Source organism: Astatotilapia calliptera, chromosome 3 (assembly GCF_964374335.1).
Source record: "Astatotilapia calliptera chromosome 3, fAstCal68.1, whole genome shotgun sequence".
NCBI lineage: Eukaryota > Metazoa > Chordata > Actinopteri > Cichliformes > Cichlidae > Astatotilapia > Astatotilapia calliptera.
Window position 1 is genome coordinate 15,085,323 of NC_137424.1, and position 72,089 is coordinate 15,157,411.

The following is a 72,089-nucleotide window of genomic DNA, read 5'->3' on the forward strand; positions in this document are numbered from 1 at the left end:
AGGATTCAGCGAGGTAATCCGATCTCAAGTTCTTCTTTTTCTTTTTGAAATGAGCTCATTTTGCTGAGGGCGGAAATCTAAATGCGGCGATGGTTTCCACTATCAGCAAAGAAAGAAAGAATGGATGAATGAATGAATGGATGAAAGACTGGAAATAAAACAAACGGACTGACTGGTAAAAGCTGACAAGACTTGACTACGACTTAAGGTTAACCTCCACCGAGATAGAACAAGAGGGTGGATGGATTTATGTGTGATTCTTTTTTACAGGAAATCCTTTTATAGCACCTCTGGAATGTGGATGTGCTGCTAATGTTTGCTTTGCTTTGTTAAGAATGTGTGAGGAGGATGCAGTAGAAAACAGACAAGTGACATGAAAACAAAGAATAATAATAAAACAAGTAATAATAACAAATTTGGGGACAGTTTGACGTAGAGCTCACTAACTGGCCATTAGGGGGCTCTGAGTGATAAACTAGTGGAGTAACATTGCCCAAGTGTGAATAAGACAAATTGCGGCAATAATAGTGATTTAATGATCGGAGAAAACCTGAACATGATACTTGTCTGTTGTGCTGAATCTTTCATTACTGTTATGATTTACAGGTGGTTGTAAATAAGCTGTTTGATTTAACAGATTTGCTTTTTAGGTGAATTGGGAGTTAAAGGAGCTTAACAGGTAACTGCTGACTAATGTTTTTACACAGGGTTACAGGTTGGCAGGAGAGTGTTTTAGATTTAGGATGTGTAATGTTCTTGTGCAGTTTGCAGTAGGGAGATTGCAAATACAACTAGAGCTATTGAGTGAGACTAATCAAAACTAACCCGAAACAGAGGAGGTTTTAGATAAGGAGGAATTAAAAAGGATGTAAAGTGCATTTGATCTTTAATTGCAGGTGTAACCATGAAGATTTTTGGTACATATTGCAGGTTGTTGCTCATTATAGAATTGTGCTCAGCTTCATAAGGCAAAAAAGCTATATCAGGGGTCTATGATTTCGTTTGTGTTTTAATGATTTAGGTATGGCAAAATTAATTTAGGGAACCAGTGAGAAGCATAATTAGATGATCAGAAACTGAGTACTACACTTAAATGGAAGTTAGAATTAAGAATGCTCAATTTGTTTGAGGTCTGTAGTTCACTTTTATACACACACTGCAAATGTGCTTATAAGGAGCTGGCACTTAGTCTGTGAAGGTCAAAAGCTTCATCCGACAACGGATCGGATTGATATATTGGAGGTATTGACTTCAAGTGCAGAGGGTTAAATGCATGCACGCTTACACACATAGGCATGGCATAGGAATAAACAAAGTCAACAACATTAGGTTAGGAGAGCCAGCGAGGGAGATGTGTTGGCTTTCGGTCTCTTGCAGAGAAAGGAGTAGATACCAGACCCAGGAGGTCTCGGGGAATGCTTGGATGAGACGTGAGCGGGAGAGGCGTCAGGGATCATCTTGAGCAGAACAGCGGAAATGGCACAGAGAGCTGGGCTACTGAGCTTCCAGGAGATGGAGGGAGCGTGCCAAGCTCCGGAAGTAATAGTTCTGCTTCTAGTGGTCTCAAGGTGAATGAGCAGAGGGGAGCTCAGGGAAAAGCTCATTCCAAGTCACAACACGGGTGGTAAAACAGAGGCAGAATAATCCTCTGCAACGCGGCTGGCTCACTCAGTAGTCTACCTGGGGAGCTGAAGAAAGAAGAATCCGAGGGCGTTTCTTCACTCCAAGAGGAGGTGGCGAAGAGGCCTGAAGCGTGACAGGCTGAGACTCGAGTCTGAAGCTTAAAGCTCAGCTGGGTTGTGGGGAAATTGGAAAATAAAGGGGGTGTTGACATGTATGAGTGTTATTACATGTTTGTTTGTTTTTGACAGACGGGTGAATTGCCCAGACGCAGAGGTCTACCCGCTCGAGAGTCCAAATTGATTGAGTCGCCGGATGGGATGGCTCAAATTGCTAAAGAACAGCAAGTAGATGATTGACACAGTTTACTGAGCCCGCTCCTCTGTATCCAGAGGATGACTGGGGTTATCAGTGTATTTTGAAATTAACTAGAGAGGCTGTGGACACAGGTAACTGCACCACCTTATCAGGTTTATATCCGCGAATTGACAAACGTACGCAAACACGTCGATCCACGCCTAAACGAAATATTTACACATGTCTTGTATTTGCGACGGACGTGGTGAAAAACACTTTAACAATGTATGTACATCCAGGTGTGAACACGGCACTGGAGGATTGGATGATGTCTGTTTTTGGGCAATGAAAGGGTGTGTTTATGTCTGCCATGTTTTCTTTTATGGTTTTTCTAGGAATGTTGATGATCGGGTGTTGTTTCATTCCTCTGCTAAGGCGTGTGTTGGTAAAATTGGTAAGCAGGGCTCTAGACTCTGGTCCAGCTGGTTCAGCTGGTCCAGGGTATATGATGCCGTTGCGAGAGGCCGCCTGGACGGAGGAGTGAGACAAAATTGGGTAAAGGTTGGCCGATGGCCAAAGAGGAGGAGTGTGGACAAGAGATATTTTATTTTGTATTCGTATGGTGACATTTTATAATCATAACTATCATTGATCAGTCATTCATCATTGTTGAATCTGATGACAGTATAATCTTTGTTTTATATCTATGCTAATCTGAGTAAAGATTAATGTATGCATATTATCATCATTGTAATCAAGTCTCAAATGGTATCCACAGCATTGTATTCACCGTCCAAACTGAAGGGTCCAGCAGGACCTTGTTCTAATTCATTTGCAGGCCTACATCAGAACATGCACATACAGAGTTATGTAAACACGCACGTTCACCCTTATTTACACAGGGAGGTCGTGTCAGGACATTCTCTAGTTGGACACACAGAACTGCACAACATGACATGTCACACACTTGTTTTTCTCTAAAAGTATCATCTGATGTTTGTATAAGGAGAACTTTGGACTATGGGGAGACTGTTATCATTTCCAGTAAGGTCTAACTGTGTGATGTCATCAGGGGTAATATAAGGATGGGGAACGGTCCACTCTTTGGAGATTGTTGCTGTACGTCAGTCTTCCCATACTTCTGTTCAGAAGTGTGTAATAAAGATCACTATTCTGGCATCTACTGAGACCATGCAGTCGTTTGTCTTCTCCTCAAAACTCGAATCATGACAATATCCAGATGACATAGAATGCGCTTGAATTTGTAGCCGATGCATGAGAGAACGCAGAGACCAAACAGGGAGGATCACACGCAGAACAACAGAATGTAATATTCCATTTAGTTTATTACAGTCAGCAATGGTGATACAATGCACACAACATTGGTGACAGCCAGCCCTCAGTCCACCGCAATCCTTTACGTGGCTTCCAAAAACATCAGGTCGTTTGTTATATTGCTATCAACATTGTGATGCGATCAGAAAAAAAAAGACACACATCATGTCAGGTTTTATTACAGTCAACATTTGGATACGATGAAGAAACAAAACAGCAATACAATTAAGCGTAAAGCAGAGAGTGTGACACGACGATAGGCTGCACACTAGCCGCGGTCTAATCTGTCGATTCTTCTACTGTTTGCGGGTACCACAGCCTAATCGTCGATGCCTTTCGCTTCTCATCAGCGTCGTTGGTGTGACACCACAGAAGACACTCTCCTTCGTGACGTTCGGTCCGATAAACCTCGCCCATACGCGGCATCACGGTCATCCGATCGTCAGCCACTCGCCCAAAGTCGCCTCGCTCGCCCTTGATGGAGACACACAGCAGTTTATCCCGTCGGTTTTCGTATTCGTGTTCCCCATACATGATGTCGGGTTTACGCGTATCCCCCGGCCGCCCAGGTTGCTTGACAACCCATTGCCATTCAAAGTATGTCTCTTGTAAGCAAGCCATAGCTTCCTTGAGAGGACCTCCATCGCTCCGGCCCCGCCGACAGACCTCCGCGTTCGCCGAAAGTAATCGTGGTCAAACAACGCTCAACCGCTCGATGTCTTTTAGTGAAAGAGAACAATCTTAGAGGAAAACTCATGTACTGACACAATGAAGACCAAGCGTCAAAGTCTGACTACTAGCCCCTTTCCCCGTTCCGCACGTCGACATACAGTGGGGCAAAAAAGTATTTAGTCAGCCACCGGTTGTGCAAGTTCCCCCACTTAAAATGATGACAGAGGTCAGTAATTTGCACCAGAGGTACACTTCAACTGTGAGAGACAGAATGTGAAAGAAAAATCCATGAATCCACATGGTAGGATTTGTAAAGAATTTATTCGTAAATCAGGGTGGAAAATAAGTATTTGGTCAATAACAAAAATACAACTCAATACTTTGTAACATAACCTTTGTTGGCAATAACAGAGGTCAAACGTTTACTATAGGTCTTTACCAGGTTTGCACACACAGTAGCTGGTATTTTGGCCCATTCCTCCATGCAGATCTTCTCGAGAGCAGTGATGTTTTGGGGCTGTCGCCGAGCAACACGGACTTTCAACTCCCGCCACAGATTTTCTATGGGGTTGAGGCCTGGAGACTGGCTAGGCCACTCCAGGACTTTCAAATGCTTCTTACGGAGCCACTCCTTTGTTGCCCGGGCGGTGTGTTTTGGATCATTGTCATGTTGGAAGACCCAGCCTCGTTTCATCTTCAAAGTTCTCACTGATGGAAGGAGGTTTTGGCTCAAAATCTCACGATACATGGCCCCATTCATTCTGTCCTTAGCACGGATCAGTCGTCCTGTCCCCTTGGCAGAAAAACAGCCCCATAGCATGATGTTTCCACCCCCATGCTTCACAGTAGGTATGGTGTTCTTGGGATGCAACTCAGTATTCTTCTTCCTCCAAACACGACGAGTTGAGTTTATACCAAAAAGTTCTACTTTGGTTTCATCTGACCACATGACATCCTCCCAATCCTCTGCTGTATCATCCATGTGCTCTCTGGCAAACTTCAGACGGGCCTGGACATGCACTGGCTTCAGCAGCAGAACACGTCTGGCACTGCGGGATTTGATTCCCTGCCGTTGTAGTGTGTTACTGATGGTGACCTTTGTTACTTTGGTCCCAGCTCTCTGCAGGTCATTCACCAGGTCCCCCCGTGTGGTTCTTGTCATGGTCCTGGGTCGGTGACCCAGCGCTTTTAGTTTGTTATCATTTTCCAGATGATGATGATTGTTTTAGTTCTGTGTTATATTCAGTCTGCCTCTGAGTCTGCGTCTGTATCTGTCTGTCTATGGTGTCACCCCATCTGTTTGTGAAGCTGTCTGTTTAGATCTGTGTCTTGTTTGGTTCCCCGTGTCTGAGTTTCCTGTTTTATTGTGAAGGTCTCTGTCTGATGTGAGTGTGTTCAGTTTACATTTCCCCTGTCCCGTCAGTTCTGATTTCTCCCAGCTGTGTTGCCCTCCTGTCCCTCATCCCCTGATTACTGGTGTGTATTTAAGCCCTGTGTGTTCTCCTGCCTATTGTTGGCTCGTCTGCATTCATCCGTCTACCTCTGCGTTCTATGGTGTTCCTGTCTCTGCGTCTCTCTGCCCCGCACCCCTTTTTATGGTCTCAGGTTTGTCACTTAGTTTCTCCCAGTTTAGGTTTCCGTTTGTAAAGTACTCATACCTCGTTGCCTGTTTTTGTCACCACCACCTTTGTAAATAAAACATCACTCGTATCATCAGTTTGCTGCATCTTGGGTCCTCCTTTTCCTCCACACCACACGGCTCCCTCCGCCAGCCGTGACAGTACGAGCCGACCAACATGGACCCAGCAGCATCCGCACCTTCCCAGGAGTTTCAGGAGGAATTAATTGACACTGTTTCAAGGTTGGTCAACTTGTGGCTCGAGCACGAGGGGGAAGGGTTTCACCGCGCGGTAGAAGCCAGGATACAGCAGCTAATCTCTGCCCACTCCTGGCTGCTGGACTCGCTTCACCCGCTAGCACAAGACTTCCTCCTTCATGAGCTGCACCTTCGCCCTCCAGCCGCTACCGCTTCCCAACCCAGCCCGGCGGTGAAGGTTTTGCCCGGCCCGCCAGAGGTTTTGCCCGGCCCGCCGGAGGTTTTGCCCGGGAGGAAGCGACGATCGCGCCGTCGGCGCGTCACCCCACAGCCGGAGATTAGGACTTCGGAACTGCCGGCTGTGGTGAGTGAGAAGGACCCTTTTTCTGTTTTGGACTGTGTGACTGTTTGTTCCGGGGCTGTGTTTTTTGAGTCAGCTGCCCCGCCGGTAGCTCAGTTAGCTGCCCAGCAGCCACTAGCTCAGTTAGCCGCTCAGTCGCCACCTCCATCACATTCAGCCTCACTACCCATAGCCCAGTTACAGTCACAGTCAGATTCATTAGACACTATGTTACAGTCCATAGCCCAGTCAATAGCTCAGTTGGTAGAGTCCATCCAACCCAAAAAGCACTGTTTTTCACCTGTTCATGTCCTGCAGAGAGACACGCCACATAACGCAGTAATCAGTCCCCAACAGCTGGCCAGTACAGAGACTGTGACGCACTCCAGGGCCTCCCCAGAGGCTGGGTTCCAGCCCCCAGCCGACTCTGGACCCCTGGAGGTCAAGAAGCCAGCTGAAGACTGCATCCGGCTGTCGCTGCCTGAGCTGAGTCACTGCTCTGTGCAGCCGCAGTCCGCTTTGTGTTCGCCAGAGGCCCGTGCGCCTGCTGGTTCTGCTCTGTCTCTGCCAGAGGTCCCCATGCCTGCTGGTTCTGTCTTGTTCCTGCCAGAGGCCCGTGCACCTACTGGTTCTGACCTGTTCCTGCCAGAGGCCCGTGCGCCTGCTGGTTCTGACCTGTTCCTGCCAGAGGCCCGTGCGCCTGCTGGTTCTGTTGCGTTCCTGCCAGAGGCCCGTGTGCCTGCTGGTTCTGTCCTGTGCCTGCCAGAGGCTCGTGCGCCTGCTGGTTTTGTCCCGTGTGTTCCAGGGGCCCCTGTGCCCACTGGTCCTGAGACTGTTCTCGCTGGAGGGCCCGAGGAGCCCGTCCAGCCTCCCGCCTCGTCAGCTGGAGGGCCCGAAGAGCCCGTCCAGCCTCCCGCCTCGTCAGCTGGAGGGCCCGAGGAGCCCGTCCAGCCTCCTTCCGCTTCCTCGTCAGCTGGGGGGCCCGAGGAGCCCGTCCAGCCTCAAGTTTCGTCTGCTGGGGGTTCTGGAGAACCCAGCCAGCCTCAAGTGTCTTCTGCTGGGGGTTCTGGAGAACCCAGCCAGCCTCAAGTGTCTTCTGCTGGGGGTTTAGGAGAACCCAGCCAGCCTCAAGTGCCGTCTGCTGGAGGGCCCGAGGAGCCCACCCAGCACCACGCCTCGTTAGCTGACGGTCCTGGAGGACCCAGCCAGCACATCCTCACACCTGCTGACGGTCCTGGAGGACCCAGCCAGCACATCTCCACATCACCTCCTGCAGCATCGCTGCCGTCAGGTTTTGCAGCCGTCCCGCTGCCGTCATCCACGCCTAGTCCGGCCTCCGTGTCTTCATCCTCGCCTGGTCCAGCCTCCACCTCAGTCTCGTCTGGTCCGGCCTCCGCTTCAACCTCAGTCTCGTCTGGTCCGGCCTCCGCTTCAACCTCAGTCTCGTCTGGTCCAGCATCAGCATCGCCTGGTCCAGCATCAGCATCGCCTGGTCCAGCATCAGCATCCTCATCAGCATCACCTGGTCCAGCTACTGCTTCACCTACGCCGTCGCCTGGACCAGCCTCCGCATCGGCTTCAGCCTCGTCTGGTCCAACCTCCGCTTCGCCTGGGGCTGCAGGGGCCACGCCGCCTTCGGGTCCCCTACTACCACCTTCACATCGTCGGTCGTCTGCCAGGCCGCTTGTTGGGCATCATCACCACCGTGGCCGCCCTCCGGACTTCTGTTGCCACCCCCGCCTGCTGCGTGGACGACCTCCTACACGCCGCCGTTGCCGTCTGCACGGTCGGCCCCCGGACCTGCATTTGCGCCGCCGTTGCCGTCCGCACAGTCGGCCCCCTGAACTGTTTCCCCGTCGCCGCCGTTGCTGTCCGCACGGTCGGCCGCCTGAGCTGTTTCCCCGTCGCCGCCGTTGCTGTCCGCACGGTCGGCCGCCTGAACGGTTTCCCCGTCGCCGCCACTGCCTTCCGCATGGTCGGCCCCCGGAGATGAACTATTCTAGGCTCCTGAGTTGTCAGCCTCCGGGCCGGCCTCCTGAACTATATTTTGGGACCCTGTTCGGGGACTCCAGTGTGTGTTGTGTTTTGGTCAATTCTTTTGGGTCACTGGAGTTTTTTTTTGTTTGGTGTTGGTCCCTCCGTCCTGGTCCCCCGCCGCCCGCCCTGTGGTGGTCGTCTGTTTTTGTTTTGGGCTGTCTGGGGCCAGCCCTTGCGGGGGGGGGGTACTGTCATGGTCCTGGGTCGGTGACCCAGCGCTTTTAGTTTGTTATCATTTTCCAGATGATGATGATTGTTTTAGTTCTGTGTTATATTCAGTCTGCCTCTGAGTCTGCGTCTGTATCTGTCTGTCTATGGTGTCACCCCATCTGTTTGTGAAGCTGTCTGTTTAGATCTGTGTCTTGTTTGGTTCCCCGTGTCTGAGTTTCCTGTTTTATTGTGAAGGTCTCTGTCTGATGTGAGTGTGTTCAGTTTACATTTCCCCTGTCCCGTCAGTTCTGATTTCTCCCAGCTGTGTTGCCCTCCTGTCCCTCATCCCCTGATTACTGGTGTGTATTTAAGCCCTGTGTGTTCTCCTGCCTGTTGTTGGCTCGTCTGCATTCATCCGTCTACCTCTGCATTCTATGGTGTTCCTGTCTCTGCGTCTCTCTGCCCCGCACCCCTTTTTATGGTCTCAGGTTTGTCACTTAGTTTCTCCCAGTTTAGGTTTCCGTTTGTAAAGTACTCATACCTCGTTGCCTGTTCTTGTCACCACCACCTTTGTAAATAAAACATCACTCGTATCATCAGTTTGCTGCATCTTGGGTCCTCCTTTTCCTCCACACCACACGGCTCCCTCCGCCAGCCGTGACAGTTCTGGGATCTTTGCTCACCGTTCTCATGATCATTTTGACCCCACGGGATGAGATCTTGCGTGGAGCCCCAGATCGAGGGAGATTATCAGTGGTCTTGTATGTCTTCCATTTTCTGATGATTGCTCCCACAGTTGATTTTTTCACACCAAGCTGCTTGCCTATTGTAGATTCACTCTTCCCAGTCTGGTGCAGGTCTACAATACTTTTCCTGGTGTCCTTCGAAAGCTCTTTGGTCTTGGCCATGGCGGAGTTTGGAGTCTGACTGTTTGAGGCTGTGGACAGGTGTCTTTTATACAGATGATGAGTTCAAACAGGTGCCATTCATACAGGTAACGAGTGGGGGACAGAAAAGCTTCTTACAGAAGACGTTACGGGTCTGTGAGAGCCAGAGATTTTCCTTGTTTGAGGTGACCAAATACTTATTTTCCACCCTAATTTACGAATAAATTCTTTACAAATCCTACCATGTGAATTCATGGATTTTTTTTTCACATTCTGTCTCTCACAGTTGAAGTGTACCTCTGGTGCAAATTACTGACCTCTGTCATCATTTTAAGTGGGGGAACTTGCACAACCGGTGGCTGACTAAATACTTTTTTGCCCCACTGTACGTGGCTCACGATGGAGTCGTGAGTCGTCGTAACGACAAGAAGAAGAAGAAGAAGAAGAATAAGAGGATCCTCCTCTCCCAAGCAGACCACGGTGCGCTCGAAGAGTATGTACAGGAGGTGCGATCGACACGGGGAACAACAGAGCGCACCGAACCAGTGCAGGGTTCACCCGAGAAGTACTGGGACAGATACAAAAGAAATGCAGCGGTTCAAGCCGTGGCTCCGTTCGACAAGACGTGCACATGTACCGCTTGTAATGCTGCAAACAGCGCCCGCTACACTCCCGACGGCCCGAACGCTCGCAGACGAGGAGGAGCGCCACTCAGAGGATCAGGAGGACGAAAACGATGGGGTGGATAGGTATTTCGGGGAAGAGGATCGCGGTTACGAAATGGCGTCGCAACTCTGCCAGGACGGCGGCTCGCAAGGCGAGTCGAACCGCCGAGAGGGAGAGGAAGAAGCAGGCGCTGACCCGGGGCGGGGGACTCGGGAGATTTGGCAAGAGGACGACGCCGGCCGTGCTGCAGGTGGCGTTCATGATCCTGGGCACGATCGCGGCCGCGGCGCTGTCGGTGAAACTCGTGACGCGGATGTAGGCGACGATTACGACTATGACGATGACGAAGAAGACAAAGACTATGAAGAAGAAGAAGACGTCCTCGCTGATGATTATAACGATGACGATGAAGAAGAAGACAAAGACTATGAAGAAGAAGAAGAAGAATTAGAAGAAGAAGAAGAAGAAGACGACGACGACCTCGACCCGCCGGGACGAGGCCCCACCGAAGAGGCCGTGGCGGCGGCGGCGCGAGACGAGGCCTCCGCGTTCATGGCCTACTTCCCGCCTGAGATAGAGGACTTGGTGATCGCCATGACCAACCTGGAAGCGGACAGGCGCAGGCCAGCCATCGACGGATGGAAGGCCATGGGCCGCGTCGAGTTCCAAGCCTACGTGGGGCTGCTCGTGCTCGCCGGCGTGTACAGGTCCCGGGAAGAGGCCTGCGAGAGCCTGTGGCACGCCGAGAGCGGCAGGTCCGTGTTCAGAGCCACGATGCCGCTCAAGACCTTTCGAGCCTACTCGAGCGCGCTGCGCTTCGACGACAGAGAGACCAGACGAGCCGGGCGAGGCGAGGGCGGCGTAAGCGATAGCTACGACAAACTGGCCCCCATCAGAGCCGTGTGGGACGAGTGGTGCGCGAGGTTGCCCGCCATGTACCGCCCGGGACCGGAGGTCACCGTCGACGAGAGACTGGTGCCGTTCAGAGGTACGTGGTGTGTGCGTGTGTGTGTGTGCGTGTGTGCGTGCGGATGAGAGGAGGAAGAGGAGCGGGAACAATGACAACACTAGCTTTCTGCTATCGTCGTCGGGTTCTGCGGCTGTGCTTTTACACGACTTTGTCGTCCACCACGCTTGCACGTGTTTGTGTTCCGGCTATGCTTTTACACGACTTTATCGTCCACGCTTGCACGTGTTTGTGTTCTCTGTCAAACTCACGCGTCTCTCTCTCTCTCTCTCTCTCTCTCTCTCTCTCTCTCTCTCCCTCTCTCCCTCTCTCCCTCCCTCCCTCCCCACCAGGACGGTGTCCGTTCAGACAGTACATGCCCAGCAAACCGGCCACGTACGGGATCAAGATATGGGTGGCGTGTGACGCGCGTTCCAGCTACGCGTGGAAGATGCAAGTGTACACCGGCAAGCCCGACAAGCGCAGCCCTCCCGAAAAGCACCTGGCCACTCGAGTGGTCGTGGACCTCACCGAGGGATTGACGCCGGGACGCAACGTCACGTGCGACAACTTTTTCACCTCGCGCGAGCTCGCCAACAGGCTCTATCGCGAGAGAGGCCACACCGTGCTGGGCACTCTGCGATCGAACAGACCCGAGATCCCCAGAGAGCTGCGCTGCATCAAGGGCAGGGCCGTGGGCTCTGTCGAATCCGTATTACTCGGCGGCTCCGCGGGACGAGGGGGAGGAGGAATAGGACGAGGGCCAGACACGATCATCCTCTCCTACGTGGCCAAGAAGAACAAGAACGTGCTGCTCCTCACCACAGCTCCTCGCTACCACCATCGCTCCGGCCCCGAGCCCCGGCCTAGCCGCCGCATCGGCATCGGCAGCAGCAGCAGCGGCAGCAGCAGCAGCAGCGGCAGCAACAGAAGAAGCGGCAGCAACAGAAGCAGCTGCGCAAAACCGCCATTGGTGCTGCATTACAACCGCACCAAGGGAGGCGTCGACAACCTGGACAAGGTCGTGGGCACGTACAGCTGCAGGAGAAAGACCCGCAGGTGGCCCGTGGCCCTTTTCCACAACATGGTCGACGTGGCGGCCTACAACGCGTTCGTGCTGTGGAGGGAAATTCACCCCGACTGGATGCCGGGCAAGCTCAACAAGCGAAGGGCGTTAGCGCGAGGAGGAGGAGGAGGAGGCAGAGTCGCGGCCCGAGGCGCTACCGCCGAGGCAGCCTCTAACGCTACGCCACGCGACTCCTCTCCGGTCAATAGGCGAAGGTGCCGCATGTGTCCCAGGAGCAAAGACGTCAAGACCAAGATCCTGTGCCGCGAGTGCCGAGTGCACGTGTGTACAAACTGCGCCATCACGTACTGTCCCAACTGCGCCGCTTCTTCCTGCGCCGCCGCTCCCCAGACGCCACCGACGCCGTGATAACACAAGCGCCCCACTGTGTGGTCCTAGCGACCCCCCCCCACCCTATCGTCATCGTCATCATCATCGTCATCATCATCATTATCATCATAACACATATATGCCCCGGGGGGTCCTAGCGACCCCCACCCTAATCACCATAACACACATATGCCCCGAGGGGGTCCTAGCGACCCCCACCCTATCGTCATCATCATTATCATCATCATCATCATCATCATCACATATGCCCCATGGGGGTCCTAGCGACCCCAACCCTATCATCATCATCATCATCATCATCATCATATATGCCCCGTGGGGGTTCTAGCGACCCCAAACCTATCATCATCATCATCATCATCATCATCACATATGCCCGAGGGTGGGGTCCTAGCGACCCCCACCCTAATCACCATAAAACACACATATGCTCCCCCCAAGGGGGTTACCATGACTCCCCATCACCACCACCACCATCATCATCATCATCATCATCATCATCACCATCATCATCATCATCATCATCATCATCAATACCATCCTAATAACAACACACCTCGGGGGGTCACCACGACCCACGCCCCGAGAACAGGCGGGCGCACAAGGGTTAAGTGATCTAGGTAGCTCTGTTTTGGAAGTGCAGTTCATGCTAGAAATGTGTTTTGGAGTTTGTACGTGCTTTTTGGAGTTTGTACGTGTTTTGTCTCTAGGGGCCACCGCATATATTTATATATAAACATATATAAATAAAACACTTTTTTTTTTTACATTAGTAATTCCTTTTGTGCATAATTTTATATTATTGTTAATAATAAATTAATTAAACAACAAAACAACCTGAAGAGCCGGCTCTCTAAAAAGAGCCGGAAATCCCATCACAAGTACGCCAAGCTGCATGTGCGCTGTGCCTCTTAAATCGATCCATAACAAAGACCGTAACGGAAATGACCGCATTTCATGCTCAAAATAAAATACTGGATAATTTTTGGATAAAGTGCACCGTAGTTAGCAGTCATTAACATAAATTTAAAGATAAATAATGACACTGTAGTGATAATTAATATTAGTTATTGATATGCTAGAGGGTGGTGTTGACTCACAAACGAGGGAATTAGCCTAAATTAACTATGATTCTGTGTTTATGCCTGTCATGTCCTGTCATGTCATTATGATAATCTTTTTCTGGTATCTGGTTCTGTCCATGCTCAGTCTGGTATGGGGTTCTCTGTAATACTGAATGTGAGAGATGTTGAACCAGTGAAAGAGATGTTTATGTTATTTCTTATTTGTATTCATTTTAGAACCACATCCTTACTCTCCAGCGAGAGTGTGAGTTTGATGTGGGCTCGTTGTAAATAAAGTTCTTCAACACTCTGACATCATTCCACGCCCTGAAAGGACCTTTTTTTTTTTTTTTTTTTTTACCAGGGAACAGTACAGAATCACGTTTCAGAGAATGTCGACTAGGGTGTCCACTCTAAGATTCTGCTAAGATTAATCACGTCTGCAGCATCTGTAAAGAGTTATGAGAGAGCAAAACACATTGCAATGCTGTAATTATTTCTTTTTTTGTTGATTTTACCCATTATTTGAGGTCACTGAAGTTTGATGTTAATAGTTTGGAAATTTAGCTTTTGGCAGTTACATTTATGTGGTTATGATGTATTTTGTATTCTGTTCGAGCAACTGGTTTAAATTCTTTGAACAAACCAGATTTGGTTAAATACACCCTCTCTAAGCGCTGAAACATTTCTCTGTCAATGGCTTTTATTTGAAAATGAAATTAGAATTAGAACATTTTAATATGCTTGGATAAGACTTTAATAGTTTTGTGAAATATTTTAACAAACATTTGTGGAAATGCTCATTTAGGTTTGGGGGATGCGTCTACATGTATTCTTGTGACGTTTGAAAGTGGGCGAGTGCCTGAAACGCCTCCTACACTTTTGACAGATGTACGGTTTCTCTCAAGTGTGGATTCGCTGATGACGCTTCAGATGTGATGACTGATTGAATCCCTCGTCGCACTCATCACAATAGTACGGCTTCTCTCCTGTGTGGATACGCTTATGCCTCTTCAGATGTGATGACACACTGAAACCCTTCCCACACTGATCACAGGAGTGGGGCTTGTCTTCAGCGCGGTTATGCTGATGTACCTTCAGACTGTATAGATGACTGAAGCTCTTTCCACATTCATTGCAGGCATAGGGCCTTTCTCCCGTGTGGATACGCTGATGGACCGTCAGACTTGATGACTGACTGAAGCTTTTTCCACATTCATTGCAGGCATAGGGCCTTTCTCCCGTGTGGATACGCTGATGAACCTTTAGGTCTGATGATCTACTGAAGCTTTTTCCACACTCATTGCAGGCATAGGGCTTTTCTCCCGTGTGGATACGCTGATGGAACGTCAGACTTGATGACTGACTGAAGCTTTTTCCACACTCATTGCAGGCATAGGGCTGTTCCCCAGTGTGGATACGCTGATGAATTTTCAGGTCTGATGATTGACTGAAGCGCTTGTCACACTCATTGCAGGAGTAGGGTTTTTCCGTAGTGTGGATACGCTGGTGACGCTTCAAATGTGATAAACTCCTGAATCTTTTCCCACACTGGTCAAAGAGGCAGACTTTGCCTCCATGTTGGCTGGGAAGATCAAGCTGTTCTTCATAAAAATCTACCCCAACCTCCTCATGAAGTCTGTCTGGGTTGTTCTGGTTTTAAAGAGAAAGAAGAAAGAGACAGAGTGATGTCAGGGTTCCTGGGTCGGTGACCCAGTGTTTTCAGTTTTGTTCATGTTCAGTTCATTTTGCCACTTCAATGTTCTCACTTCCTGCTTTTCCTGTGTCAGCTCGTCTCGTGTCATTAGCCAGATTATGTTCAGCTGTGTACTCACCGGTCTCTCATTATCATCCTCATCAGTCTGTGTATTTAAGCCCTCTGTTTCTACTCGTTCACTGTCGTGTCGTTGATGTTGATGTGATGTTGTCCTGCCCGTGTGTTCCCTCAGTTCAGTCAGCCATTCAGTTGTCCAGCCAGTCAGTGTCCGTTCACCCTCTGTTCATCCACTCCTTATAATAAACCCTCACCAGTCTTCACCTACCTGCGAGTCCTGCGTTTGGGTTCCTTCTTCCTCACCTCCACACAACGCCTGACAAGTGACAACAATCTAAAACATTGTCACGTCTGCTGAGGCAGACGGTGTGGAGATGAGAAAGTGTGGACACAAATGCAGGAAATGGAGATGGAGTGAGAAGATAAAATAAAATCAAGCTTTTATTTTGGGCTGCACAAAACACTACAAAACAAAGGGCAAAGGGAGATTGAGATAAACTAGCAAAACCCTAAATTGGGGAATGCTTTGGTAGACATAATTAGTGTATGAATTCTAGAGTAACGGCTGATAAAGAAAATGTTTTCGGCTTTAACTCTGTTTTCCTCCTTGGCAAATTTCATTCAAGTCTATTACTCTCTATCACACATGAGTACACTAGCATGTGTTCTTCTAGTGTCAGCAGGTTATAACATAACAAAAGTAATGGTTGGACTGCAAACAAAAGCCAGAAATGTAAAGTCAAAGAAAACAGAGCATGTCACAAAGCCTCAAATACGGATGTCAGCATATGTAGACGTAACCTCTGTGAGCTCAGCAGCCATTTTGGAACAAGTTCAGGCAGTTATTTCACAGCTTTGACTTAAATAAGTGGTGAGAGAGACATAACTACATTTAGATCATGACTAGGACATAAAAACTGCTTGTATTAAATCATTAAATCTGATTGAAATCAGTTAAACCTTATGAATTCCAAAACAAAGACTATATTAATCTAAATATTTTAGTTTGCTATGTATGCTTGTTTTCCCCTGCCAGCCAATAAAGCTGTGATTTTGGGTTCATCCCTCGAGTCTGAGTGCCTGCATTTTGGGTCCAGCTCCTGCCTGGTTAAAGGGACTTACCTTTGCCAGTGTCAGCATTTGCCGCTGGTTCTCATCGTCCACAAACTCCTCCTTACTGCCATAAAACAACACCGATGTTAAGGCTTTTCACTCAGGTACAAGAAATATTTGTAAGAAGAAATATTTGTGAGTAGCAATAAGAAAGATAATCCAGATAGATACTTCAAATTTACAGACATTTCATCTTAAGGCTGTGCAGTTTTTAAAGAAAAACTGGATGTGAAATATTAATTCAATTTAAATTAAAGTAAGGAGAAGTGCAAAACACTCTGAATGTCCTTTGATTTACTTAATTACTATGCACTTAATGCATACATATTATTAAAATTTTTGGTATAATGGTTGTACTGATGTATATCAAGTTGAAATGCTCCCAAAAATGGCACCACAGCATGTAAAAATATAATATAAGCTCTGGCGGACTTGGTTCTATGGTAGGTCTTAAAGGGTTAAGACATCACATATTTTCAAAAGCGCTCCAATGTTTTCGGAGACGTCTGTTACCCACCAGCTCAATAGCTGCCGTCGTTCAAGGAACACTAGCGCCGTTGAGAACACCGGACTCCCGGCAAATTGTTTTCAAACCCACCGCCGTCTTTCGCTACTCAGGTTAAACATGATATATAAGTCACTTAGGTAACTTAAAAATTATTTTGTTTGGCTTTTTTTTAGTATTTTATTTGTTCCTGAGTAAATCTGTTTGGCTGAGATTAAAGTTTTTACACAGCGGAATAAACGTTAAGCAGACAGCTGATTATCAGAAGTGTGAGATGCTCGAGAATATACTCCGATGTATTTTAGATAGCAAGGAGCAGACGGCTGAGTTTATTAAACTTCACCAAAACAATCTGCAAATTTCAATAAAAGTTTAATAAACTATCATCTTGTCTTTATTTTTAGCTAGCGCATACCTTAAACATTTAAAGCTGTAAGCTAATGATAGTTATATATATTATATACTACATATATTTATGTGACATGTTTTGTGACAATAAAAGTGATTTGATTTATATAAGAGCAGATGCTGCTGGTGCAATAAGCTGTACGTTTTACGTCCAATGGATGATGATCTGATTAGTCGACTAATCAAAAAAATAATCGATGACTAGTCAACTATCAAAATAATCGTTTTCGGCAGCCCTAACTGACATCTTGGATCAGTGTATTTTTCTTCATATTCATTTGCTCCTGTTTCATTTTTAGCCTTGTACTAGCCAGCTCGCTTCGCTTAAAGTGCTCCACTAGCTGCACCTAGTGCTCTGATGGTGGTTTCTTTGAGAGCAGTATTGACTATGAGCTGGAGTGTGTGTCCAGCACAGCGGATAGAGGCCCATCCATGTTTTTCTTCAAGCAGTCGCATTGCTGCCACCATATTGGAACCACTGTCATGTACTACTGCTTTTATTTTGGCACGCAAGATGTCAAACTTTGTTAGCACCTCTTCCATCCATGTCACTATATTGGCACTAGGGCTGGGTATCGTCACTGATTTCTAGAATCGATTCAATTCTGGTTCACAAGGTCCCGAATCGATTCGATCCACGATTCGATTTAATTCGATTCGATTCTATTTAAATCTGGGAAATTTTGACAGTCAGAAATATAATTCAGATCAGTACATTTACATATTTTTGTATCAATAAAAAGGAAGCTGACACACGCAAGACTTTATCACAGGTGTGAGCGTCACAGCAGATGCCTTTGTGTCAAAGTAGCTGAAGATAAAACACAGAAAAACATGAAGGTGATTTTCCTGGCCTGGGATTTTATAAAAATATTCTGCAGTACATCAAAAACGAAAGAAAACCATTAATCAACATATGAACATTACCTCTGACGTTACAGCGGTTTTATTAGAGACACGGCTAAGCATTTTGCATTTTGAATAATTTTAAAAAGTTTAAATTTGTTCAGTATTGAACAGCAGAAATGAGGTTTTCTTTTCGGAAGAATGTAAAAGGGAAAAAAACAGCGGCCGACAGCACTGTAAACAACAGTAGACTGGTGCGTAACAAGCAAGCGAATAATGAAGAAAGGGAAACTGTTCTTGAAGTACAGAGAGAGAGAGAGAGAGAGAGAGCTGCGCATCGCGATGGAAGCAAAACAGTAAAAGTCAGAGTGAATTCATGACGATGTTTATGTGAAGCGTTTGGATCTTCTTTTGCTGCTGGTTCGGTCAATATTGTTTGGAGAGACATCAGACTAACAGCTTTAGAATCAGCGCATAAAGGGCGCGTACACAAAGCGCGGACCCGCCGACAGATCAGAATCAGCGAGCTGTCGGCTTTCAGCCCCGACCGTGAGAAAGGCGACATCTAATTGATTCTGATCCGCGGGTCGCGCTGTGTGTTTAAGTCTATGTGCAGAATTCCTGTACCTGCTCTCATTTACTGTCTTAACTGTTTGGTGGTTCTTGAAATTTTGTGAGATGTCACCAGAGATTCTGGCATTTCGGGCAAAATAAATTTATATAAAAAAATCGATTCAGGATTTTAATGAATCGATTTTACGTTATCCAAGCCAGAATCGATTTTAATCGATGAATCGATTATAAAAACCCACCCCTAATTGGCACCAGTATGCCTCTCCTCAAGAGGCATGGTGTAAAGGATGAAGCTCTTCATCTTCCAATCTTCACTCAGGAAATGGCAAGACACACCAAGGTAGGCCTCTGCATGGCTGGTCCAGATATCAGCAGTCAGGGTGAAAAAACCTTTGACACCACCAAGGGTCTGCTTTACCTAAAGATATGAGATGATTTGGAACAATAGTAAGCATTAGGGAAATATATTACAGTATATTTTTTCATTATTAATAACGCTTGTCAGTTTATGCATCAAGATTTAAATTTACCAATTGAATAATTCAGTTACATCAAATACAGTTACGCATGTTAAACAATAAACATTCAACATATAATTAAAAAAAAACAAAAAAAAAAACTTTCCACTACTGTACATGCTTTAACCCTTTAAGACCTACCATAGAACCAAGTCCGCCAGAGCTTATATTATATTTTTACATGCTGTGGAGCCATTTTTGGGAGCATTTCAAGTTGCTATACATCAATACAACCATTATAGCCCAGATTTTAATAATATGTATTCATTAAGCGCATAGTAATTACATAAATTGCAAAAAAGTGCAATAAACTACAAAAAAATTGAAAATCGTTTTTGATTTTTTAACATATATTTGTAGTTAGAGAAATTTAAGAGGCTTATCCCTCAAAACTGTAAATACAAAAAAGTTGCACAAAATAGTTTCCCACCACAGGAAATTTATTTTGAGTGTCTTCATAGTTTTATTTTTGAAATACACCAATTTTTATACACTGCAGGAAAAACGAAAATAAATATTATACTGCAAATTTGCAAAAAAGCAGCATATGCATCAAAATAAACTATTTCCAGCAGTGCAATATGAGTCCTAAGCATCCCAGAAACGACACAGAAAGTCATAAAGTCAAAGATAACTTTTAAAAAGAGCAGTATAGGCCCTGAGGCCCTGATCGCAAAAAAGACTACATTTCCGCGAAAATGACGTCACTTCCGGTTTCGGCCAGGTAATGGCGGAAATGCAAAAGTTCGCGCTGACGTCTATTCCAACGTAGGAAGTGTTTTGATCAGCTGATCGGACCGGCAAAGCGTGTTTCTGGAATATTATGTTTTTGTTCCTGCAAGCGCTTTTTATGCAGTTTTTGCAAAGCTTTATGTGGAAGGAAACCGTGACCTAGGACAAGCTGATGGCACAATATGTAAGTACAACTCCTCCGGTTTCATATGCAAAAAAATTTTTTGCGCTAGCTTACGTGGTTGCAGTGCTACCGGGATTTAAAAATAGTTACGCATAACAGAGCGTTCCCGCTCCGATCGGCTCTAAAGGGTTAACCAAGATTAATTTATTGGTTGCTCAGTCAGCAAGCTCTTAATATTATTTCATCATGAAATGTATTAAATTCTAATACAAATGGCTATTTTGTGTTTGTGGTGTGAGAGAGTGGAGAGAAAGAGAGACCAACCTTCTTAAAGGTAGCATCATATTTCTTTTCCATCAATTTGGTGAAGTGGGATCGGCCTGTTAAGTAGTTATCATGGTAATCTGAGTTGAACTGCTTGATCATCTCTTTGAAACCTTGATCATCAACCATAGACAGGAGTCTCATGTCCGTCACCAACATGTTCAAGATTGATTCAGTCAGGACATCTGCTTGCCGAGGTTTACATGTTGTTGGCTTGGTGACAAACTCGTCCATTAAAGACGAACATATTTTTTTAGCAGTCCTGTAACGTAACGTTTACAGCTATCAATATAAGTAATAATAAGTAGTGCTCTCAGCGTTAATCTCGTCAATACGACGTTAACGCGGCAAATCCCAGTTAGCTCGATAATGCTGTGCGAGGGCTGCACGGGGCTCACTAACGGGGATTTGCCGCAATAATGCAATTATGGCGTTAACGTCATATTAATGAGATTAATGCTGACAACACTAATAATAAGTAGCTCGCTGTTTACGCTAATGTTAGCAGCTAACTAGCCAATTAGCTTACCGAGACGACTGTACCACGACGTGCTTCCTTTTTTTTTTGCCTGTCCCGTTTGGCTCTTTTGCCATCAGAATTATTGTCTAAAGGCAAAGAAAGATGCTCAACGGATTTACTTTACCAAATTGACCATCCCAGCCTTGCCATAATGGTCTATTTGATTCACCTTTTATTATTTATTTTATTTTCACTTGCTGAATACGGGACAGACTTGACTGGGGGAAAGAAGGGAAGAAAGAAAGAGGGAAAGAGAAACAGCTGAGAAGAGGGACGGGGGAGAAGGGCAAAAAAAACCCCAACAGAATGGGCAGGGAAAAAAAAAAAGAAAATGCATATATCGATCACCTGGATCACCAGTTGAGAAAGAAAAAGGAAAACAAGCAGAAGAGAACAAGAGTAATAGAATAAACAACATCACAATGATATATGGGAATATGACAGTAAATACTAAATATTAAACATTATTGTGCAGCACATAAGATCAACAGAACACAGTGTGCTTTGAGGTAGGAGCCAAAAAGGGTGTAGTTTGTGGGTGTGATCACCCGTGTGTACACCTGTGAGCATGGACGCGCTTGTTTTTTTTAAAAGGTTCCTTCATGTAATGATCTGCTAGAGGGTGTGGGGGGGCCACAACCCCGTCCTCCAGGGCATGAAGCAGGTATGGAGGAGATCAAAACTCCAGACATCCAGAGGCCCCCAGAACACAAGAGACCAAGGAAGACCAACAGAGGGGCAGCCGCGCCACTGTCCCAGAAAGAGCTGAGGAGAGTCCCAGATGAGGGCTCACTCAGTAGCCGCAGAGCAGAAGCCAGGGGAAGTTGCAGTGACGCGCTCGTGAGCTCCGCCGGCAGCCAGCCGTGCCTGAGTGACCAAGCCCCAGGACGAGAGGCCGGGGACACCCCACCTCCGAAGTGGCTCGAGCGAGCCCCAGGCTCCAGGCCCCGACAAGGAGTGAGCCGGTGTGTACCTGGATGCCCATCCCCGGACACAAAGAACCACCAACGCACCGATGTCTGAGGGAGTCCGCCACTGGCAGGGGAAGTGGTGGTGGGGGGAGATAGGTCTCCAAACCTTGGAGGGCCTGAGATGTCCCCAGAGAGGTGGCGTCTGATAGCCAACCTGACATATAGACACAGACATACAGGCACACACAGATACAAACATCCATTCCCACCCTTATGCTCTCATATGCACTTGCTCCACACTCAACCAACGTGGAGACAGACATAAAGAGATGCTGTACACACGATCACACTCCCCAAGCGTACTCTACGAACCGGGTCTAGGTACCCTTGCCCCTGGAGGGGGGAACTGCATCCAGACCCAGGTGGTGTTACCCTTTTCCCTGCGGTGGGAAGAGGCAGACCGCCCCGACTCCGCAGTAGCAGGGAGGCCCCACACCCCAGACCGCAGTCGGACGGCCAACTCCTCCTCCTAGCCCCCCTGCTCCAGCGGGCCACAGAGAACGGGGGTGAGAGAAGACTCCAAACCTCCCTCCACCCGCTCATTGTAGTGTTGATGCATGTGTGTTCTAAGGTGCCAGAAGGGGACAGGGGGGGGCGGGGGTAGCCTCCTCTGCACCCTGGTGACATAACCCTACTCCAAGGCCCTGCATGTGTGGGTGGTTGTGGTGGAGCAGGAAGAGAGAGGCAGCTGGAGATGGGGAGGGAAGGAAGGGAGGGGCAAGTGACCCCTACCTGGGGCCAGCTCCCCCGCTGACCCCAGTAGGCACCCCCATACTCCGCGACCCGCCAGGGAAAGGGGGCCCAGGCCCATCCAGACCAGGGCCCAGTGCAGCAGCGCCCCCCGACCCCACAGAGCCCGGGACAGTCCACCCAACCCCACCACAGAGAAAACTGCACCCACCCCCCCATCCACTCATCTTCCAGATTACATAAGACAATAGACGCCCAGGCTGAGATCTTCCTCCACCTCTCCTGTATCTCCCCCTCCTGCAGGGAGAGTTCCTGAAGAGCGGAAAGCTCCTGCGAGATGTCACAATCTCCCCCACCAGTTGAAGAGCCCCCCAGGTGGCTCGACGCACCGGCGGCACCCTGCACCAGGGCTGGGCCCCCATGCACCCACGCGCCCACAACCCCGGCAACACACCAACCAGGACCCAAGCTCCCAAGGCCAGGCCAGGGCCCCAGCCCAGAGACGAAGCGCCCCCAGAACCTCACGCCCATCCCGGACCCACCCAGGGGCAGCCAGGCTACCAGGTCAGTAACCCACGTCCATCAGCACAGACCCTCCCCTAGCCCCGCTGCACGCAGCCATGAGGAAACAGTCACCCGAGAGCCAACAGAGCCCCTAACCGGACATGACCGCTACCCCGGATTGAGCCCCCCAAGGAAGATGCCCCTGGGGAACCCCCCGACGCCCTAGGCCTGTCCTTACCCCCACACCAATCACAACAGTGAAGGCGGGACCAAACTATGACCCCCCCACCCCCACTAGGTGATGGAGCTGATCAAAGGAGCCCAGAGCATTTGATCTGGTGTGGTGGCAGAGGCTGTATCAAGACTAATGTAATCTAATAGATAATTTCTATATTGGTTAGAATTAAGATTATTTTTATTTTTCCAGTTCATGAGGACTGTTTTCTTGGCTATGCATAGGGCAGTGAAAACCATATGGGCGATATTCTTTTCTGAAGTGACATTATCTAAGATGCCCAACAAACACACTAAGGGGGAAGTTGGAATGTTACATTTCAGACACTTTGATAAGTCTTCACATATCTCGCGCCAAAACTTCTGAACTGGTGGACAGAACCAAAGAGCATGGATATAATTGTCCGGTGAATTGGTTTGGCAGTGTGAGCAGTTGTTGGTAGACGTAAAGCCCATCTTGAACATCCGATGACCTGTATAGTGCACTCTATGTAATATTTTGTATTGAATTAATTGAAGACTGGGATTTCTGATTAGATGAAAGGTTTTTAAGCAACTCTGAGACCAGAAGTTTAGGTCTAAGTTAACTGATAAATCCGCTTCCCATTTTGCAATAGGAAGTGATATTGATTCATCTGTTTTAGAAAGCATTCTGTATATTTTGGATAGTAATTTGGGGGTTTAAGAGTAAGAAATTGAACCACACTTGGTGGTGTTTGTAGTTCAACTTGACCCGGTTTAAATTTCTTTTTTACTATGGATTTAGTTTGTTGATATTCTAAAAATCTTTTCTTGTTGATCCCATATTGTGTAACTAGTCCGTCAAATGAAATAAATTCTGTTCCTTCTAGTATATGTTCTAAATATTTGATTCCTTCACCACTTCAATCTGAAAAGTTTATCATATTATTGTTTTGTAATATGTCAGGGTTGTTCCAGATAGGTGTATGTTTGCATGGGATTAATGAAGATGCCGTCAATTTTAGAAACTCCCACCATGCTGTCAGAGAAGAGCTGATGTTGATGCTTTTAAAGCATTCATGTCGTTGGATGTTTGAGCTGATAAATGGTAGGTCTGAGATCTCTAGATTATTGCAAAGTGCTTGTTCTACACGACGTGCTTCCTTTTCAGATGCTCATGCATCGCCGTCATACTGTCATGGAAGGCAAGTTCCATTTTGCTCATTTTGCATTGGACCTTCTTTTCTTTTGTTTTGTCAAAATGCTCCCAGACTTTTGAGTTCCATTGCCGAGTAGCCATGATAACGGAGACAGCTTCTGTACACCGTTATAAGCGTGCCACAAAACCAACCAATCACAGACTTGGATGCAAAAATTCTGATTTGCTGTTTTGGTCTCCAATCAGCTTGCTAGCTACTGTAGCTAAGCCCAGGCAAATATCCCAGAATGCATTTCATCCACAACTCAAATTGAGGCAGTGGTGGAGGAACGCAGAATTTGAAATATACATATTTCTTTCTGGGTCACAAAAAAAAAAGATATTTTCATGATAGATTGTTGCTGTCAGGACATCACATATTTGCAAAAGTGCTCTAACATTTTCAAAGATGCCTGTTACCCACCAGCTGACCTCACAGCTGGACTGGCCATCGGGCATACTGGGCATTTGACACAAAGCTGGAGTTATTCTGTCTTTGCTGCACAGCTGCCTCTTCTCTCCTCCTCTCCCCCTCCTTCTCCTGTTGCCACTTCAATCATGAAACTGATAAATGATCAGCTGATCGGCTTTTCTTTCGCAAGTCCTGTCGGTCTTGTTTGTTTATCACCCACTTTGCGCCAAAAAGAGGAAACAAGCAGATGTCACGATGAACAACAGCAGCGTTTAAGCTTGATCAGCTGTTGTTAGAATTTATTTAATATTAATTTCTAGTATCAGCTGATGTTTGTTGGAGCCACAGCTGTAAAAGCTGCTGGTCATGATATCGGGTTGGATATGTGGTGAGAGGGAAACATCTGGGGTAAACTGTATAGAAATCATACATATATACAAACGAGACAGTGTACATCACTGTCACAACAGTGTTTGTGAAGCAGTATGTTTAAGATACATTGACAGTCTCATGACGACATGATTCAGATATAAGACGCAAATAAAGTCAATCAGACGAATGTAACATTTGTGTTAAATACTTTTGAATTTCACCCAAAACACCCTTTTTTAAAATTAAATATGTCATTTTGCATCTCACTCTCCTACCTGTGTGATCTGAGTCTGTGTGCGTTCGTGTGTGTGCGCGCTGCATGGTGACGTACGCGCGTGCATGTGTGCCCCGGTCACAGCTCCTTTCAGCATGGCCGGAGGTAAGTCATTGCCATGTTGCTCAGTTTGTTCAGACCCCAAGCTGCAATGTGAATACAGCCGAACCGCCGCATTTTTATTTGTCGTTAAGAGACTCATTCGGGATAAGTTTTGTGGAGGACAGAGTTTGCTAATATACGTTTTTAATGAGTTTTAGCCGAGAACGCAGCTGAAATGCTAGCATGCTAAGTTAGCCTGAACGCTAGAGGCTTGTGAGCGTATTCGCTGCAGTTTTTTTAACAGCGTGCACTCTTTTTTCCTTCGTCAGGAGAGGTGTACTGGCAGGCGCGTGACACACACAGAACAGACACTTATTTCTGTGTTGCAGGTATGGAGATGTTCTTATGTTTTGGAGATGCAGTCTTTCATTCATTGTTTTTATAAGTACAGTGTTGTATTGCCTGGATGGCGGTTATTAATATAATTGTACTGAAGTATAATGTTTGAACTATAAGCACTAGAATATTGGGTCCTGGTTATTGAATTGTATTTATCTGACTGTTTATTTGTTTTTGAATTATTTTGTTTATTGTTCTTACAAGTTGTTTTTAATGATTTTTCAGTGACATGTTATTTATTTTATGCTTTTTGTTTTTGAGGGCTTAAGTTAATGTTTTAAAACAATTTGTTGTATTAGATTTATTATATTATTGTGGTGTTAATGAAGCTGCAGGCACAGCTCCTTTCAGCATGGCCGGAGGAGAGGTGTACTGGCAGTCGCGTGACACACAGATCAGACACTTATTTCTGTGTTGCAGATGTGCAGTAAAGAGCCAAAGACCCAAGTGCTGTCTCCTGCCTCTTACTTTCACGCCAGAACACAACGCAATGACGGGTGTAACACATGAACGGGTTACACGAACAGGAAGCTCAAACTGTTTAAAAACATGAATTCAAACTCCAGCATAAGAAAGCAAACAGCAAAACTTTATTTATACAGGCAGAAACACAAAATGCTGCTCAAAGCAGAAGCTAGCACAGACAAGAACCTCAGTAATCAGATTGTAAACACTGATCATGTGATTCAACATGTTATTCCAGCATTAAAGGTAAAAACAGCTTCAGTTATATTGTTGGAAACAGATGCCGGTCACAGATAACTTGAGGTGTTGCTCTTCAACCTGTAAATGTGGTTCAGCATCTACAGGTTGGAGCTTCACATATTTCCTGGTTTGTGCATGCTCATTATTAGTGCACTAATAATGAGCAGCCCAGAGACTTACTGAGGTCCCAGACTCTGCTTCAGTCCATCCAATGTCCTGCTCAGCTTCTAGTCAGAGTCCAGGTTTTAATAAGAACTAAAGTCCAGTTTCCAACACACACATGAAGATCACAATAATGACACTGTCAGTGGTCTTTGAGATTTATTAGAAATCTGTCTTATCTTAAGTTCAGCTCTGTGAAAAGGCATGGATCCGCCTCACAGAGAGCATCGATCAGAAGTGAGGTGGCTGTACTTCCTTTTCGTCGCACTGTGTCAATAACGTCTCGTGCTTTATCATCTTTTCCCTGCTGTGATATGACTGATTCCATCTCCTGATCATTGATAATATGCTGCTCCAGGAGTTTATCCAGAAGTTTCTTTAAAACAGGTTCAGACACTCTGTCAATAAACTGTGAGCGAACTGTGAGCAGCCTCTCGTCTGCCGGGACTCCGGACTCATCTGGGACATTTCTCATTAAGGTTTCTGTTCTTGGTGCTGAAGGAACAAAGAAAGATAGACATTTAACAGCACTCTGAACTGAGGATGAAAAGAGAAGTATGATTTCAGTTTAAGTTTTATAGAATATAAAATAAAAAGTTTGTAGGGTAATTTCTGCTGGTATTTGGCAGGAATCTTACCTGGCAGGCAAACAGATGATTTCCAGATTTCATTCCCCTCTTGGTCTTTGACTATCAGAGTCACAAACCCTGAATTTGTATTCAGGAAAACTTGAAATGTTGGATGGTAATTTGGGCCAGACTTTGAGCGAAACTGTGTTTGCTAAACAACAACAGAAAGGTGCCATTTTCATGACGAGTGGGTTATCCAGGACTTTCATTTCAGCAGCATATAGTTTCTAACTGCTGACTCACCTTCGGCTGTATTATCCTGCTCTCAGGGTCACAGTGGACACTGTACCTTTGACCGAAGCTGAAAAGACAGTCAGCAGGGGTCTGGAGGTATTCAGCATCATCGTGTTGTTGGGCAGACACCTGCAGTGACAGGACAGTTTATTATGCTGGTAACATTAATAAGTCTATTCACCTGTAGAGCTTATTTAAACATATCAGGTGTAGAATATCATGTGTCAGTATGAATCAAAAACAATCATTCTTGAGATAGAATAGCTTTGCAGAGAAAAAAAAGCTCCATGATTTTATTTTTATCAGTGAAGTGTCAGATCTGACATTATGGGTCACAAACATCAAATGTTGACAGCTTAGGGTCATTACTTGGAGTGAATAAAGAAGAGCAGTGATTGGTCAACAATGTGGGTAAGAAAAGTTAAATGGAGCCTGACTCTTTGTCTCAGGTAATCAGAGTGGAGTGATCAGTAAACCTGTACATAACTTTAGTTTATTATCAGAAAGCTACTGAAAATCATTTGGATTCTGAGAGGACTACAGAGTGAAGATGATGAAACTATTTACCTCTGACAATGGGATATTTTCCTGGAGTAGAAACACGTTGATTCTTGCAGGCTCTGAAGGTCGGAAGAACAGCAGAACTTGGCCATTTACTGTTATGTTCAGGAGCCGCTTAAAAGACCGGATGATGCCCCACCCAGAGAGGTGAGGAACCTTCACAACCACATGGGTGGCAGTGATCTCCAGCGGCTCCAAGATGCTCATCCCATCATCAGAGATGTGGGCAACAGACAGCAGGCCATCAACACACAGCGCTGTGAAAGGAAAGAGCTTTTCATTCTGAGAGTTCAGATTTACTTCTCACCTTATCTGAGGATTACATCTCCTGCAAACAAGTTCACCTCCATCCTTTTTTGTTATAAATGTGAACAGCCCAAAACTTTTGCATTATTTATTACATAAAGCTCAGAACTAGGCATCAGTTATGTTACACGTTTGTGCAGTTATATATGTTCTTGGTTTGTAATTCATTTGAAAGCCTGATGCTTAACATTGTCCACCCCAGCTGTGAAACTCAGAAACCAGTCTTACTTGTTATCATCTATCGTCCACCTGGGCCTTACACAGAGTTTCTGTCTGATTTCTTAGACTTTATATCTAATTTAGTTTTGAGCTCAGATAAAATAATTATTGTGGGTGATTTTAACATCCATGTAGATGCTAAAAATGACAGCCTCAACATGGCATTTAATCTGTTATTAGACCCAATTGGTTTCTCTCAAAATGTAAAAGAACCCACCCACCACTTTAATCACACTCTAGATCTTGTTTTAACATATGGCATAGAAACTGAACATTTAACAGTGTTTCCTGAAAACCCTCTCCTGTCTGATCATTTCCTGATAACATTTACATTTACAATAATTGATTACACAGCAGTGGAGAGTAGACTTTATCAAAGTAGATGTCTTTCTGAAAGCGCTATAACTAGGTTTAAGAATATAATCCACCCACTGTTATCATCTTCAATGCCCTGTACCAACACAGAGCAGAGCAGCTATCTGAACGCTACCCCAACAGAGGTCGATCATCTTGTTAATAATTTCACCTCCTCACTACGTACGACTCTGGATACTGTAGGTCCAACAATCCCTTTAACGTTAACTAGTAATGACTTCATGAACTTCTTCACAAATAAAATTTTTATCATTAGAGAAAAAATTACCAGTAATCATCCCACAGGTGTAATATTATCTACAGCTACTCTTAGTACCATTGATGTTAAGTTAGACTCTTTTTCTCCAATTGATCTTTCTGAGTTAACTTCAATAATTACTTCCTCCAAACCATCAACGTGTCTTTTAGACCCCATTCCTACAAAACTGCTCAAAGAAGTCCTGCCATTAATTAATTCTTCGATCTTAAATATGATCAACCTATCTCTAATGATCGGCTATGTACCACAGGCCTTCAAGCTAGCTGTAGTTAAACCTTTACTCAAAAAGCCATCTCTAGACCCAGCAGTCTTAGCTAATTATAGGCCAATCTCCAACCTCCCTTTCATATCAAAAATCCTTGAAAGAGTAGTTGTCAAACAGCTAACAGATCATCTGCAGAGGAATGGTTTATTTGAAGAGTTTCAGTCAGGTTTCAGAGCTCAGCACAGCACAGAAACCTTTAGTGAAGGTTACAAATGATCTTCTTATGGCCTCTGACAGTGGACTCATTTCTGTGCTTGTCCTGCTAGACCTTAGTGCAGCATTCGATACTGTCGACCATAATATCCTATTAGAGCGATTAGAACATGCTGTAGGTATTACTGCACTGCAGTGGTTTGTATCATATCTATCTAATAGACTCCAATTTGTGCATGTAAATGGAGAGTCCTCTTCACACACTGAGGTTAATTATGGAGTTCCACAGGGTTCAGTGCTAGGACCAATTCTGTTTACATTATACATGCTTCCCTTAGGCAGTATTTTAGAAGACATAGCATACATTTTCACTGCTATGCTGATGACACCCAGCTTTATCTATCCACGAAGCCAGATAACACACACCAATTAGTTAAACTGCAGGAATGTCTTAAAGACATAAAGACCTGGATGGCCACTAACTTTCTGCTTCTTAATTCAGATCAAACTGAGGTTATTGTACTCGGCCCTGAAAAGCCTAGAAATATGGTATCTAACCAGATTCTTACTCTGGATGGCATTACCTTGGCCTCCAGTAACGCTGTGAGGAACCTTGGAGTCATTTTTGACCAGGACATGTCCTTCAAGGCACATATTAAACAAATATGTTAGACTGCTTTCTTCCATTTTTGCAACATCTCTAAAATTAGAAATATCCTGTCTCAGAGTGATGCTGAAAAACTAGTTCATGCATTTATTACTTCCAGGCTGGACTACTGTAATTCATTATTATCAGGATGTCCTAAAAACTCACTGAAAAGCCTTCAGTTAATCCAAAATGCTGCAGCTAGAGTACTGACAGGGACTAGAAAGAGAGAGCATATTTCTCCTGTTTTGGCTTCCCTTCATTGGCTTCCTGTTAAGTCCAGAATTCAAAATCCTGCTCCTCACATACAAGGTCTTAAATAATCAGGCCCCATCTTATCTTAATGACCTTGTAGTACCATATCACCCTATTAGAGCACTTCGCTCTCGCTCTGCAGGCCTACTTGTTGTTCCTAGAGTATTTAAAAGTAGAATGGGAGGCAGAGCCTTCAGTTTTCAGGCCCCTCTTCTGTGGAACCAGCTTCCAGTTTGGATTCAGGAGACAGACACTATCTCTACTTTTAAGATTAGGCTTAAAACGTTCCTTTTTGCTAAAGCATATAGTTAGGGCTGGACCAGGTGACCCTGAATCCTCCCTTAGTTATGCTGCAATAGACATAGGCTGCCGGGGGATTCCTATGATCCATTGAGTTTTTCCTTTCCAGTCACCTTTCTCACTCACTATGTGTTAATAGACCTCTCTGCATTGAATCATATCTGTTATTAACCTCTGTCTCTCTTCCACAGCATGTCTTTATCCTGTCTTCCTTCTCTCACCCCAACCGGTCGCAGCAGAGGGCCCCGCCCCTCCCTGAGCCTGGTTCTGCCGGAGGTTCCTTCCTGTTAAAAGGGAGTTTTTCCTTCCCACTGTCGCCAAAGTGCTTGCTCATAGGGGGTCATATGATTGTTGGGTTTTTCTCTGTATCTATGAAGCGCCTTGAGGCAACTTATGTTGTGATTTGGCGCTATATAAATAAAATTGAATTGAATTGAATTATAAATAAACTGCATTGTGGTTATTTGTATGATAAAGAACAGTTCATATTAGCTGAGCACCACACAGTAACACAGATGTTTCACAGCACAGTGCTCACCCTCCTTTGTTTCACAGTGTGGCAGGTGGAGCTCCCAGACTGCATCCTCAGAGCATGTGATGTTAAACAGCGGCCCTGCAGCTGTTTTTCCAGCTGATTGAAGGAGGCTCTCATCCCATTGGACAGTCCTGTACAACAGCTCCGCCTCCTGAGCCATAACAAACACTAGTCTGGTCAGAGTACACTGGAACACACCTGGACCAGGACACCTGAACCTGTAGGACACAGAAGGGCTGAAGCACTCCAACCAGCCTGTACGAGCTGAGGTCTGATCACCTCCAGCTGTATCACGCGTCTTGTCACATCATTACATACATGTTATCAACCTAATGTGAAATTAGAAGCACCTGTAGGTGATGTGTGTGAATTCAGTTTGTACTTGAGGGGTGAAGCTTGATGGAGGCTGGAATTAAGAGAGGAAATACATCAGCTGTTTAAAGCAGCAATAAACAAGTAAACGGTGAACAAACTATACAGAGTACACCCATCCATCCATCATCCATCCATTTTCTTCCGCTTTATCTGGGGTCGCGGGGGCAGCAGCCTAAGCAAAGAGGCCCAGACCTCCCTCTCCCCAGCCACCTCCTCCAGCTTATCCGGGGGAATACCAAGGCGTTCCCAGGCGAGCCAAGAGATATAATCTCTCCAGCATGTCCTGGGTCTGCCCCGGGGCCTCCTCCCGGTGGGACATGCCCAAACACCTCACCCATGATGCGCCCAGGGAGCATCCTTGTCAGACGCCCAAACCACCTCTGCTGGCTCCTTTCGATGTGGAGGAGCAGCGGCTCTACTCTGAGCCCCTCTCGGATGGCTAAACCTCTCACCCTATCTCTAAGGGAGAGGCCAGCCACCCTTCGGAGGAAGCTCATTTCTGCTGCTTGTATTCGCAACCTCGTTCTTTCAGTCATTACCCAAAGTTCGTGGCCATAGGTGAGGGTAGAAACATAGATGGACCACACAGCTAGTGGCGTGTGCCCCTAGGCACACAGAGTACACATCAGGTGTTATCTGTACACACTTTCAAAACTGCGAGTAACATACTGACAATGACACAGAATCTTAAACCTGATTGGTTGTCTGCCCTGTGCTTTAACACATCTGACACAATTTCTGTGCTGAAGGCCTCTTTTTTGTATCACAAGACAATCAGATCCACATGCTTTTCTCTCACCTTAATGTGCTTTATGTCATCTTTAGACAAATATAGCTCTGTGTCTAATGAGTCTGGATTTAGTCCGACCTCAGAGTAACCTGATGAGAGACAAACATCGAATAATTCAGGATTTCCTGGAACTCTAACTGGTGCTGTTTACAATCATATTAGTTTTTTAGTGGTTTTCTGATCAAATACAAACTGTCTGTGAGGGATTTCTCTTTCTTCCTTAAGGACCCATCATCTTCTTCAGCTGCAGCCTTCTCACTCACTAAAAAGATTTTAAAAAGTATTAAAATATTTTGACCAAAACCAGTACCTAAAAACACATCCTTAAAAACCCCCATAATTTATAGATTTTTGCAGAATGAAATAAGCACAAACGAGTGATATGCTGTTGATGAAATAGTGATGAATGTGACACAGAGTCTGAGTACTCACTGGTTTTGTCTATGGAAGATTTAAAAGTCTTGTCATCAACCCTGCAGAGAGCAACGGTAAAACACAACTGATTAATGGTGTACTAAGCCTAGCCAGAGAAGAAGAAAACAGACTTTACCATGAAGATCCTCAGTGTGGATCAATATAATATCAGCCTGATGCCTGCAGTTTAGTGTCAGCACAACTTTCACATCATATTCATCTCAGCACAACTAAAACATGCTGACTGACCTCAGAGTTTCAAGTCCACATCCTGGACTCTCCAGAAAACCACACAGATGCTTCACTCCTGAATCCAGCAGGTTGTTCAGGCTCAGGTCCAGCTGTCTCAGATGGGAGGGGTTGGACTTCAGTGCTGCTGCCAGATAATCACAGCTGATTTCTGACAAACCACAGCGACTCAATCTGTATAAAGAATGAAAGATGCAAGTTTATTAGACAAAGTGTGAGCTTGAAATCATTCAGTGTTTCATCATCTGTTCAGAGCTGAAGAAGGTTCAGAATGTAGAAGTTTAGAAAATGGAAACTCCAAACAGCTGAAGCCAACAGGAAGCAGCTTCAAACAAACACAACAAGAGAAAAAACTCTGAATGTTTCACATTAAAGTTGTACATTTCTCATAAAAACAGGACAAAGACTTGAAAAAGTCGTGTTTTTCCTTCCAGGAACCACAAGGCTTCACTTTTAAAGGTGAAGTGTGAAAGAAATGGACATATTTGAAGTCCAACACCTTTTTCCAGTCACATTTCCAGGACGCACTGGATGACGCAGACTGGGACATGTTTCAGCGCAGCTCTGATGACATCAACATGTTTACCGAAGCGGTTGTGGGATTTATCGGGAAACTAGCGGACGACACAGCAGAAAGAACTATCATCCGAACGTTTCCCAACCAGAAGCCGTGGGTGGATAAAAACATCCGCGACGCTCTGAGATCACGCACCGCTGCCTACAATAAAGGGCTTGTCTCTGGTAATATGGACCTATACAAGGCTGCGTCCTACAACATGCGCAGCGCGGTCCGAAAGGCAAAGCGGAGCTACGGGGAAAAACTAGAGTCACAGCTACAACAGTGCGACTCTAGGAGCCTGTGGAAAGGACTGCGGACTATAACGGACTATAAACGACCAGCTTCTTCAATGATGAATGCAAATGCTTCACTGGCTGATGAGCTGAACACGTTTTATGCTCGCTTCGACGCCGCAGCAATTAAAACAACAAACGGCTGCGCCCGCTCGGAGTGCACCAGTGAAGAAAATGCATTCGTCATCACAGAGCATGCCGTGAGGAACACCTTCAGGAGGGTGAACACCAGGAAGGCAGCAGGACCAGATGCAATCCCTGGCCGGGTCCTTAGAGCCTGCGCTGATCAACTAGCACCGGTGTTCACGGAGATATTCAACCTCTCCCTGGCCCAAGCTGTGGTTCCCACGTGCTTCAAACAGTCCATTATTGTCCCTGTTCCAAAGAAACAACAGCCCGCTTGCCACAATGACTACCGTCCAGTAGCACTGACTTCAATTTTGATGAAGTGTTTTGAAAGACTGATGAGAGATCACATCACTTCTTCACTTCCTGCCACCATCGACTCACTTCAGTTTGCTTACCGGACTAATCGTTCCACAGACGATGCCATATCTCACCTGCTCCACACATCCCTAAGTCACCTGGACACTGGCAGAGGGAATTATGTTAGGATGCTGTTCGTGGACTACAGTTCAGCATTCAACACAATAATTCCCTCTAAGCTTTTCACCAAGTTGACGGATCTAGGACTCAGCTCATCACTGTGTCAGTGGATCCTCAACTTCCTCACAGACAGACCCCAATCAGTGAGGGTGGGAAAACAAGTCTCCCCCTCCATCTCACTCAGCACTGGAGTGCCTCAGGGCTGTGTTTTAAGCCCCCTGCTGTACTCACTGTACACTTATGACTGTGTAGCCACATCCGACACCACCTCTATTGTCAAGTTTGCTGACGACACTGCTGTTGTGGGCCTGAGCTCCGACAACATCGAGACGGCCTACCTGGAGGAGATTAGGAACCTGGAGACCTGGTGCCAGGAGAATAACCTCCTCCTAAACATCAGCAAGACTAAGGAGCTGATCGTGAACTTCACTACAAAGCAGGCGAGGAATTACAAACCCCTCATCATCAGTGGCACGCCAGTGGAGAGAGTGGACAGTTTCCGATACCAGGGTGTCCACATCACTCAGGACCTGTCATGGTCCTGTCACATCAACACCCTGGTTAAGAAAGCCCGTCAGCGTCTCTTCTTCCTCAGAAGACTTAGAGACTTCCATCTGCCACTGAAGGTGCTCAAGAACTTCTACTCCTGCACCATCGAGAGCGTCCTGACGGCAAACATCTGCACCCTGTTTGGGAACAGCACCAAGCAGGACAGACGAGATCTGCAAAGGGTGGTGCGCTCGGCAGAACGCATCATTCAATCAGAGCTCCCTGACCTGCTGTCCATCTACACCAAGCGGTGCAAGTCCAAAGCTAGGAAGATTATGATGGACCTCTCCCATCCCAACAATGGACTCTTCTCACTGTTGAGGTCTGGGAAGCGCTTCCGCTCCCTTAAGGCCAAAACAGAGAGAATGAGGAGGAGCTTCTTCCCCCAGGCTATTCGGGGCCTGAACCAGGTGTAGGACTGGACTCTCCCAAACACGTCACTATAAGACTGGACTCTCACACACGTCACCACACGCACCACCACACATTTCCTATAATCCTATAATTCCTATAATTTATAATCCTTATCTTTATAATCTCTTCTGCTATTTGCACATTCTTTAATGTAAATTCCTAAGTTAATTTGTAAATTTTTGTAGTAAACTGTAAATTGTAAATATTGTAAAACTTTTCTTCTGTCATTTAATGGTCGGGCATTGTACAGCTACAAGCATTTCACCCCCATGTCATACTGTGTATGGTTGTGTGTGTGTGACAACTAAAATTTGAATTTGAATTTGAATTATTAAAGCAGACAAACTACAAGCTCATTTTCATTCCAACAAGTCATCTTCTGACCTGGACTAACAACACTGGTCTCTATGTGCAGCTGGCTGTGAGACCAGTGCTCAGGGAGCATCTACAAAGTGCAACACTGAAAGAACATCACACACTCATTTGCTTCCAGCACTTTCACACAAACATCTACTGTCATTATTGTCACCAAACTCTGTGCATCCTTTATTGCAAATTCAAATAGGATCAAATGGTCAGACAAAAGAGGGTTATGAGGAAATATGATGAAATGTTGTGTATTAGCAGCAAGTTATTGAATCATTTTCCTCAGAAACCAAACAAAATGATTGACAAACATGTTTTTACAAACTCAGTGTTGGACTTGGATCAGCAGGATAAGCTGATGTTTAAAGGCATTTGAGTCTCGCTGTATGAGAGTCCAGTTATTACTCAATATTTATGGATGATGTTCTTTCAGTGTTGCACTTTGTAGACGCTCCCTAAGCCTCACAGCCAGCTGCACATGGACCAGCTGACATTACCCAGCATTAGAGGTGGGTGTAAAAAAATGGATTTTCCTATTTAAATGGTTTTAATTTGAATAAAGCGATGTTGATTCATTCAATCCTGAATTGATTTTTAATATAAATGTATTTTGCCAGAATCTCAGGTTAAAGCTCCCAAAAGTATTTCAACAACAACCAACCAGATAAAACAGTAAATGAGAGCAGCTAAACACACAAAGATGGAAACACAGAGCGTGGATCGTTCACTCGACGGCACGTACACGGACACGCCGTCGGGGCTGAAAGTGGACAGCTCACAGATCCTGAAGCTGCAGGTTTCATCTGTCTCCAACCAAAACTGACTGAACCAGCAGCAGAAGAAGATCCAAACTACGCTTTACGTTTGATGAACATCGTCATGAATTCTCTCTGACTTTGACGTTTACTTCCTGCACAGCTCTCTCTCTCTCAGTGTACTTCAAGAACAGTTTACCTTCAAAAATCTGTTTCCTGCATTATTCACTGCTTATTACGCACCAGTCTGCTGTTGTGTTCACTGCTGTCGGCCTCCGAAAACAAAGCCTCATTTCTGCTGTTCAATACTGAAGAAATTTCAACATTTTAAAATGATGACAGACTACAAACTCTCAGCTGTGTCTGTAATCAAACCTCTGTAACTTTGCTTCACTTCAGCAGCATCAGCTCATGTTCACATGTTGATTCATGGTTTGCTTCAGTTTTTGATGGACTGCAGAATATTTTGAAGGTTATCTGCTATAAAAAGCCAGAACAGGAAAATCTGCTTCATGTGTTTCTGTTTGATCCTCAGTGACTTTGACACAAAGGCCTCTGCTGTGATGATCACACCTCTGATCAAGTCTCACAGTGTCAGCTTTGTTTTTATACATATGGATATGTGCTGATAAATGATCAGAATTATAATATTTCCCACTGTCTGCTGTGTGCCGTGACCTTTGACCTGCTAAAGACAGTCAGCTGTGGATTATTCATTGTTGTGTCTGATACTTAGAACTGTGAGGAAGAACACTACACAGTTAATCAGGGTCCCCTCTCTCTGAATCAGGAAAGGTGGGCAGGCCGCGTGTGGGCCGCGGGCCATACGTTGAGTCTCAGTGTTTGAAATGTGAACATTGTTCTGCTGCAGTCAATGGACTAAACCAGAGAAGAAGAAAACAGACTTTACCATGAAGATCCTCAGTGTGGATCAGTATAATATCAGCCTGATGTCTGCAGTTTAGTGTCAGCACAACTTTCGCATCATATTCATCTCAGCACAACTAAAACATGCTGACTGACCTCAGAGTTTCAAGTCCACATCCTGGACTCTCCAGAAAACCACACAGATGCTTCACTCCTGAATCCAGCAGGTTGTTGTTCAAGCTCAGGTCCAGCTCTCTCAGAAGGGAGGGGTTGGACTTCAGTGCTGCTGCCAGATAATCACAGCTGATCTCTGACAAACCACAGCGACTCAATCTGTATAAAGAATGAAAGATGTAAGTTTATTAGACAAAGTGTGAGCTTGAAATCATTCAGTGTTTCATCATCTGTTCAGAGCTGAAGAAGGTTCAGAATGTAGAAGTTTAGAAAATGGAAACTCCAAACAGCTGAAGCCAACAGGAAGCAGCTTCAAACAAACACAACAAGAGAAAAAACTCTGAATGTTTCACATTAAAGTCGTACATTTATCATAAAAACAGGACAAAGACTTGAAAAAGTCGTGTTTTTCCTTCCAGGAACCACAAGGCTTCACTTTTAAAGGTGAAGTGTGAAAGAAATGGACATATTTGAAGTCCAACACCTTTTTCCAGTCACATTATTAAAGCAGACAAACTACAAGCTCATTTTCATTCCAACAAGTCATCTTCTGACCTGGACTAACAACACTGGTCTCTATGTGCAGCTGGCTGTGAGACCAGTGCTCAGGGAGCGTCTACAAAGTGCAACACTGAAAGAACATCACACACTCATTTGCTTCCAGCACTTTCACACAAACATCTACTGTCATTATTGTCACCAAACTCTGTGCATCCTTTATTGCAAATTCAAATGGGAATCAAATGTTCAGACAAAAGAGGGTTATGAGGAAATATGATGAAATGTTGTGTATTAGCAGCAAGTTATTGAATCATTTTCCTCAGAAACCAAACAAAATGATTGACAAACATGTTTTTACAAACTCAGTGTTGGACTTGGATCAGCAGGATAAGCTGATGTTTAAAGGCATTTGAGTCTCGCTGTATGAGAGTCCAGTTATTACTCAATATTTATGGATGATGTTCTTTCAGTGTTGCACTTTGTAGATGCTCCCTGAGCCTCACAGCCAGCTGCACATGGACCAGCTGACATTACCCAGCATTAGAGGCGGGTGTAAAAAAATGGATTTTCCTATTTAAATGGTTTTAATTTGAATAAAGCGATGTTGATTCATTCAATCCTGAATCGATTTTTAATATAAATGTATTTTGCCAGAATCTCAGGTTAAAGCTCCCAAAAGTATTTCAAAAACAAGCAAACAGATAAAACAGTAAATGAGAGCAGCTAAACACACAAAGATGGAAACACAGAGCGTGGATCGTTCACTCGACGGCACGTACACGGACACGCCGTCGGGGCTGAAAGTGGACAGCTCACAGATCCTGAAGCTGCAGGTTTCATCTGTCTCCAACCAAAACTGAGTGAACCAGCAGCAAAAGAAGATCCAAACTATGCTTTACGTTTGATGAACATTGTCATGAATTCTCTCTGACTTTGACGTTTACTTCCTGCACAGCTCTCTCTCTCTCAGTGTACTTCAAGAACAGTTTACCTTCAAAAATCTGTTTCCTGCATTATTCACTGCTTATTACGCACCAGTCTGCTGTTGTGTTCACTGCTGTCGGCCTCCGAAAACAAAGCCTCATTTCTGCTGTTCAATACTGAAGAAATTTAAACATTTTAAAATGATGACAGATTACAAACTCTCAGCTGTGTCTGTAATCAAACCTCTAACTTTGCTTCACTTCAGCAGCATCAGCTCATGTTCACATGTTGATTCATGGTTTGCTTCAGTTTTTGATGGACTGCAGAATATTTTGAAGGTTATCTGCTATAAAAAGCCAGAACAGGAAAATCTGCTTCATGTGTTTCTGTTTGATCCTCAGTGACTTTGACACAAAGGCCTCTGCTGTGATGATCACACCTCTGATCAAGTCTCACAGTGTCAGCTTTGTTTTTATACATATGGATATGTGCTGATAAATGATCAGAATTATAATATTTCCCACTGCCTGCTGTGTGCCGTGACCTTTGACCTGCTAAAGACAGTCAGCTGTGGATTATTCATTGTTGTGTCTGATACTTAGAACTGTGAGGAAGAACACTACACAGTTAATCAGGGTCCCCTCTCTCTGAATCAGGAAAGGTGGGCAGGCCGCGTGTGGGCCGCGGGCCATACGTTGAGTCTCACTGTTTGAAATGTGAACATTGTTCTGCTGCAGTCAATGGACTAAACCAGAGAAGAAGAAAACAGACTTTACCATGAAGATCCTCAGTGTGGATCAGTATAATATCAGCCTGATGTCTGCAGTTTAGTGTCAGCACAACTTTCACATCATATTCATCTCAGCACAACTAAAACATGCTGACTGACCTCAGAGTTTCAAGTCCACATCCTGGACTCTCCAGGAAACCACACAGATGCTTCACTCCTGAATCCTGCAGGTTGTTGTTCAGGCTCAGGTCCAGCTCTCTCAGATGGGAGGGGTTGGACTTCAGTGCTGCTGCCAGATAATCACAGCTGATCTCTGACAAACCACAACGACTCAATCTGTATAAAGAATGAAAGATGTAAGTTTATTAGACAAAGTGTGAGCTTGAAATCATTCAGTGTTTCATCATCTGTTCAGAGCTGAAGAAGGTTCAGAATGTAGAAGTTTAGAAAATGGAAACTCCAAACAGCTGAAGCCAACAGGAAGCAGCTTCAAACAAACACAACAAGAGAAAAAACTCTGAATGTTTCACATTAAAGTCGTACATTTCTCATAAAAACAGGACAAAGACTTGAAAAAGTCGTGTTTTTCCTTCCAGGAACCACAAGGCTTCACTTTTAAAGGTGAAGTGTGAAAGAAATGGACATATTTGAAGTCCAACACCTTTTTCCAGTCACATTATTAAAGCAGACAAACTACAAGCTCATTTTCATTCCAACAAGTCATCTTCTGACCTGGACTAACAACACTGGTCTCTATGTGCAGCTGGCTGTGAGACCAGTGCTCAGGGAGCGTCTACAAAGTGCAACACTGAAAGAACATCACACACTCATTTGCTTCCAGCACTTTCACACAAACATCTACTGTCATTATTGTCACCAAACTCTGTGCATCCTTTATTGCAAATTCAAATGGGAATCAAATGTTCAGACAAAAGAGGGTTATGAGGAAATATGATGAAATGTTGTGTATTAGCAGCAAGTTATTGAATCATTTTCCTCAGAAACCAAACAAAATGATTGACAAACATGTTTTTACAAACTCAGTGTTGGACTTGGATCAGCAGGATAAGCTGATGTTTAAAGGCATTTGAGTCTCGCTGTATGAGAGTCCAGTTATTACTCAATATTTATGGATGATGTTCTTTCAGTGTTGCAGTTTGTAGACGCTCCCTAAGCCTCACAGCCAGCTGCACATGGACCAGCTGACATTACCCAGCATTAGAGGCGGGTGTAATAAAATGGATTTTCCTATTTAAATGGTTTTAATTTGAATAAAGCGATGTTGATTCATTCAATCCTGAATTGATTTTTAATATAAATGTATTTTGCGAGAATCTCAGGTTAAAGCTCCCAAAAGTATTTCAACAACAACCAACCAGATAAAACAGTAAATGAGAGCAGCTAAACACACAAAGATGGAAACACAGAGCGTGGATCGTTCACTCGACGGCACGTACACGGACACGCCGTCGGGGCTGAAAGTGGACAGCTCACAGATCCTGAAGCTGCAGGTTTCATCTGTCTCCAACCAAAACTTGTCACAGGCTGGGTCTCCGACCCAGCACTTTGAGTTTTCTTTGTATTGTTCTTATTTTTGAGATGTTGTTAGTTTTTGTGTTATTTCCTATTTTTTAGGCAGTTATTGTTCCTGGGTTTTCTATGTTTGAGTTCTTGCATTATTCATCACGTATTTGGTATGTTAAGTTTGTGTTGTCATGTCTAGTTTTAGTGTTTCCTGTTTTATTCTGACAGTGTCATGTGTTCTTTGGTCATTGTATTTAGTTTCACTCCTCCTGGTCCTGTCATTAGATTCATGTCAGTCAGCTGTTTCCTCATGTGTCTCCACTTCCCCTGATCACCTCATGTGTGTATTTAAGCCTTCTATTTTTTGCATGTCATTGTCAGGTCGTCTGTTTGCATCCCCATAGTGTTTCGTCATAGTTTACTCAGTGTTCATAGTTTGTCATCGCATTTTCACTGAGTTTCTTAGTCCTTTAGTTTTCTGAGTGTTCACAGTTTTCTTAGTTTTCATAGCTTCATGCTTTTTCGTGTGCCAACATCCAAATATAGGATCGTCTTCTGTTCAGCCAGCAACTCCGCCTTTCAGCATCTGCTTTTGGGTCCTGTTTCCATTCACATCGGTGCACCCCGCCGTGACAAAACTGACTGAACCAGCAGCAGAAGAAGATCCAAACTACACTTTACGTTTGATGAACATCGTCATGAATTCTCTCTGACTTTGACGTTTACTTCCTGCACAGCTCTCTCTCTCTCAGTGTACTTCAAGAACAGTTTACCTTCAAAAATCTGTTTCCTGCATTATTCACTGCTTATTACGCACCAGTCTGCTGTTGTGTTCACTGCTGTCGGCCTCCGAAAACAAAGCCTCATTTCTGCTGTTCAATACTGAAGAAATTTAAACCTTTTAAAATGATGACAGATTACAAACTCTCAGCTGTGTCTGTAATCAAACCTCTAACTTTGCTTCACTTCAGCAGCATCAGCTCATGTTCACATGTTGATTCATGGTTTGCTTCAGTTTTTGATGGACTGCAGAATATTTTGAAGGTTATCTGCTATAAAAAGCCAGAACAGGAAAATCTGCTTCATGTGTTTCTGTTTGATCCTCAGTGACTTTGACACAAAGGCCTCTGCTGTGATGATCACACCTCTGATCAAGTCTCACAGTGTCAGCTTTGTTTTTATACATATGGATATGTGCTGATAAATGATCAGAATTATAATATTTCCCACTGTCTGCTGTGTGCCGTGACCTTTGACCTGCTAAAGACAGTCAGCTGTGGATTATTCATTGTTGTGTCTGATACTTAGAACTGTGAGGAAGAACACTACACAGTTAATCAGGGTCCCCTCTCTCTGAATCAGGAAAGGTGGGCAGGCCGCGTGTGGGCCGCGGGCCATACGTTGAGTCTCACTGTTTGAAATGTGAACATTGTTCTGCTGCAGTCAATGGACTAAACCAGAGAAGAAGAAAACAGACTTTACCATGAAGATCCTCAGTGTGGATCAGTATAATATCAGCCTGATGTCTGCAGTTTAGTGTCAGCACAACTTTCACAACATATTTATCTCAGCACAACTAAAACATGCTGACTGACCTCAGAGTTTCAAGTCCACATCCTGGACTCTCCAGGAAACCACACAGATGCTTCACTCCTGGATCCTGCAGGTAGTTGTAGCTCAGGTCCAGCTGTCTCAGATGGGAGGGGTTGGACTTCAGTGCTGCTGCCAGATAATCACAGCTGATCTCTGACAAACCACAGAGACTCAATCTGTATAAAGAATGAAAGATGTAAGTTTATTAGACAAAGTGTGAGCTTGAAATCATTCAGTGTTTCATCATCTGTTCAGAGCTGAAGAAGGTTCAGAATGTAGAAGTTTAGAAAATGGAAACTCCAAACAGCTGAAGCCAACAGGAAGCAGCTTCAAACAAACACAACAAGAGAAAAAACTCTGAATGTTTCACATTAAAGTCGTACATTTATCATAAAAACAGGACAAAGACTTGAAAAAGTCGTGTTTTTCCTTCCAGGAACCACAAGGCTTCACTTTTAAAGGTGAAGTGTGAAAGAAATGGACATATTTGAAGTCCAACACCTTTTTCCAGTCACATTATTAAAGCAGACAAACTACAAGCTCATTTTCATTCCAACAAGTCATCTTCTGACCTGGACTAACAACACTGGTCTCTATGTGCAGCTGGCTGTGAGACCAGTGCTCAGGGAGCGTCTACAAAGTGCAACACTGAAAGAACATCACACACTCATTTGCTTCCAGCACTTTCACACAAACATCTACTGTCATGATTGTCACCAAACTCTGTGGATCCTTTATTGCAAATTCAAATAGGATCAAATGGTCAGACAAAAGAGGGTTATGAGGAAATATGATGAAATGTTGTGTATTAGCAGCAAGTTATTGAATCATTTTCCTCAGAAACCAAACAAAATGATTGACAAACATGTTTTTACAAACTCAGTGTTGGACTTGGATCAGCAGGATAAGCTGATGTTTAAAGGCATTTGAGTCTCGCTGTATGAGAGTCCAGTTATTACTCAATATTTATGGATGATGTTCTTTCAGTGTTGCAGTTTGTAGACGCTCCCTAAGCCTCACAGCCAGCTGCACATGGACCAGCTGACATTACCCAGCATTAGAGGTGGGTGTAATAAAATGGATTTTCCTATTTAAATGGTTTTAATTTGAATAAAGCGATGTTGATTCATTCAATCCTGAATCGATTTTTAATATAAATGTATTTTGCCAGAATCTCAGGTTAAAGCTCCCAAAAGTATTTCAACAACAACCAACCAGATAAAACAGTAAATGAGAGCAGCTAAACACACAAAGATGGAAACACAGAGCGTGGATCGTTCACTCGACGGCACGTACACGGACACGCCGTCAGGGCTGAAAGTGGACAGCTCACAGATCCTGAAGCTGCAGGTTTCATCTGTCTCCAACCAAAACTGACTGAACCAGCAGCAGAAGAAGATCCAAACTACGCTTTACGTTTGATGAACATCGTCATGAATTCTCTCTGACTTTGACGTTTACTTCCTGCACAGCTCTCTCTCTCTCAGTGTACTTCAAGAACAGTTTACCTTCAAAAATCTGTTTCCTGCATTATTCACTGCTTATTACGCACCAGTCTGCTGTTGTGTTCACTGCTGTCGGCCTCCGAAAACAAAGCCTCATTTCTGCTGTTCAATACTGAAGAAATTTAAACCTTATAAAATGATGACAGATTACAAACTCTCAGCTGTGTCTGTAATCAAACCTCTAACTTTGCTTCACTTCAGCAGCATCAGCTCATGTTCACATGTTGATTCATGGTTTGCTTCAGTTTTTGATGGAATGCAGAATATTTTGAAGGTTATCTGCTATAAAAAGCCAGAACAGGAAAATCTGCTTCATGTGTTTCTGTTTGATCCTCAGTGACTTTGACACAAAGGCCTCTGCTGTGATGATCACACCTCTGATCAAGTCTCACAGTGTCAGCTTTGTTTTTATACATATGGATATGTGCTGATAAATGATCAGAATTATAATATTTCCCACTGTCTGCTGTGTGCCGTGACCTTTGACCTGCTAAAGACAGTCAGCTGTGGATTATTCATTGTTGTGTCTGATACTTAGAACTGTGAGGAAGAACACTACACAGTTAATCAGGGTCCCCTCTCTCTGAATCAGGAAAGGTGGGCAGGCCGCGTGTGGGCCGCGGGCCATACGTTGAGTCTCACTGTTTGAAATGTGAACATTGTTCTGCTGCAGTCAATGGACTAAACCAGAGAAGAAGAAAACAGACTTTACCATGAAGATCCTCAGTGTGGATCAGTATAATATCAGCCTGATGTCTGCAGTTTAGTGTCAGCACAACTTTCACATCATATTCATCTCAGCACAACTAAAACATGCTGACTGACCTCAGAGTTTCAAGTCCACATCCTGGACTCTCCAGGAAACCACACAGATGCTTCACTCCTGAATCCTGCAGGTTGATGTTCAGGCTCAGGTCCAGCTCTCTCAGATGGGAGGGGTTGGACTTCAGTGCTGCTGCCAGATAATCACAGCTGATCTCTGACAAACCACAGCCCTCCAATCTGTATAAAGAATGAAAGATGTAAGTTTATTAGACAAAGTGTGAGCTTGAAATCATTCAGTGTTTCATCATCTGTTCAGAGCTGAAGAAGGTTCAGAATGTAGAAGTTTAGAAAATGGAAACTCCAAACAGCTGAAGCCAACAGGAAGCAGCTTCAAACAAACATAACACGAGAAAAAACTCTGAATGTTTCACATTAAAGTCATACATTTATCATAAAAACAGGACAAAGACTTGAAAAAGTCATGTTTTTCCTTCCAGGAACCACAAGGCTTCACTTTTAAAGGTGAAGTGTGAAAGAAATGGACATATTTGAAGTCCAACACCTTTTTCCAGTCACATTATTAAAGCAGACAAACTACAAGCTCATTTTCATTCCAACAAGTCATCTTCTGACCTGGACTAACACTGGTCTCTATGTGCAGCTGGCTGTGAGACCAGTGCTCAGGGACCGTCTACAAAGTGCAACACTGAAAGAACATCACACACTCATTTGCTTCCATCATCCAACCTGAAGAGGAAACAGAGACGCCTCCCCTTCAAAGTAAAAGCTGCTCCTTTTGGACACCGTATCAAAGAAAGTCTACAGTATAACATAGAAATGACAGAACAAAGTTTTGGTTGTTTTTAAATTGTGCAGAAATGAAACTACACTAAGCTCAATTATGTGACAGACATTTCATCCCATGTCAGTTTGGCCTCATCCTGGGCCGGATTATCCAGCACACACTCTGACCACAAGCCCAGGGGCCACGCACAGCTGGGCTCCATCCAAGAGACAGCAAACAAACCAACACAATAATAAAAAGCACCATGTGATCTTCTTACATCTTCAAGACAAACATAGTAAAAACATGAGCATATTTGTTTCCTGATAAAATGATGTGACAGGTAGAACAGAGTAAAGTGGTGGTGTTACAGCCTTTCTCCCCTCTGCTGCCGAGGCTGTTAGTCTCTCCCAAACTCAGCTACAGGACTTCCAAATGAATGAAAGCAGCAGAAGTGGCTTTACAAATGAAAGAGGAAGAGGAGAAGAAGAGGAGAGGGAGGCCACCCTGACCATCACTCCAGCTGAAAACATCACACTTGCATTATAGTTGGTGAGAAAATGTTGAGCAGGATGAGCTGCTGGCTAATCTGGAGGCTGTAGCAGCAGCTCACAGTCACAGTGGATTTCCACTCATGAAAAAGCTCTGGCTGCTTCATTTCTCATCTCATATCAGAGACTTTAAAGCTTCACTGAAGCTGTACTGTGATGCTTCCATATTCCAGTGAGGCCTCCATAATGATTTCAGCTGTTCTGTACACACACTGTGTGCCCTGTATGGCTCAAAGTCTCTGCAGCCTGTTTTTATCTGCTATCATCAGATCTTCATCATCCTCATTCACATCCCTCACACACTCTACAGCCTCATCAGCACTGACTTCATCTTCACTGACTGATGGAGCACAACATGAACCTGTGGAGGCTGAAACACTGTCCTGTCAAACATCTCCCCGTCACCACTCCACTTCTGTCAGCCTTTAAATGAACCCTGCTCAAGTCTGTCACTTCTGTTTGGAGCCAAAAGGAAAAACTGTTGTTCAGTCGTTTGGAAAGACAACATTTCTGAAAGCACTCAAACTTCTTCACATTTGTCTTCAGACACATCCTGAACATTTAGGAACTAAAGAAAGTTTCAAACATCAATCAAAGACCTGAAATATAGAAAAACAACAAATAGCCGCAGTCAGTGAACTCACCTCAGAGTCTCCAGTCGACGGTTTGGACTCTCCAGTCCAGCACACAGAAGCTTCACTGCTGAATCCTGCAGCTTGTGGTTTCTACTCATGTCCAGCTCTCTCAGATGGGAGGGGTTGGACTTCAGAGCTGAGGCCAGATAATCACAGCTGATCTCTGACAAACCACAGTCCATCAATCTGTATAAAGAATGAAAGATGTAAGTTTATTAGACAAAGTGTGAGCTTGAAATCATTCAGTGTTTCATCATCTGTTCAGAGCTGAAGAAGGTTCAGAATGTAGAAGTTTAGAAAATGGAAACTCCAAACAGCTGAAGCCAACAGGAAGCAGCTTCAAACAAACACAACAAGAGAAAAAACTCTGAATGTTTCACATTAAAGTCGTACATTTCTCATAAAAACAGGACAAAGACTTGAAAAAGTCGTGTTTTTCCTTCCAGGAACCACAAGGCTTCACTTTTAAAGGTGAAGTGTGAAAGAAATGGACATATTTGAAGTCCAACACCTTTTTCCAGTCACATTATTAAAGCAGACAAACTACAAGCTCATTTTCATTCCAACAAGTCATCTTCTGACCTGGACTAACAACACTGGTCTCTATGTGCAGCTGGCTGTGAGACCAGTGCTCAGGGAGCGTCTACAAAGTGCAACACTGAAAGAACATCACACACTCATTTGCTTCCATCATCCAACCTGAAGAGGAAACAGAGACACCTCCTGTTAGGTTTTGTATTGTTGATTGTCATTTATGCTTAGAAATATTTAACCATATATGCTTAGAGGTGTATAATCAATTGTGTCGTGATAGTCTGCAAACTTTGTGTGTATTAGAGACCACTCTGGGAGCATTGGAAGAGGTCGTACCTTGTCTTATTGTTTTATGGTAGGATTAACGTAGCTACGTCTGTTCTAGTTTAAGTGCTTTAACTGCTGGACTTCCTCACCGTATTATCTAGGGTGAGTCTACCCTCTTCCTGACCAAGGATGTTTGCTTTTGTGCTTTTATGTTATATGACCCTTTGATCAGCAACACACACACACACACACACACACACACACACACACACACACACACACACACACACACACACACACACACACACACACACACAGTACTCTTTGTTTGCATGTGGACGTCATATGTTAATGACCCTATGCATATTCATGTAACCACAATAAAAGGAGTGCTATGGGGAGCCTGGCTGAGAGTCTGATGGAGGTCAAGTGGTGGGACGCCACTTGGCTCTAGGCAGGTCTCCCTCATGCATGAGTAAACCAGAGAACTTTGGTGCCTTGTGTCTTGCTTTGCTGTGTAATTATATTGTCTTCAACGTTCCAGCGAATAGGTTCAAGCTACAAACCTATCACCTCCCCTTCAAAGTAAAAGCTGCTCCTTTTGGACACAGTATCAAAGAAAGTCTACAGTATAACATAGAAAAGACAGAACAAAGTTTTGGTTGTTGTTAAATTGTGCAGAAATGAAACTACACTAAGCTCAATTATGTGACAGACATTTCATCCCATGTCAGTTTGGCCTCATCCTGGGCCGGATTATCCAGCACACACTCTGACCACAGGCCCAGGGGCCACGCACAGCTGGGCTCCATCCAAGAGACAGCAAACAAACCAACACAATAATAAAAAGCACCATGTGATCTTCTTACATCTTCAAGACAAACATAGTAAAAACATGAGCATATTTGTTTCCTGATAAAATGATGTGACAGGTAGAACAGAGTAAAGTGGTGGTGTTACAGCCTTTCTCCCCTCTGCTGCCGAGGCTGTTAGTCTCTCCCAAACTCAGCTACAGGACTTCCAAATGAATGAAAGCAGCAGAAGTGGCTTTACAAATGAAAGAGGAAGAGGAGAAGAAGAGGAGAGGGAGGCCACCCTGACCATCACTCCAGCTGAAAACATCACACTTCCATTAAAGTTGGTGAGAAAATGTTGAGCAGGATGAGCTGCTGGCTAATCTGGAGGCTGTAGCAGCAGCTCACAGTCACAGTGGATTTCCACTCATGAAAAAGCTCTGGCTGCTTCATTTCTCATCTCATATCAGAGACTTTAAAGCTTCACTGAAGCTGTACTGTGATGCTTCCATATTCCAGTGAGGCCTCCATAATGATTTCAGCTGTTCTGTACACACACTGTGTGCCCTGTATGGCTCAAAGTCTCTGCAGCCTGTTTTTATCTGCTATCATCAGATCTTCATCATCCTCATTCACATCCCTCACACACTCTACAGCCTCATCAGCACTGACTTCATCTTCACTGACTGATGGAGCACAACATGAACCTGTGGAGGCTGAAACACTGTCCTGTCAAACATCTCCCCGTCACCACTCCACTTCTGTCAGCCTTTAAATGAACCCTGCTCAAGTCTGTCACTTCTGTTTGGAGCCAAAAGGAAAAACTGCTGTTCAGTCGTTTGGAAAGACAACATTTCTGAAAGCACTCAAACTTCTTCACATTTGTCTTCAGAAACATCCTGAACATTTAGGAACTAAAGAAAGTTTCAAACATCAAAGACCTGAAATATAGAAAAACAACAACAGCCGCAGTCAGTGAACTCACCTCAGAGTCTCCAGTCGACAGTTTGGACTCTCCAGTCCAGCACACAGAAGCTTCACACCTGAATCCTGGAGGTTGTAGTTTCTACTCATGTCCAGCTCTGTCAGATGGGAGGGGTTGGACTTCAGAGCTGAGGCCACAACTTCACAGTGAGACTCTGAGAGTCGACACTGAGTCAGTCTGTGATGATAGAAAATATAAAATGTGTTATTATAAAAGCAGAAAATCTGCATTATAAACACAGACTGAATGTATATGAAGACAAAACAGAGTGAGGTCATAATCTGATGAATCTGCTCTTCACATCTGTGCTTCAGCTCCTCTTACTGTGTTTGACATGACACAACGATTGAGTCTCTCTCAGACCTGCAGACTTTTAATGAGAATCTTTGTTTGGCTTTAATCTGCAGATGAAGGAGGAAGATGGTGTCACATTTAGGCTTCCATAATGTCCACAGTCTGTCACTGAGATCTGATCCAGAGTCAGAGTGAAGACACACATTTGGACTGTTTCCTGTTTTGACTCCAGAACATTTTGAATGAGTTCAGCTCAGTGAAGAGTTCCAGCTGGAAAGATGATCTCTGTTTGCTACCTGCTGTCAGGTACGACTGTTCACGTCCACACGCAGGAAAAACCTGCTGACTGTTACCAAACGGAGCAGAAATCTCATCACTGGACAATAATGATGAATGAACTCAGAGCTGCTGATATCAGATCTGATTTCAGGGGAACTAAACACAGAAATGATTGGCTCATTTGAGCTTTCTGAGCCATTATCTGCTGGTGTGTCGCTAGTTGGCAGAAAATGATTTGTATTCCTGTTCAGGGCTTCAGTGTTTATGAGTCCAGATCCAGGTGACAGCAAGTCAAAATGATGTTACCTGTCTGTGTCCAGCAGCAGCCTGTATTCACTTTGAATATTGTTATAACCTGACATGGATCAGTTTGTCTTTGATTGGTTTGTAAATGTCACTGTTTCCATTGGACCTGAGTGACGTACAAAGACAGAGAGGGAGAGAAAGGAGAGAGAGGATGGAGACAGCAAAGAGAGAGCAAACACAAACAGGTGAGAGTGGACAGGTGACCAAGGTCAGCAACCAATCAGAGAGCTTCTGTTTGACCCACAGTCACTGATGATGACTGCACATAACCAAGCAGTGTGTTACTCTGATATCAAATATGGATCCTGCTCTTATAATAATGATCATCAGATGATATTATTGTGTTATTTTGTAGCTGAATACGATGTTTGTGTGATTATCAGTGAAAGAAGCAGTGAGGAGGATGGAGAGAGAGAGAGGACAGAGGCTGAAGTTAGAAACACTAAAAGGATTTTTCATGGATTTCATGGATGATTTGAGTGATTTCCAGCAGGACACTTAAACATGTCAGTGGACGTCCTAAAGAACATATTCACTGATATGAAACGTGTCATTGAACAGGATTAATATCAGTGGAAACATGGTGGAAACAGCTGTGACTGCATGGATGTGACACACTTCAAATCTGTTCTCCACTCTTGGATTTGGGATCCATGGAGCTGCTGCTGAGTCTGTACAATAAAGGAATGGTGTGGAAGGTTGCAGCGTACGGACACAAACACTTTGTGGTTACAATCTGATTTTATTTTCAACATTAAACTACTAACCTACACTGATCAATGATGTTAATGATCACATCTGGACTCACCCAGCCTTTCTGCAGTTCCTCACAGCTGGAATCAGTCTCTGTCGTCCCTGCTCTGATGTGTTGTACTTCTGCAGGTCCAACTCATCCAGAACCTCCTCTGACATCTGCAGCATGAAGGCCAGAGCTGAGCACTGGATCTCAGAGAGTTCCTTCTTTGATCTGTTCTCTGACTTCAGGAACTCTTGGATCTCCTGAAATAATGAGAGGTCGTTCATCTCCATCAGACAGTGGAAGATGTTGATGCTTCTGTCAGGAGAGATTTCATCACTGTTCATCTTCTTCAGGTTGTTGATGACTCTCTGGATGGTTCCTGGACTGATCTCTGTCTGACCCAGCAGACCTACTAAGAGTCTCTGGTTGGACTCCAGACAGAGGCCATGAAGGAAGCGAACAAACAGGTCCAGGTGGCCATTTTCACTCTGGAGGGATTTATACATGGCTCTGCTCAGGAAATCATCCAGAGAGGACTTGTTGTATTTTTTTCCCAAAAAGTTCTTCAGCACCTTTGTCTTCCTGTTGGTGTGACAGTGGAACTTGTAGACAGCAGCCAGAAACTCCTGAATGCTCAGATGAACAAAGCAGTAGACTGGTTTCTGGAAGATCACACACTCTCTTTTGAAGATCTCTGTACAAACTCCTGAGTACACCGAGGCCTCTGTCACATCCAGACCACACTGCTCCAGGTCTTCTTGGTAGAACATGATGTTTCCTTTCTCCAGATGTTCAAACGCCAGCCTCCCCAGCTTCAGAAGAACTTTCCTATCAGCCTTCGTCAGCTCCTGTGGACTCGTCTCACGTCCCTCATGGTACTTGTTCTTCTTCCTCTTTGTCTGAACCAGCAGGAAGTGTGAGTACATGTCAGTCAGGGTCTTGGGCAGCTCTCCTCTCTGCTCTGTAGTCAACATGTGCTCCAGAACTGTAGCAGTGATCCAGCAGAAGACTGGGATACTACACATGATGTGGAGGCTCCTGGATGTCTTCATGTGGGAGATGATTCTGCTGGACAGCTCTTCATCACTGAATCTCCTCCTGAAGTACTCCTCCTTCTGGGCGTCAGTGAAGCCTCGTACTTCTGTTAGCCTGTCAACACATGTAGGAGGGATCTGATTGGCTGCTGCGGGTCGGGAAGTTATCCAGACGAGAGCCGAGGGAAGCAGATTCCCCTGGATGAGGTTTGTCAGCAGCTGGCTGACCGATGACTTCTGTGTGACATCAGACAGCAGCTTCCTGTTGGTGAAATCCAATGAAAGTCTGCTTTCATCCAGGCCGTCAAAGATGAACAAAAGCTGAGAGACAGCCAGCTTCTCTGCTGTGACCTTCTGTAATGTTGGATGGAAAACATGGAGCAGCTCCAGAAGACTGTACTGCTCATCTCTGATCAGGTTCAGCTCCCTGAATGAAAGCAGAACCACCACACTGACATGTTGGTTCTCCAAGCCCTCTGCCCAGTCCAGAGTGAACTTCTGCACTGAGAAGGTTTTTCCAACACCAGCCACGCCGTTGGTCAGAACCACTCTGGTGGATCTCTGTTGGTCAGGTAAGGCTTTAAAGATGTCCTGGCACCTGATTGGAGCGTCATGGAGGGCGTCCATCTTGGAAGCTGTCTCCAGCTGCCTCACCTCATGTTGGGTATGAACCTCTTCACTCTGTCCCTCTGTGATGTAGAGCTCAGTGTAGATCCTGTTGAGGAGGGTTCTACTTCCTGTTTCATCACTTCCTTCAGTCACACGTTCACATCTCCTCCTCAGACTGATCTTATGTTCATCTAAAACCTCCTGCAGACCAACATCTGCTGAAAGAAAGAAAAACAATGAGACTAAAGAGAAAGAAAACTCTTCAATGTCTGAACAACACAAGAAGTCCAGTTTTCAGAAATGAGTCCATCAGCAGACAGATGTTCAGTCTTACTTTGTACACAGCTGCTCTGACTGGCTGTCTGCAGTCCAGCTCTGCTTCTGGATCTTTCTCCACACTGGGGACAGAAGGAGTCTCCTGATGGAGCAGACTGGTCCCAGTATGAGGAGATGCACTGTCTGCAGAACCAGTGTCCACAGCTGGTAGAGACTGGATCCTTCAGGACGTCCTGACACAAAGCACAGCAGGACAGCTGCTCCTCCTCACAAACACCACTCCTCTTCCTCGCTCTGTGAACACATTTCTTTATCACTAAAACATTTACTGTCAGTGAAAAACATCCAGATGTGACCAAACTGCAGTTCCTCACAGTTCCTTTGATTTCATCAACACTAATGAGCTGCTCTTCCTGTCTGCCTGTCTCATTAAACACTGAGTGATGAATACAAACTCAACACTTCCTGCAGACTTCCTGACTTCACAATAAAAGCTTTCCATCAGAGAGAGACAGTTATGACTTTCACTGTTTTACAGCCGCTGTGTGCAGATTATCTGGGTCAGTTCACTCTGAAGCAGCTTAGAAGTGTCCGTGTAGAGCCGTGGTCTGACACACAGAGACTTCTGATTTTCTCTATTTAAACAAACATGATGAAGATGAGCAGGTTTCTCTTCTAGTATAAACTCTGTGTCTCTCTGGCTGGCTCATGATGGCTCTTCAGGTTTTATGTTTTGCTCTCTCCTGCTAGCGTTTTGCCTGCCTGGGTGGAGCTTGTAATGGCCTCTCACTCTTGGTCCACACAGCTATGATGATTACACCACCTGTTGCTGACTCACCTGGGCTTACCGGTAACCATTAAACGCTGCGGCATGGAGCAGTTTGTCGCTGGGACATTGACCCTCCTGTGTTCATGATCTCAGCTCATTGCTAAGAAATCTCTCTCTAAATTCACCAGTTGGGTTAACTTTGTGTATACTTTGAGTATATATTTCCCCGGACCTGGTTACAGACGCTTACCTGTGACTCCCGTGTGTGGCTGTGTGAGTGGAGAGCAGGACACGAGTGACTGAAGAGGAGTGAGTGTGGACTCCCTTCCCTCTTTTCCCTGGAGCCCTGGACCCCCTCCCCGACTCACTGTACATATATAGAGCACTGTGGTTCACCCCTTTGGTAAATAAACTGTCACCTTTTTGTTTGTCAGAACTCAGTCTGTGCTTGAGTTCCTCTGTTAGCCATGACATCTTGTTGGTTCTCTCTCTTCAGGTCCCTGTAAGTGTTTGATCTAAAACATTATATTTATTCTGCTTTGATTGTTTTGTGTGCTGAGGGACATTGTTGCATGATCCACTTTTTCTTATCACTCAAATATCCTGATACTTTCAGAAAGTTGGAGAGCTCTCCTGGCTTGCTTAGTCTTTGCTCTGTACTGCAGTACTTGCATTGGTCTTCATGTGAATCTACAACTGATCTGACATTGTGGCACAAACACAGTAAACAAACACTACGAGCACCTTGTTTCATGTGCAGTGGCTTTCTTCTCATTCTGCTACTCAACACTGTATGAAAAGCCTCTCACTGCCAGCATCCTTCCAGCCCCACGACAACAAGACCAACTCACATCTTCACAACACCAAGAATTTTTCCCCTTTTCTTTGGAGAAACTGAGAAGCCAATAGGATTGTAGCTCAAACTTGCTCACAGTCCTGCTTCATCAGGAGCAGGACTTGGGGCGACCGTAGCTCAGGGGTTTGGGAAGCGTATCTGTAACCGGAAGGTTGCCGGTTCGATCCCCGGGCTCTCTGTCCTGGTCGTTGTGTCCTTGGGCACAACGACCGCCTACTGGTGTTGGCCAGAGGGGCCGATGGCGCGATATGGCAGCCTCGCTTCTGTCAGTCTGCCCCAGGGCAGCTGTGGCTACAACCGTAGCTGCCTCCACCAGTGTGTGAATGTGAGAGTGAATGAATAGTGGCATTGTAAAGCGCTTTGGGTGCCTTGAAAAGCGCTATATAAATCCAATCCATTATTATCACTGCTCACTCCTACCTGTGTTGGTGCTGAATGGACAGTCATAGCCTGCTGCTAGCATGAATGCTAAATGTACTGCTGTGGATGATCAGCAGAACAAGATGTTGTCAGTTTGACTGTTTGCTGTATTTAAAGTGTTTTTCTCAGTTCGTCTGTATTCAAAGTGCATTCGGGGCTTTAGCTGACAGCTCTTTGTGCTAACAAACTAAACTCTCTTAGTTTAAGCCAACAGACTTTACCAAACACAAAGCCTGCTGCTGCCTCCATGGGTTAGCTTGTGTGACTGGTGTTTGCACCAATGAAATCTAAATCACACTAATGTGTCCTCCAAGGTGTTTGGTGGGAGCACTGAGTAAAACATAAGAGCTCTGGTAAAATAACAAACAGGGCTGTGAGAGCAACTGAAGTGATAAAAATACTGTTTAAAGATAAAAAACACTTTGATGTTCTCTCGTCACCTAACAAAGTCCAAACCCTGTGAACTATTTTAGCTTTAATAATTGTGGATTCAGGTATCCTGAACCCATCTTTGGACATTTGTAATTAAATATTTTAAAACTCCATCAAAGACTCCTGATGTGGCTGTTTGGAGAAGGAAAAGAGGGACAAAGTGGAGCGTTGAGCTGAGGCTTCATTCACTGCAAACCTACAGTTATGTTTTCTTATTTCTGCTGTTTGCATGTTCACAGCTGAAATAAAGCTGCCTCTTTGACTTCATCCTGTTGTGTTTGGGTCCAATCCTGCCTGCCACACAGCGCTACAGGACAAAGTCTAATATTTTTATCTTTTTAATGAATCTTTGGTCATATTTATCCAGGAAAACACAAACATGTAAAGGAGTCATCACAGGTCTCTGACCTCATTGGTCCAGGTTCAGCACTGAAGTCTGGAGGGTTTCTTTGTTTGGACCAGTCACTCCTCACAGACGGACAGCTGGATCCTGCAGACTGTGACCTCTGACCTCTGCAGACACAAACATGTTTTATTCAATGATCAATTCTCTGATAAAGTGATTGAAGCAGCTGTGATCACACAGACTGCAGATAATGCAGCTGTTTCCTGTCAGTAACAGTCCTCTTAGATTAGAGTTCAGCTTTTTACAGGAAAACAAATGTCCCTGAATGCAACAGTGAGACACAGTCTGCCTGTGTGGCTGTGATAGCTGCCGTTAGGAGCGCTCATGTGTTTGCAGTTAGACGAGGAGATGTTACCATCATGGACACGTTAACAAATCCTGCAGCATCACGTGGCACAAACACTTTGTGTTCCTGTCATCTGCAAGCAACAGGAAGTTCATTAATAAAGGCGGGATGGAGACGCGACTGTGATGGTTCTCCTTCATCCAGCTGTTACACACATCTGGGCTCACACGACGAGCCTTTGTCTAATACAGCAGCTGCTCTCTGAACACTTTTCTGAAGAGGAGCTGCACAAACCTTTGTTTGCTTTCTAGAGCAGCGTATCAAAGTCAAACTACCCACTGCTAGCAGCTGTTTCTATCATAGTTTAGGATCCAGATGTGTGAGGTCTAGATTTACACCTCTGATTAAAATACATAGTTAAAAACAGCCAATTGAGTCCAAATGTGTCTTAAACCAGATAAACTGACAGTTACAGCTGAGCCTGTGTGTCCTTGGAGACACTGCTCTGCTACAGAGATGCATTTTAGAAACCAGGAAACATCAAAATCATTTAAATCAGAGAGTTCTTGTTACTAACAGCTCACCTCTCTGCAGCAGAGACTTTGAAATTAACGAAGTCATCTTTAGACGCGTCACTCTTACAGGACACAGAGCTGGGTGGAGGTCCAGGCGGGTTCCTGTGAATAATGATGGAGCAGTGATGTGAGTGCTGAGCTGTGACATGGAGAAGAGTCATGGACAGTTAGAGATGGTCATCTCACCTCTGAGCTTTGGTCTGGCTCTCATGTTCCCCACACAGAGTGCTTTTAGAGGGAGGGACTCCCTCCTCTCTGTCCTCACACTGATCCATGCTGCTCAATTCACATCAGCTCACACACACTTTCTACCTTCACCTGCAGAGGAAACACAAATCAGCCCAGCGACACACTGACTGACCCACTCAGCACCCACTGATTAATTCAGACACGTTTTAATCCCCAAAAGTTGATTCTGTTCATCTGGATGTTTTCAGTGGGAGAAACGTTTCATGACTCATCCAGGTGACTCCTTCAGTCTCAGCTGACTGCAGGTTTCCAACCTTATAAACAGGACATTTGCACAATGGCTGGGAGGTCATGACCATTGATCAACAACCACTGATCAATGGCCATGAGTCCCATTCACAGAGAGTTGGGGAATGTCTGCAATCACAGCATTACCTAACCCTTACCTGGATGATTGAGCATCCAGACACTTTTTAATATTTTACTAATTTCTGAAGCTTTTTACCAACTTTGTTCAAATTGGTCTGCTGTCATTTTATTGTTGACAAAAAGAGATTTTGAGTTTGAGTGTTGACGTTTCCATGTGGGACTGTTGCTGCAACACCAGGATGTTACTACAGAATACACTTTATATTGTGAGCACTTGGATGTTAGTCCAGTTGTCCTAAACTGACACACCTGCACCTGGATTCATTCTGACCAGATTTTAGCCCAACAGTGTTTCATACTTAATACATCAGACACAAAGTCTGCAGCTGTCATTGTGTGCAGTGTGTGTGCAGTGTGTGTGCAGTGTGTGTGCAGTGTGTGTGCAGTGTGTGTGCAGCGGGTCACTGTGTCCTATGAGTGTTATACTACAATAAACAGAGCCTGACCGCGGGCATAAAGAGGGCAAAAACCCACTTATGCTCTAAAGATGAAGTTCAGTTTCTCTTCAAATGAGCCTCAGAGCATGTGGAGGGTCATTGAACGCATCACAGATTACCTCAAGAACAACAGGCTGAAGAACATAAAAACAAACGCAGAGTTTCTGTCTGACGGTTTGAACATGAAACAGGAATTATTGAGCAAAAACGGCCAGTTTACTAATTTATGATCAATCATCAACGCATTCACCTACAATACACGAATGAACATCACCAGTTAAACTGAAAATAACCTGCATACAAATACGACAGCAGACTATAGCGAACGAGCAGAGAAATGCATTTTATAGATGAAGTGTTGGCAGCGACTCTTAGGACAGCCCTGTCTCACTGTCAGCAGTTAAGATAAGATAAGATAAGATAAGATAGAACTTTATTAATCCCTCGGGTGGGTTCCTCTGGGAAATTCGACTTCCAAAAAGCACAGCAACGACCGAAGTTACAGTTACAGAATTGTTATATATATATATATATATATATATATATATATATATATATATATATATATATATATATATATACACACACACACACACACACATATATAAATACAGAGACAAATATAAATAAAATATACAAAGGGGATAAATAGAATAAATAGGAATAAAAAATAAAAATACAAGTGAATTGCACATTTCAAGTATTGAGTCTATTGCACTGTTGACTATTTACAAAAAGTATTGCACAAGGTATTGTACAGTGAGGTGAAGAGGAACTACAGCTTAGTTGTTCCCCCCTCCTTTGTCCTCCTGTTTCCCCTCCCTCTCCCCTCCAGAGAGGAGTTAAACAGTTTGATGGCGTGTGGGACAAAGGAGTTTTTAGTTCTTGTCTTGGGGAGAAGCAACCTGTCACTGAACAGACTCTTCTGATTGTTTATGACCGTGTGCAGAGGATGCCCAGCATTGTTCATAATGTCCAGCAGTTTCAACAGTTAAACAACATCCACACACTGGAAGCCCGTTTCCGTCACTAAAAAAAAGAAGGATCCAGAACTCGAAATTTCGACTTATTTTCTCGTAATTTCGACTTATTAACTTGGAATTTTGAACAAACTAAGTCAAAATTAAGAGTTAGTGCTGTCAATCAGTAATTTACGTGAATGACGTAATTTCCTTGTTACCCGGAAGCTGAAGCCCTCAGCTACAAATGCTACAGCTAAGACACCAGAATTACAGCCAGTCATAAATGCACAAGTCGCTGATTATTGTCTGTGTGGCTTCACAAATGATGAAATCCTTCTGTTATTAGCTGAATCACATGGCGTTAATATCAGCTAACGTACTCTCGAAAGCGCCGATTTGTTGCGATGCGGGTTTGAGTGCGCATTGTAGCTGGATTACTGATTGGCAGAACTAACTCGACATTTCGAGCTACTTTCCTCAAAATTTTCGAGTTATAAGTCGAAATTTCGAGAATGGATCCTTTTTTGTGGCGGAAACGGGCTTCCGTAACAGACTGATGGAGGCAGGAGAAGCTGCCTACAGACATCAGTCAGTGGATCCACAGTAACATCGAGTTCAGCTGCTGATCATCAACTGTTTCTGTCTCGTTCCTAGACTCTGATCTCACATAAAACGAAGCAGATTTATGCTGAAACTAAGCTGCACACAGCTGATGTTAGCCAGGAAAACAGTACAGACTGCTAACGTTACCTTAACATGGAGACGATCAACTGCGCCACAACATTCACGAAAGCGAAAGTAAAAGCGACGGAAGGAAACGCCCAGAGAGGCGTTTGAGGGACGGTCAGAGTCAGGAACCTCAGAAACGCATCAGGCTGGAGTTTAATTCTGTTTTCATCTTTAGAAACATCTGGAAATAGTTATAAAAACGCTGCGTAATAAAGAAAAATAGTGTAGATTAGTTTGAGTTGTGTTTAGCTGAGCTGTGTCTTTAATCTGAAGTTCATTTTGTGGAGGAGCAGCAAGACTTTCAGTGTTACTCTCAGAGAAAGCCTCCCAAATGTCTGTTGTCTTAATAGTGGAATTATCTGGAAAATGAACCAGTTCTTATGAGCTGCTTTTCAATATGAGCAGTCACAGCATTTTATACAGCGTGCTTCATTCACACAAGCACTTCTTTTTCTAACAATGACACTATGATGGATGCATCGGAGAGCAAGTCGGGGTTCCACATCTTGCCCAAGGATACCGTGGCGTGCAGACTGGAGCAGCCAGGGATCAAACCTCCAACCTTCCAGTTAGTAATTCTACCTGCTGAGCTACAGTCTGTACTTCCTGAACAACACACCCTCCTTTTGTTTCTTTATTTCCACTAGCAACCAGGACCATAATGAACCCTGACTCCAACAGACACTCAGGATCCACCTGCCCAGTAAGTCACCCGCTAACTGCAACTATAATGGCCCTGACCTTCTGCAGAGACGAGTCACACTGAACACAGCAAGTGTCCCTCCTCTCAGATACAAAACCTGCCTTTAAAAGTTCAGAGTAATGAAATCAGCAGTTCTGGTTCTAGAATTTGTAGTCTCACACACCACTTGTGCAGAGCACTTTTGTTGTTTTGATTCAAATCGGTTGATATTCTGCTGCAAACAACTAATGAGGACATTTTCTAAAATCTTTGAGTGTCCATCAGGATCCTGTAGAAACAGCTTCTGGCTGCAGCCACTGTGGAGCTCCACAGTAACCGGAAACACGTAACTTCAGTTAAATCGACTTTGACAGCGAAACTAAATTGCGTTTTTGTTACTATTGATGCTGCTGAGAAATAAAAATGGTTTTAAGTGGGGTTTTTTTTTAACACTCTGGGTTTGTTCAAAAAAATGCACCATCCCCTAAATTGTTCGTGGCCAAAAGTGACACTTGCTGTTTCGCTGATTTTTTTTTTTTTTTACAGTACATCGCGTTGTGCGTTCTGATTGCTGTAGACCATTGTCAATCAATCTAGTCCAGTGTCTCCTGTACAGGAGCGGTCCCTAATAGGCCCACGGACCGGTCCTGGTCCGTGAGTCTTTTGGTACCGTTCCGCGAGAGTTGATCCTCCGGTGTGAAATGTATGGTTGTAGTTGTGTGTCTTATTTTGAAAGAACTATTTACGCATTACCATAGCGACCAGAGAGCATTAAAAAGCAGAGAGGAGGATGTCACTGTCATTGTTGTTGGCGCACAGCTCAAGTCACGTTTATTATTATATTTACAAAATACCACATTTTCTTTTTTTTATTCTTTTGTTGTATTTATCCGCGACACCTTAAAGGTCGTTCCCTGAAAATATTGTCTGACATTAAAGTGGTCTGTGGTGCAAAAAGGTTGGGGACTCCTGCTGTACAGTACAGAATGCGTTTAGCTTGTCGAATTTACATAAATCTTCGATCGCTAGCAGTGTAACTCTGAAGTGCTGCACTGTATGTTTGTACGTTTTCTCCCAAACAAACACAACAATGCCGACGAAACGTTTTGCACCCTCAAATGCACCTTTAGGTTTCATTCCATGATACTGGACTTATGTTTCTACGAAGGTTTGAACTCTAAGAGTGTTTAACATGATAGTGATTTATTGATTCTAACCCTAAATCTATCCAGTAATGTCTGCACATATTTTCAGTACTGATTTTAAAGTGTTTTAATCCTTCTGTCACTCAGGGAACCCAATAAGGATTCAAATACTTCAAAAGTCAACCAATGACATTGATGTGTAAGACTATTTAATAATTATTTATTGTTTATATTTCATTTATTCATTCATTCATTCTTTGCACTGTGATTTAACCCATCTTTGTGTAAAGCAGGGGTGTCAAACTCCAGGCCTTGAGAGCCAGCGTCCTGAAGCTTTTAAATGTATCTCTGCTGCAACACACCTGAATAAAATTATTAGGTCATTAGCATGACTCTACCCTACTCAAGTAAATTTAAATAAATGTAAGTACATACCACCAGGTAGCTCCACTCGTACCCAGTGTAACGGGAAGTGAGAGGGTTAGGTTTTGGCGCTTTGAATGTTCAGTTGTGTGATGCAGCGATTAACGTTTGAGTAAAATATTGGGCTCCCTCGTGTCTTCCCTACATTCCTCCACAATGTACGTTTTTGCAAAAATGTACTTCTAGAAGTACTTTTATTGCACGATGTTCATTCACTCATGAGCTGCTGCAACATGAATCAAATGGCTGAACTGCCACCTTGGCGTGCAGTCAAGTTCTACAGTCTGCTAATGATCTAATAATAAGTATTAATATTCCTCACTCACCTTACTAAATGTTTGTGAACACAGCCAGAAACATTTGCATCACAAACACAGACTAGTGTTTATTAGCAGAAGCTTTTGGGTGGTTGCTCTCAAACCTGTGTACAAGTTTAAGCATTAATGGTCCCTTCACTGATTTCCAGGTATCCAATGTCAGGGCTAACAGATGGATTCAGACGCAGGCAGCGTTCTGGCAAGCAAAGGGTTGACAATTTATTAACACAGAAGGGAAACCACAGTGATGTGTATATACAGTGAATGGGGCAGGGCTTCAGGGCTCCAGGGGAAGGAATCCACACTCGCTCCCCACTCGGCCCAAACTCCGCCACTCCTCTTCTTACGCACACTCGCTTCTCCACAGCCACTCTCGCTCCAATTTCCACTTATGTTGACACACACAGGGATCACAGGTCAGGGTCCGCCACCAGTTCCGGGGAGATCTAAACACAAAGAGTCCAATTAGATCAATACGCCACACAACACTGAGAGAGTTTGTCTTAGGAGAGCTGAGAGCACGAACATGGGAGGTTCAACGTTCCAGTGCCGAATACTCCGTGCCGCAGCGTTAAATAGGCAAGGGGGACGCCGCCTGATCAGCAACAGGTGTAGAAATCACCGCAGATACGTGGGCCAAGGGTGAGAGCCCACAATGAGCTCCACCCAGGGAAGCAGGAGAGAAAACAAAACAAACCTGTGGCCAACATGAGCGAGCCGGAGAGGCACAGGGACCATGACAGCCAATACCAAGTGCACAAGTTCACCCCAGATGGTTCCTCTTCTCTGTAACTTGGAGGATGTGGAGTAGGCTGTATTTTAATCAAAGACATATCAATCAATCAATCAATCAATCAATCAATAACCATGTCTAAAAACAACACAGGTTGACCAAAGTGCTGTACACAGTAAAAGAAAAAGTAAAAAGTAGAAACAAATACACACAATGAACAAAACAAAAAATAATCCCAAATTTCGTTTTTTTTCCTGAAGGGGTCAAACACTTTTATGCAAGAATGACAGCGAGGTGAAAAACCTTCACCCGCAAGAAAACTCGAGCTGTGACTCATAGTACGAACACACACCTCACAGTAACACACTTTAATTGTTTAATGTGAACTTTTTGCCAAGCTAGCTAATCCTGACCAACACACCAGACACAGAAGATAAAGGAACGATGTTTTACTGTTAGAGACAGAAAGGTTAAAACATTTTGGCAGAGGGCTAAAAGGGGCTAAAATTACCCAAAAAGAAATTCCATTTGACCAAAAACACTTAATTTTTAAAAAATTAAGTATATAGTTATGAATAATGAACAAATAATTAACAAACTGGGGTTTATAAATCGTGTAACACATCCTTATGGTAAGAAATTTTACCTTAATGCGTTACATGTGTTAGAAGTCAATGTATCTTTAACAATATACTCCTTATTTTATATCTCCTGATCCTTCACAGAGCTGCATGAACCTGTTGTTGATGTCAGAGAGTCAAACTCTGCTGAAGAGTGGGTTGTTTCCTATTCTGCCCTCACTAGGGTGTAAAGCTGGTTTCTAGCTTGGCAGATAGCTAACAGGTCCACAATAAACATCCAGGAGTCAGCGGATACGTTTTAGATGTTTACTGTTGAAGCACTGTAAAACTGGTACAGAAACACTTTTCTGAAGAGGAGCTGCACAAACCTTTGTTTGCTTTCTAGAGCAGCGTATCAAAGTCAAACTACCCACTGCTAGCAGCTGTTTCTATCATAGTTTAGGATCCAGATGTGTGAGGTCTAGATTTACACCTCTGATTAAAATACATAGTTAAAAACAGCCAATTGAGTCCAAATGTGTCTTAAACCAGATAAACTGACAGTTACAGCTGAGCCTGTGTGTCCTTGGAGACACTGCTCTGCTACAGAGATGCATTTTAGAAACCAGGAAACATCAAAATCATTTAAATCAGAGAGTTCTTGTTACTAACAGCTCACCTCTCTGCAGCAGAGACTTTGAAATTAACGAAGTCATCTTTAGACGCGTCACTCTTACAGGACACAGAGCTGGGTGGAGGTCCAGGCGGGTTCCTGTGAATAATGATGGAGCAGTGATATGAGTGCTGAGCTGTGACATGGAGAAGAGTCATGGACAGTTAGAGATGGTCATCTCACCTCTGAGCTTTGGTCTGGCTCTCATGTTCCCCACACAGAGTGCTTTTAGAGGGAGGGACTCCCTCCTCTCTGTCCTCACACTGATCCATGCTGCTCAATTCACATCAGCTCACACACACTTTCTACCTTCACCTGCAGAGGAAACACAAATCAGCCCAGCGACACACTGACTGACCCACTCAGCACCCACTGATTAATTCAGACACGTTTTAATCCCCAAAAGTTGATTCTGTTCATCTGGATGTTTTCAGTGGGAGAAACGTTTCATGACTCATCCAGGTGACTCCTTCAGTCTCAGCTGACTGCAGGTTTCCAACCTTATAAACAGGACATTTGCACAATGGCTGGGAGGTCATGACCATTGATCAACAACCACTGATCAATGGCCATGAGTCCCATTCACAGAGAGTTGGGGAATGTCTGCAATCACAGCATTACCTAACCCTTACCTGGATGATTGAGCATCCAGACACTTTTTAATATTTTACTAATTTCTGAAGCTTTTTACCAACTTTGTTCAAATTGGTCTGCTGTCATTTTATTGTTGACAAAAAGAGATTTTGAGTTTGAGTGTTGACGTTTCCATGTGGGACTGTTGCTGCAACACCAGGATGTTACTACAGAATACACTTTATATTGTGAGCACTTGGATGTTAGTCCAGTTGTCCTAAACTGACACACCTGCACCTGGATTCATTCTGACCAGATTTTAGCCCAACAGTGTTTCATACTTAATACATCAGACACAAAGTCTGCAGCTGTCATTGTGTGCAGTGTGTGTGCAGTGTGTGTGCAGTGTGTGTGCAGTGTGTGTGCAGCGGGTCACTGTGTCCTATGAGTGTTATACTACAATAAACAGAGCCTGACCGCGGGCATAAAGAGGGCAAAAACCCACTTATGCTCTAAAGATGAAGTTCAGTTTCTCTTCAAATGAGCCTCAGAGCATGTGGAGGGTCATTGAACGCATCACAGATTACCTCAAGAACAACAGGCTGAAGAACATAAAAACAAACGCAGAGTTTCTGTCTGACGGTTTGAACATGAAACAGGAATTATTGAGCAAAAACGGCCAGTTTACTAATTTATGATCAATCATCAACGCATTCACCTACAATACACGAATGAACATCACCAGTTAAACTGAAAATAACCTGCATACAAATACGACAGCAGACTATAGCGAACGAGCAGAGAAATGCATTTTATAGATGAAGTGTTGGCAGCGACTCTTAGGACAGCCCTGTCTCACTGTCAGCAGTTAAGATAAGATAAGATAAGATAAGATAGAACTTTATTAATCCCTCGGGTGGGTTCCTCTGGGAAATTCGACTTCCAAAAAGCACAGCAACGACCGAAGTTACAGTTACAGAATTGTTATATATATATATATATATATATATATATATATATATATATATATATATATATACACACACACACACACACATATATAAATACAGAGACAAATATAAATAAAATATACAAAGGGGATAAATAGAATAAATAGGAATAAAAAATAAAAATACAAGTGAATTGCACATTTCAAGTATTGAGTCTATTGCACTGTTGACTATTTACAAAAAGTATTGCACAAGGTATTGTACAGTGAGGTGAAGAGGAACTACAGCTTAGTTGTTCCCCCTCCTTTGTCCTCCTGTTTCCCCTCCCTCTCCCCTCCAGAGAGGAGTTAAACAGTTTGATGGCGTGTGGGACAAAGGAGTTTTTAGTTCTTGTCTTGGGGAGAAGCAACCTGTCACTGAACAGACTCTTCTGATTGTTTATGACCGTGTGCAGAGGATGCCCAGCATTGTTCATAATGTCCAGCAGTTTCAACAGTTAAACAACATCCACACACTGGAAGCCCGTTTCCGTCACTAAAAAAAAGAAGGATCCAGAACTCGAAATTTCGACTTATTTTCTCGTAATTTCGACTTATTAACTTGGAATTTTGAACAAACTAAGTCAAAATTAAGAGTTAGTGCTGTCAATCAGTAATTTACGTGAATGACGTAATTTCCTTGTTACCCGGAAGCTGAAGCCCTCAGCTACAAATGCTACAGCTAAGACACCAGAATTACAGCCAGTCATAAATGCACAAGTCGCTGATTATTGTCTGTGTGGCTTCACAAATGATGAAATCCTTCTGTTATTAGCTGAATCACATGGCGTTAATATCAGCTAACGTACTCTCGAAAGCGCCGATTTGTTGCGATGCGGGTTTGAGTGCGCATTGTAGCTGGATTACTGATTGGCAGAACTAACTCGACATTTCGAGCTACTTTCCTCAAAATTTTCGAGTTATAAGTCGAAATTTCGAGAATGGATCCTTTTTTGTGGCGGAAACGGGCTTCCGTAACAGACTGATGGAGGCAGGAGAAGCTGCCTACAGACATCAGTCAGTGGATCCACAGTAACATCGAGTTCAGCTGCTGATCATCAACTGTTTCTGTCTCGTTCCTAGACTCTGATCTCACATAAAACGAAGCAGATTTATGCTGAAACTAAGCTGCACACAGCTGATGTTAGCCAGGAAAACAGTACAGACTGCTAACGTTACCTTAACATGGAGACGATCAACTGCGCCACAACATTCACGAAAGCGAAAGTAAAAGCGACGGAAGGAAACGCCCAGAGAGGCGTTTGAGGGACGGTCAGAGTCAGGAACCTCAGAAACGCATCAGGCTGGAGTTTAATTCTGTTTTCATCTTTAGAAACATCTGGAAATAGTTATAAAAACGCTGCGTAATAAAGAAAAATAGTGTAGATTAGTTTGAGTTGTGTTTAGCTGAGCTGTGTCTTTAATCTGAAGTTCATTTTGTGGAGGAGCAGCAAGACTTTCAGTGTTACTCTCAGAGAAAGCCTCCCAAATGTCTGTTGTCTTAATAGTGGAATTATCTGGAAAATGAACCAGTTCTTATGAGCTGCTTTTCAATATGAGCAGTCACAGCATTTTATACAGCGTGCTTCATTCACACAAGCACTTCTTTTTCTAACAATGACACTATGATGGATGCATCGGAGAGCAAGTCGGGGTTCCACATCTTGCCCAAGGATACCGTGGCGTGCAGACTGGAGCAGCCAGGGATCAAACCTCCAACCTTCCAGTTAGTAATTCTACCTGCTGAGCTACAGTCTGTACTTCCTGAACAACACACCCTCCTTTTGTTTCTTTATTTCCACTAGCAACCAGGACCATAATGAACCCTGACTCCAACAGACACTCAGGATCCACCTGCCCAGTAAGTCACCCGCTAACTGCAACTATAATGGCCCTGACCTTCTGCAGAGACGAGTCACACTGAACACAGCAAGTGTCCCTCCTCTCAGATACAAAACCTGCCTTTAAAAGTTCAGAGTAATGAAATCAGCAGTTCTGGTTCTAGAATTTGTAGTCTCACACACCACTTGTGCAGAGCACTTTTGTTGTTTTGATTCAAATCGGTTGATATTCTGCTGCAAACAACTAATGAGGACATTTTCTAAAATCTTTGAGTGTCCATCAGGATCCTGTAGAAACAGCTTCTGGCTGCAGCCACTGTGGAGCTCCACAGTAACCGGAAACACGTAACTTCAGTTAAATCGACTTTGACAGCGAAACTAAATTGCGTTTTTGTTACTATTGATGCTGCTGAGAAATAAAAATGGTTTTAAGTGGGGTTTTTTTTTAACACTCTGGGTTTGTTCAAAAAAATGCACCATCCCCTAAATTGTTCGTGGCCAAAAGTGACACTTGCTGTTTCGCTGATTTTTTTTTTTTTTTACAGTACATCGCGTTGTGCGTTCTGATTGCTGTAGACCATTGTCAATCAATCTAGTCCAGTGTCTCCTGTACAGGAGCGGTCCCTAATAGGCCCACGGACCGGTCCGTGAGTCTTTTGGTACCGTTCCGCGAGAGTTGATCCTCCGGTGTGAAATGTATGGTTGTAGTTGTGTGTCTTATTTTGAAAGAACTATTTACGCATTACCATAGCGACCAGAGAGCATTAAAAAGCAGAGAGGAGGATGTCACTGTCATTGTTGTTGGCGCACAGCTCAAGTCACGTTTATTATTATATTTACAAAATACCACATTTTCTTTTTTTTATTCTTTTGTTGTATTTATCCGCGACACCTTAAAGGTCGTTCCCTGAAAATATTGTCTGACATTAAAGTGGTCTGTGGTGCAAAAAGGTTGGGGACTCCTGCTGTACAGTACAGAATGCGTTTAGCTTGTCGAATTTACATAAATCTTCGATCGCTAGCAGTGTAACTCTGAAGTGCTGCACTGTATGTTTGTACGTTTTCTCCCAAACAAACACAACAATGCCGACGAAACGTTTTGCACCCTCAAATGCACCTTTAGGTTTCATTCCATGATACTGGACTTATGTTTCTACGAAGGTTTGAACTCTAAGAGTGTTTAACATGATAGTGATTTATTGATTCTAACCCTAAATCTATCCAGTAATGTCTGCACATATTTTCAGTACTGATTTTAAAGTGTTTTAATCCTTCTGTCACTCAGGGAACCCAATAAGGATTCAAATACTTCAAAAGTCAACCAATGACATTGATGTGTAAGACTATTTAATAATTATTTATTGTTTATATTTCATTTATTCATTCATTCATTCTTTGCACTGTGATTTAACCCATCTTTGTGTAAAGCAGGGGTGTCAAACTCCAGGCCTTGAGAGCCAGCGTCCTGAAGCTTTTAAATGTATCTCTGCTGCAACACACCTGAATAAAATTATTAGGTCATTAGCATGACTCTACCCTACTCAAGTAAATTTAAATAAATGTAAGTACATACCACCAGGTAGCTCCACTCGTACCCAGTGTAACGGGAAGTGAGAGGGTTAGGTTTTGGCGCTTTGAATGTTCAGTTGTGTGATGCAGCGATTAACGTTTGAGTAAAATATTGGGCTCCCTCGTGTCTTCCCTACATTCCTCCACAATGTACGTTTTTGCAAAAATGTACTTCTAGAAGTACTTTTATTGCACGATGTTCATTCACTCATGAGCTGCTGCAACATGAATCAAATGGCTGAACTGCCACCTTGGCGTGCAGTCAAGTTCTACAGTCTGCTAATGATCTAATAATAAGTATTAATATTCCTCACTCACCTTACTAAATGTTTGTGAACACAGCCAGAAACATTTGCATCACAAACACAGACTAGTGTTTATTAGCAGAAGCTTTTGGGTGGTTGCTCTCAAACCTGTGTACAAGTTTAAGCATTAATGGTCCCTTCACTGATTTCCAGGTATCCAATGTCAGGGCTAACAGATGGATTCAGACGCAGGCAGCGTTCTGGCAAGCAAAGGGTTGACAATTTATTAACACAGAAGGGAAACCACAGTGATGTGTATATACAGTGAATGGGGCAGGGCTTCAGGGCTCCAGGGGAAGGAATCCACACTCGCTCCCCACTCGGCCCAAACTCCGCCACTCCTCTTCTTACGCACACTCGCTTCTCCACAGCCACTCTCGCTCCAATTTCCACTTATGTTGACACACACAGGGATCACAGGTCAGGGTCCGCCACCAGTTCCGGGGAGATCTAAACACAAAGAGTCCAATTAGATCAATACGCCACACAACACTGAGAGAGTTTGTCTTAGGAGAGCTGAGAGCACGAACATGGGAGGTTCAACGTTCCAGTGCCGAATACTCCGTGCCGCAGCGTTAAATAGGCAAGGGGGACGCCGCCTGATCAGCAACAGGTGTAGAAATCACCGCAGATACGTGGGCCAAGGGTGAGAGCCCACAATGAGCTCCACCCAGGGAAGCAGGAGAGAAAACAAAACAAACCTGTGGCCAACATGAGCGAGCCGGAGAGGCACAGGGACCATGACAGCCAATACCAAGTGCACAAGTTCACCCCAGATGGTTCCTCTTCTCTGTAACTTGGAGGATGTGGAGTAGGCTGTATTTTAATCAAAGACATATCAATCAATCAATCAATCAATCAATCAATCAATCAATAACCATGTCTAAAAACAACACAGGTTGACCAAAGTGCTGTACACAGTAAAAGAAAAAGTAAAAAGTAGAAACAAATACACACAATGAACAAAACAAAAAATAATCCCAAATTTCGTTTTTTTTCCTGAAGGGGTCAAACACTTTTATGCAAGAATGACAGCGAGGTGAAAAACCTTCACCCGCAAGAAAACTCGAGCTGTGACTCATAGTACGAACACACACCTCACAGTAACACACTTTAATTGTTTAATGTGAACTTTTTGCCAAGCTAGCTAATCCTGACCAACACACCAGACACAGAAGATAAAGGAACGATGTTTTACTGTTAGAGACAGAAAGGTTAAAACATTTTGGCAGAGGGCTAAAAGGGGCTAAAATTACCCAAAAAGAAATTCCATTTGACCAAAAACACTTAATTTTTAAAAAATTAAGTATATAGTTATGAATAATGAACAAATAATTAACAAACTGGGGTTTATAAATCGTGTAACACATCCTTATGGTAAGAAATTTTACCTTAATGCGTTACATGTGTTAGAAGTCAATGTATCTTTAACAATATACTCCTTATTTTATATCTCCTGATCCTTCACAGAGCTGCATGAACCTGTTGTTGATGTCAGAGAGTCAAACTCTGCTGAAGAGTGGGTTGTTTCCTATTCTGCCCTCACTAGGGTGTAAAGCTGGTTTCTAGCTTGGCAGATAGCTAACAGGTCCACAATAAACATCCAGGAGTCAGCGGATACGTTTTAGATGTTTACTGTTGAAGCACTGTAAAACTGGTACAGAAACAAAAATAAAATATTACATTTCTGCTGTAATTGAATTTTCTTTACAACATCAAACATTAAGCCATGCACTACAATGTATATAACACATAAACACAAACTTATCCAAACCCTTTCACTGGTTATCAGGCTCACGCATTTAGCGATTAGCTTAATGCTAACATTACATGGGAAATCCCATAGACGGGCTAACGTGTTAGCATCGCGGCCGTTTTTCCTCACAAAAGAAAGTTTTCCACACAAATCTCTAAACTGCTACACATAACTATCGCGGGAAAGCTTACAAAACAGATAGCAACTACTTACAGGCATGTGCTCTCTCAGGCTGAGCAAGAAAAAGTGAACAAAAAGTGGAATAGACGACAGTTTGTCTAAAGGACTGTTTTTCACTGGTGAGGTACTACGGCAAGTCTGCTGGTACAAAAAACACACACCCAAATGATCATGCCTGCCTTAAAGGGGCAGCACACTCCCCGCCTGGTATAGAGTACTATACCACTATGTCCCTCTGAGTAACAACACAACTTCAGTGGCGGGTCTCGAATACACCCTGGGGGTGCCTCCTTGAACAACTCTCACCTCCACTTTCCGGACCCTGCTGTCTCGACCCGGAAAGGTATTTACCACAAGTCCTGTGGGCCATTGATTTCGTTTACCCTCCTTGTCCTTTAGGAGCACAACATCTCCAACTTGCAGGTTGGCTTGTTCTGCTTGCCATTTCCTTCTTGGCTGGAGTGTCATT

At 44.2% G+C, this 72,089-nt stretch overlaps 2 protein-coding genes and 1 long non-coding RNA gene across 3 annotated transcripts; all 3 read right to left on the reverse strand.

The window, feature by feature from the left end:
* Positions 1-13,951: 13,951 nt before the first annotated feature.
* On the reverse strand, positions 13,952-16,327 carry LOC145422920 (uncharacterized). Its single transcript, XM_080294910.1, has 4 exons — positions 16,317-16,327; positions 16,144-16,198; positions 15,290-15,337; positions 13,952-14,900 (listed from the first exon to the last, which is right to left on the reverse strand). The coding sequence occupies exons 1-4, from the start codon at positions 16,325-16,327 to the stop codon at positions 14,151-14,153; spliced, it is 864 nt and encodes a 287-aa protein (XP_080151036.1). The 3' UTR covers positions 13,952-14,150.
* Positions 16,328-26,309: 9,982 nt separating this feature from the next.
* LOC113034810 (NACHT, LRR and PYD domains-containing protein 12-like) lies at positions 26,310-56,371 on the reverse strand. Its single transcript, XM_080298185.1, has 19 exons — positions 56,271-56,371; positions 53,444-53,679; positions 51,536-53,327; positions 49,849-50,025; positions 47,278-47,454; positions 45,359-45,535; positions 43,031-43,204; positions 40,071-40,247; positions 37,739-37,915; positions 33,174-33,347; positions 32,943-32,983; positions 32,704-32,772; positions 32,520-32,599; positions 31,696-31,751; positions 31,349-31,563; positions 28,039-28,289; positions 27,481-27,600; positions 27,247-27,388; positions 26,310-27,103 (listed from the first exon to the last, which is right to left on the reverse strand). Exons 1-19 carry the CDS (start codon positions 56,273-56,275, stop codon positions 26,784-26,786), a joined length of 4,560 nt encoding a protein of 1,519 aa, XP_080154311.1. The 5' UTR covers positions 56,276-56,371; the 3' UTR covers positions 26,310-26,783.
* A 5,044-nt stretch (positions 56,372-61,415) lies between these two features.
* On the reverse strand, positions 61,416-64,500 carry LOC113016392 (uncharacterized). The gene is made up of 3 exons (XR_013905926.1): positions 64,415-64,500; positions 62,969-63,254; positions 61,416-62,888 (listed from the first exon to the last, which is right to left on the reverse strand). It is a non-coding gene; the product is annotated as an uncharacterized LOC113016392 (long non-coding RNA).
* Between the last annotated feature and the right edge of the window lie 7,589 nt (positions 64,501-72,089).

Excerpts from the sequence above, each read along its gene's own strand:
- LOC145422920 (XM_080294910.1), bottom strand. Across the intron at positions 15,338-16,143 it reads AAATGCTGACACTGGCAAAG|GCGTTGTGTGGAGGTGAGGA; the intron begins GTAAGTCCCTTT and ends GTCACTTGTCAG. Across the intron at positions 14,901-15,289 it reads CCCAAACGCAGGACTCGCAG|AACAACCCAGACAGACTTCA; the intron begins GTAGGTGAAGAC and ends CTTTAAAACCAG.
- LOC113034810 (XM_080298185.1), bottom strand. Across the intron at positions 27,389-27,480 it reads GCAGGATAATACAGCCGAAG|CAAACACAGTTTCGCTCAAA; the intron begins GTGAGTCAGCAG and ends GTTGTTGTTTAG. Across the intron at positions 27,104-27,246 it reads ATCATCTGTTTGCCTGCCAG|CACCAAGAACAGAAACCTTA; the intron begins GTAAGATTCCTG and ends TTGTTCCTTCAG.